General features: G+C 37.5%; 3 protein-coding genes across 9 annotated transcripts in view; 2 read left to right on the forward strand and 1 right to left on the reverse strand.

Moving 5' to 3' along the window:
* Positions 1 to 1084, forward strand: part of LOC126606410 (arabinosyltransferase XEG113-like) — a 4600-nt gene extending 3516 nt beyond the window's left edge. The window contains exons 5-8 of one of the 2 annotated variants that reach the window (XM_050273796.1): positions 12 to 110; positions 189 to 308; positions 491 to 577; positions 694 to 1084. In XM_050273796.1, coding sequence (XP_050129753.1) covers positions 12 to 110; positions 189 to 308; positions 491 to 577; positions 694 to 873 — 486 coding nt within the window. In that variant the 3' untranslated portion in view covers positions 874 to 1084. The remainder of the gene's footprint in view (positions 1 to 11; positions 111 to 188; positions 309 to 490; positions 578 to 693) is intronic. The other variant, XM_050273797.1, reaches the window with a different exon arrangement.
* Positions 1085 to 5626: 4542 nt separating this feature from the next.
* Positions 5627 to 11060, forward strand: LOC126608166 (protein NLP5-like). Of its 2 annotated transcripts, none has more exons than XM_050275979.1 (5): positions 5627 to 6042; positions 6492 to 7506; positions 8392 to 8439; positions 8530 to 9445; positions 9806 to 11060. In XM_050275979.1, exons 2-5 carry the CDS (start codon positions 6622 to 6624, stop codon positions 10681 to 10683), a joined length of 2727 nt encoding a protein of 908 aa, XP_050131936.1. In that variant the 5' UTR covers positions 5627 to 6042; positions 6492 to 6621; the 3' UTR covers positions 10684 to 11060. The 2 variants fall into 2 exon arrangements, with proteins under 2 accessions (XP_050131936.1, XP_050131937.1); XM_050275980.1 differs by having other exon boundaries at positions 8533 to 9445.
* A 1544-nt stretch (positions 11061 to 12604) lies between these two features.
* On the reverse strand, positions 12605 to 38167 carry LOC126608167 (uncharacterized). 5 transcript variants are annotated; one of them, XM_050275983.1, is made up of 14 exons: positions 37943 to 38167; positions 37614 to 37799; positions 36739 to 36815; positions 36577 to 36629; positions 36270 to 36353; positions 31197 to 31281; positions 30896 to 30997; positions 16422 to 16517; positions 13921 to 14028; positions 13674 to 13787; positions 13399 to 13482; positions 13132 to 13260; positions 12815 to 12996; positions 12613 to 12693 (listed from the first exon to the last, which is right to left on the reverse strand). In XM_050275983.1, exons 7-13 carry the CDS (start codon positions 30938 to 30940, stop codon positions 12862 to 12864), a joined length of 711 nt encoding a protein of 236 aa, XP_050131940.1. In that variant the 5' UTR covers positions 30941 to 30997; positions 31197 to 31281; positions 36270 to 36353; positions 36577 to 36629; positions 36739 to 36815; positions 37614 to 37799; positions 37943 to 38167; the 3' UTR covers positions 12613 to 12693; positions 12815 to 12861. The 5 variants fall into 5 exon arrangements, with proteins under 5 accessions (XP_050131938.1, XP_050131939.1, XP_050131941.1 ...); XM_050275981.1 differs by having other exon boundaries at positions 12605 to 12996; XM_050275982.1 differs by having other exon boundaries at positions 12605 to 12996; positions 30896 to 31044.
* Positions 38168 to 72089: the final 33922 nt, after the last annotated feature.

Below are 72089 nucleotides of genomic sequence, written 5' to 3' on the forward strand. Positions count from 1 at the left end.
GTGTGTTGCAGGTGAATGTCATGCTTAAGGAATTGCCAGAGGAGATATTTGGGCCCCAAATCGGTATTAGAGAATACTCATTCTTTGACAATCCATTGATGCCAAAACAGGTAAATGAGTCTGAAATTTTTAAGTCAAAAGCATCAGTTTTATTGATTCTGTCACTAAGCGGAAAACTTCATTTTTAGGTGAAAGAATCATGGCTTGATGTCCAGCTTTGTCAAGAAAGAACCCGAGGCTGTGTTGCTTTAAACACTACCAGCCCTTTAGGAGCACTCAGATTTCCAAGGAGAAGCAACGAAGAAATGGTAATCTGAATTAATATGTGTGTGCACGTTTGTGCGTGTGTGAGTGCATTTTATTTCTTTCTTGAAAGAGTATACATTAATATATGTGTATTTTATACCCTATTAATAAGTAGTGTCTTCTGAATCCTGATGTTCTAACTCTGAGTAACTTACACGAAATTGGATTTCACTTGTATATGCAGTTCAAGACAGTATTCTCCTCATTCAAGGATGTAAAAATAATTCAGTTTTCTTCTATGCAAGATGCATTCGCAGGTTTCACCGACAAGGCAAGCCTTTTCATCGTCTTTGGTTTTTCTTTTTTAATTTGGTTTTGTATTAATCCCTGAACATGCACTACATGCTTAGTTATCATGTGCTGATGTGATGCTTTGTGAAATTTAAGGCCAGGCAAGGGAAGAGAAATTCAGGAACCGTGCGAAGCGGTATGTTGGTATATGGTGCTGTGTGGCCGAACACACTCCTGGTCACATATACTATGACATGTACTGGGATGAGAAACCAGGTTGGATACCTATCCCTCCTCGAACCCCTGAGGATGATCACCCACCACCGTGAAACCTAGCTACCCGTCAAAAGAAATACAAATCCGAGGAGCATTGGGGAAACGAAGAGGATTGCCGCATCCATGTTTGTACACGGAGCAGAGGCTCTTCCTTTTATCCATCCATATCAAGAATCTGTGTATCAATCAAATTGAAGAAATATTTTTCAAGTGCATCATTCATAATCTTCATATATAGCTCCAATAAAAGAAATGGAAAACTTTTTATTAATCTGCACCGTCTATTATTATTTTTTAAATGAAAATGGAAAAGGATTGGTGAGATTAACTCTTCGTCAATAATTGTGGGCGAGGGTTATTTAGTACTACAGTCTAGTAGTATTTCTCTTCACTTGGAAGTGAGAGGTCTTATGTTCGATTCTCGTCAAAGACGTATTTGAAGCATAATATTGCTATCCCATCGTAAGATTTAGCCCACTTTCCTACTTCTTTGATGTAGATAATATTGTTTGTTAAAAAAAATTAAATAATAATCGTATGCGAGGCATCAACCCTCTTCTGAAAGGGAAAGGACCATTGGACCCAAGGTAGGCGAGATTGGGTGTCTCTGGGGCTTTGGTGGCCGAAGCCTGTCGGGGTGGGAAATCTAGAACTTCCTTTGAGGGTTTTCCATAAAATCAAACCCAAATTTGTCGGGTTTAGACCTAAATTATGAGGGAGATCGAATGGCAACGACATGAGGGTCATTTGGCACCTTTGTCGTTGTCAAAGGTGGCTGGAAACTCAAAATGTGGCCGGGTAGGGGCGCAGGTCAATGGAAGACCCGGTTTGCGAAACTTTGTACATATGTACTCACCTGAGACCTGTATGAGATCCAAATGTTGCAGATTTCATGGGTGACACGAGGGTCGGACAGGGCATCAACCTATCGGTGGAGGAATCGCTCTTGCCTGCAATGAACATTTAGATCATAAGCAAGCATGACGTTTGAATACATTTATTTCCACGTAGAGACATCATAGGGTTGCTAGGTACCTGTCGGGTGCCCAAGATCTGTATCTCTCTCCAGGTTGCTTGAAGTTGTTCTCCTTCTCAATGATGCACTGCATAACCAACGAACCGATGCTCATCAATCTATGCTAGCACATGAGTCGAAGTTGCCTAATGCGACCTGTACGACAATACTGGGTGTAATCATAATATACACTCTAGTGCTACAATCACGCGAAGACTGTCCCTATTCCCGGTCACCTACGAGTCAGAGTTCCCTAATGCAACATGTACGACAGGACTGACACCTACTTGGATCCAAGGCGAGCGTGCGGTGCAGAAGTGAACATACACGTGAAAGATTGGCCCTGGCCCTGGGCGAGCAATAACACCGTGGTGTAGCAATGATGAGATGACTACGTAAATATAAGCATTGCACAGTGATTCAATAGTTCTAATCAACATACTAACATTCATAGCCGTAGATATAATTATGGCATCAAAGATTATAAGTATACCTGTGCATCCTATAGGATGTAGCATATTTCATAAATTCCTTCATTTCGCTAATTTTTATAAACTTTAGTCTAATCCAGGCGTACGTAAGAAATTCTTTTTCAAATGCATAAATGGAAACCATCAATCATATATATATACACACTATAAAAAGGAAAAGACCCACTCACCTGAAGTCCGCGCTACAACTCCCTAGCACGAATATCGAGGTGTCACGAACGATCGTCACCTAGAACAATTATCAAATCACATCTCATAATTCTTATTGATAGAACACATAACTTACATACAACACATCCCCAATGACATTCTAGAATGATTTGTAACCCATTAACCAAAAGTCAACCGTCGTCAAATGTCGACGGTAAGGTCCACAATCCTACGTAACTCAATCCGAAAGATCCGCACCTCGGATTTCCGATCTGTAACTTCTCAAGAGTTTCAATAAGCTTCTAGAACAATTGCTAGAATTGGTAGAATTGGGTTGCTTATTGAAACCCTACATAACTACGATTCATTGGTCGGATCTCCGTCAATTTCTAGAATTGGGTTGCTATCAATGTTTTATTTTACGAACTTACAAATCCAATTCGGGAAGATCAGTACGTCGGATTCCTGATCTGAAAGTTCCTATGGTACTTAAATATTACGTACTATAACATACTAAGGTTTGGTGACGATCCAAAGGTCGAATCGTCGATTCACATAATGTTCAAGTGGTGGACCTTGGCGAAATTATACCCAACCAATGGAATTTCATTAATCAGATGTCAAATATGGAATCGGGGCATCCAAATTAGCCTAGGAAGGTCAGGTGGGGTCTCGGCCCATGCGGCGGATGGCCGTCCCGACTCGCCGGAAAAATTCAACTATTTCTAAAATTTCTCAAATTTTATAAAAGTGAAGATCTCAACGAGTCGAGCAAGTTTTATACCTGTGGCCAAGTCCAATTTGGCCGGGAAAAGCTTCAAATCGCCATGAACCCACCAAAACCCTAGAATTTGGGTGTTCTTGATTCGTCCTCAAATCAACTCCGATGCTCCAACCACTAATTGGGCATTGTTCCTGAGCTAAAGGGAAGTTGTTTGATGGTGGATATCGACGGGAAGGATTGCAAAAAACGGCGAATTGCAACGGGGTGTCCTCAAAGCCGGCGGCTTCGTTCCTAGTGAAATCGAGGCCAAAACCTCATAATTTAAGTGGAAATGAGAGAATGAAGGTTAGGGTTGTGTATGCAGGTAAGGGTTGGGTAGAATTCGTTGGAAAAATGGATGAGAATCATCGGAAAACTCTCTGGATCAAAATTGGGTTACGGGTCAAAGGGGAACTCGGCCGGTTCCCTCCTTCCTCCTTTCCCCTCCTTTCTTCTCTTCTCATTGGTCAGACTCTCCTCCATCTTCTCTTAATTGATCCATCCCCCATTTTCTCTGATTGGGTAGCCAATGCCCTCCTTTCTTTCTCTTCTTCTTATCTTTCCGATTGGCCAATGCTCCCTCTCTTTTCTATCAACGAATAATAAAATAATAATATAATGATTTCAAAACAAATGTGTTGATGTACAAAATCAGCGAGGATTTTGGTACAACAGAAAGTTTTAAGTTTGTGACTTTCGCTAGATTGCTCCGGTCACTAGTGTAGATAAGTATGTAAATGGATAGGGATAGGGAAGCAAACACAAGATGTACGCGGTTCACCCAGATTGGCTACATCCACAGAGTAGAGGAGTTTTCATTAATTGTGAAGGGTTTACACAAGTACATAGGCTCAAGTTCTCCTTTAGTGAGTACTAGTGAATGATTTAGTACAAATGATATTAGGAAATATTGTGAGAGAATGATCTTTATTTATAGAAGAGAGTTTCTAGTTTCATTCTGACATTGACACGTGTTGTGTTGTGATTGGCTTCTGATGTTGACACGTGTCGCGCTATGATTGGCTTCTGATGTCGACACGTGTCACGCTGTGATTGGCCTCCTGGTTGGAGGGAAACTCTTCTGGGTCCTTGACGGTATAACGTTGACTGATGCTCAATAGTTTTGGGATTGGTCAAGTATGGTACAAACAAAATGTATAAAATATAAATTACTAATTTTCACAAAAGTAATTCTCGGATTCGTAGTTCCATAAAATTTTCATCGCAATTCCAATCTTGATTCCGCTTGCGCTTTCGGATTCGTAGTGACGAGCACTATGAGGATACGCTAAAATAATGTTTCATACGTTTCCCAATACACAGGTCAACACAAGTTAACACCTTCGCCTCAAGGGGTATTTTCGTCAAGTCACTAATTTAAAATAAATAAAATTATAAAATTAGGGACGAGTTGTCACAAAGATGTTTAGAGTGGTAATTTGTTGGAATTTTAGTTGATAAACATAATTTTATAAATATGTAGTTTAAATAAATATAAATAAAGACATTAGATATGAGAGATCGTTAACACACAGTTCCTCAACCTTTCTTCATCTTCTCATTGCCTCACCTTCCTTTTCCCTCTCTATATTTTAGGTCACATGTTAGAATGGATAAGGATCCTCTTCAGATTCTCTTTGTAGGAATCCAAAAATCAATCAATCGTGTTCGATCATCGTACGCCGTGTAGTTAACTTTCATCATGTATTATTTATATTTAATTTTAAATTAAAAATTGAAAATAATTTCTAACCACATAATTTATAATGAACAAATACGATTAATTGATTCTCCAGATCCACAAAGAGAATTCGAAAAGAATCCTATTAAAAATCACCCCCACTGATTCTCTCAATCTCTTTTTTTTCTATTTTTTATTCATTTCAACTTTTCTATTTTAGAAAGACTTGACTGTTCGAGATTCCTTTTCATTTTTTTTCTCCTCTTCAATTTATTTGACCGATTCAAAGAATGTCATGCCTATTATAAAATATTCAGTAAAAATTATTGTTATATAAAATTAATTAAAATTAATGTTATTTAGTTGACTAAGTATACTTTGAATTTTAGTCAGCAAATAGATAATCACAACAAATGACTTAGTGGTAAGAGCGCAACTCTCAACTAGATAAAAAATGTGAAAGGTTTTGAATTTGATGTTTCGAATTGATAAGTCTGTTTGATAACCAAACCATTTCATATATAATTATTTTTTTACAAAATTAAAACAAATAAATAAATGATTCGTAATTCATTTATCGAATCTATGTATATATTTCTATACCGTTGGATAACCAAATGATTTCATATATAATTGATTTTTAACAAAATAAAAAATAATTTATAATATAAAGACGTTTGAGCATAAGCACGAAATTTCAAAATATGGGCAACACAGACTCACAGAGAATTGAAAGAAACTCGTCATTCCTTCATCTTATATAACGATCAAGCTCGCTCTACTGACCCAGTCTCTGTCTGTGTAGTTTGGTGAGTTACTGGTTGACTTTAAAGCAAGAAGTAGAATGGCCATGCTGGGTTGCTACGTGTGTGGTGGGGTCCATTTGTTCTTTCTCACACAATGAGATTGCCTGGATTGGAATCAGAATATATTCTTAGTTTCTTCAAGGACAAGATTGAAACTTTGGAATTGTGGGAAACAACCACCGCTTCAATCCAGAGGTCTTTTCTGAGGTTGTTTGTTGTTTGTTGTATTGCGGACAGCATTTTTATGGCTGAATAAAACCAAGAAAAATAAAATAAATACCCACTTCCACTTGACCTGGGTATCTACAAGAATCTTCACAACAGTGAGTTATTCTTATTCCTTTTTCTTTCTTTTTTATTTTTTGGGTTTTCTGGGTCTCAGAGACTGGATTGCTTCTTGTTTAGTGGAACTGCAGTGCTTGAATTTTCAACTGGAATCTTGAAAATCTGTGGGAAGTGGGTTTTATTTAATTTCTTGTGTTTTTGCCTTTTGATTTGAATCATTGACATTGGAAGATTTGAATCATTGCATCAATCTATTAATTATTGATTAGTTCTTGCATCATTGACTCGTATGGGATTTCTATGAGTGGAAAACAGAATATAATCTTAATCTTTGTACAGTAACAGATACATACACAATTTAATTCCTGTTTCTTTGCCTTTGTTTAGTTAGTTTTACCTTGTTAATTCTATGAAACGAGTTGTTTGCAATTTCTTCTGTTATTTGTTCTTCTCTGAAGAATTTTGTTTATTATTTTGGGGAATTCAGACAGACTCGGATTTGAAGGCCGGGCACACAAGACTTGAATTCTTGCCAATATTAATGAGTTTTCGAACCTAAAGGTTGGGGGATACAGCGGAACTGAATCCGGAAAGTGAGGCTTCTGCAAGGGGCTGTAATGGATGATGGTGTTCTGTCACCAGCTACCATGCTGGGAGCTCAACCTGATTCCGCTATGGATTTGGATTTCATGGATGAACTCTTCTTAGAGGGATGCTGGTTGGAAGCGAGAGATGGACCTGAGTTTCCTAATCAGAGCCTCCCCAATACCCCCTTGAACCCCTCCTTTTTTTGGCATACGTTGGAGACCAATGGCAATATGGCCATGACCCCGTCTCAAAACAGTAATCAAGAGGAGATGCAAACCCCATTCTTTAAACAACTCGAGGAAGGTCCTGTGAATCCTCAGTCTCCTTGCCAGAATATGATAGAAGATGTTGTGGCCTACTCTGGTCAATCAGAGGATCCTACAATAGGTCGTGAATTGAGCAGAAGGTGGTGGATTGGTCCCACTGGAAATGATGGGTCTGCATCATCTGTGACGCAGAGATTAATGACGGCACTCATGTACATCAGAGAGGTCATGAGAAACAAAGATGTCCTAGTACAAGTATGGGTGCCAGTGAATAGAGGGGGTAGAGATGTTTTAACAACGAATGAACTTTTCTGTCTTGATCCTAACTGTTCCAGGCTTGCTAAATATCGAGATATCTCTGTTAGGTACCAGTTCTCAACTGGGGATGATTCAACAGAGATGGTCAAGGGATTGCCTGGCCGGGTTTTCTCGGGTAAGGTTCCTGAGTGGACTCCTGATGCTCGATATTTTACAAATGATGAATATCCACGGGTTGGCTATGCTCAACAGTATGATGTAAGTGGAACTCTAGCCCTTCCAATCTTTGAACAAGGTAGTAGGACTTGCTTGGGTGTTATTGAGGTTGTTACGACCGACCAGAAGATAAGGTATCAACCTGACATTGATGGCATTTGCAAGGCACTTGAGGTCTGTACTCTTTCCATGTATCATAATTTCATTCATTTGGTTTTCTTTCTTTTGTTGAGAATGAGTTCCACATTGATGGGAGGATGGAGCTTGCATGGGCTTTAAGAGGTTGGGCTACTCCTCATATTGCCAATTGGTTTTATAGTGAAACCTCAACTTTTTTCATGGTATCAGAGCAGGTTGTGTTATCCATGTGTTAGGCTCAAAAATTCGCTATACGTGAGGGAGCGTGTTGAGAATGAGTCCCATATTGAGAGGTTGGGCTACTCCTCTTATTGCCAATTGGTTTTATGGTGGAATCTCAACTTTCTTCACCTTTTGACAAATAATATTACAAGAGTTTCCCATGATTCTTAGAGATGATATAACTATAATCAAGATGTCGTATCACACTATTTCTTTAGTTTTTGATGACTTTCAATTTTTCTTAAGGGCATCCTCATACCAAATCAAACTGTATGCGTGGCATCTAACTTGACATTGTAAAGGTTCTTGCTTTATCTTCTTTTGTGTTCATGTTAATGGAGCAAGTTTCTCTTTTGTTAATCCTCTAAGCCTGTTTTCCAAACTGAGAGAATAGTTAATGGATTTAAACTTTTAAAAGATATTCCGTCACACCCATGAATTGGAAACTCAATTCTGATGTTTATCACTATGAGCTTCTGAATCAGTGGATTTAAACTCCAATTTGAGGATGGACATACGAGTAGAAACCTCTTTTTTCCGTTCCTGTGTTTATTTCGTTCAATTTACTGGAAAAAAGAGGGAAAACTTATTTTTAGCATTACTCAGATAAACTTTTATTAGGTCCATGCTCCTAGAAAAAGACTTTTGAAATTCACATGAGTCTTGTTTTCTGATGTAGACAAGCTTTACAATTTGCAGGCTGTTGATCTTCGAAGTTCTAGAAATTTGAGTACTGAAAATGTAAAGGTAAACGGATAGATCTGAAGGAAGCTTGATTTATCACGTATTAGCATATTTTGATTTTTGTTCTAAGGTCATTTGGTGGAATTATCTTAGCAGGGGTGTGACAAGCCCTATCACGCTGCGTTACCTGAGATCCAAGAGATCTTGAGATCTGCATGTGAGACGCACAAATTGCCCTTGGCACAAACCTGGGTGTCATGCATCGAACAGGGTAAAGATGGGTGTCGACATTCTGATGACAACTACATCCACTGTGTTTCAACTGTGGATCATGCTTGTCATGTGGCTGATCCTTATATCCAGGGTTTTCATGAAGCGTGCTCTGAGCATCACTTGCTAAGAGGCCAAGGCATCGTTGGAAGAGCTTTTATGACCAATCAGCCATGTTTCTCAGATGATATAACTTCCTTTTTCAAGACAGAGTATCCTCTATCTCACCATGCCAGGATGTTCAATTTGCATGCAGCTGTTGCAATACGTCTACGGAGCACCGACACTGGTTCAACTGATTTTGTCCTGGAGTTCTTCTTGCCATTGGAGTGCAGGGATCCTAAAGAACAGAAAAAGATGCTTAATTCACTGTCCTTGATTATACAACAGACATGCCGGAGCTTACGGGTTGTCACAGACAAGGAAGTTGAGGAGGAAACTAAATTTCATGTCAGTGAGGTGATAGTCCCGTCAGATCCCGGACCAAGTAATATTGCCTGTTTCACAGAGGTCCAACAGAATGGTAATGCTGTCTCAATGTTCCCAAACAAAAAACAACGCAAGGTGCTGAGTGTGAAATTGTCGAAATTAAGGCAGCATCAGGAATATTCAAACCTAAAAAGTGTTGAGTGTGGAGAAGAGTTTTCTGTTTTGGGTGAGGGTGAGGGTAGCTTTTCAACTGTTGGTGCGAGTAAGACAAGAGAGAAAAGACGTGCCAAGGCAGAAAAAGATATCAACTTGCAAGTTCTTCGAAAATATTTTTCCGGTAGTCTAAAAGATGCTGCAAAGAGTATTGGAGGTAAGCATTTCTTGTGATAAACCTGCTTCCTGTTTGATGTTTTAGTTGTGAATATTCGTATGGAATTTTGGTGGCGTTCATAGTAGTGGGACCGATGTATGTATACTTTGTGCAATTTATGATCGTTTTACTTGTACAATCTGTATGGTTTACATATACACCCTGCAATCTTCCAAAATAAAGTTTCCCACATTAGTATTTTCTGTTTCTCCAGGTAATACCAATTGGACTTCAAAAATATCTACTAGCACGCTAATGTCTTGCAGCATTCTATATTTATGTGGATTATGTACTTTCTACTATGAAGGTTTCATCGTTCAAAATTTTAATGCATTTCTTTTACAAATTGTTCATGTTTAGTTTGCTCAACAACCTTGAAAAGGATATGCAGACAACATGGGATTAAACGTTGGCCATCTCGAAAAATAAAGAAGGTTGGTCACTCTTTACAGAAACTCCAACGTGTAATCGACTCAGTTGAAGGCGCATCTGGTGCTTTCCAAATCAACTCTTTCTATACGAACTTCCCAGAGCTAACGTCTCCAAAGTTATTGGGGACCAGCCCATTTTCAAATTCAAAGCTGAGTGACCAACCAAATCAGGAAAACTTGTCACCTGAAGGTGGTGTTTTTAGCCCCCAAGCTACCACATCAAAATCTCCCCCATCTTCGTGCAGTCAGAATTCCAGTTCAAGCCAATGCTGTTCCAGCAAGACACAGCAACATCCCTTCTCATGTAACGTTGCTGGTAATGATGATCCAGTTGGAGATAACTCAAGAGATGGTGTGCTAAAGAGGGTTAGAAGTGAGGCAGGATTGCATGATTTTTGCCAAGATCGAACGGAGCTACTGCCAAGATCCCAGAGCCAGAAAATTCTCTCTGAGCAACAAAATCTGCAGTCGATTCCACCTTCACTGAAAAATAATGGCCGGGTAGCTCAAGTAGAGGTTCAAAGAGTAAAAGTTACATATGGGGATGAGAAAACCCGGTTCCGCATGCAGAGTAATTGGAGATATGAAGATTTGGTGCAAGAAATCGCAAAGCGATTTAGCATACAAGACATGAGTAATTTTGATATAAAATACTTGGATGATGACTCAGAATGGGTGTTGTTAACATGTGATGATGATTTAGAGGAGTGTGTGGATGTATGCCGATCTTCACAGAGCCACACAATTAAGCTCTCTCTCCAGATTTCTCGTCACCATTTGAAAGGTTTGATAGGTAGACCGTCGTGATTGTAAGATGCTTCTCTGAGGTTGCAGACACTGAAGTAGCACAAGTTTGCAGTCAACAAAATGGGGATGCATCGGTTAGCTTTAGTAGGGATGTTGATGGGTGCTTGGAGCGTATGAAATCTTTGCAATGTAAATATGGAAGGTTCAGGTCGTGCGGAACGAAAAGCAAGGATGCTGGAAAATAGTCGTCCGGGAGATCCCTCCATCTGAAACTGCAGGCTGGCTTAACTCTACTTTGTTGGTCTATCAGTATTAGCTAGCTGTTAGTGATTTCCCTTTTTTTTCTTTCTTTCTTTTGTTAATTACAAGTTAGTTAATGGATGTCTGTATATTATTGACATATGTTTTTTTGCCAATTAAATAGCCCTGTTTATTTATTTACGTATCTGGATTGGTTTGTTAGAGATATCGAAGAAAATACGTAATGGTTTATAAACGGCCCCTTAATAAACCAGGAATTGGGTGCATCCTAAATCAAAACATTCACTAGTCGTCGTCTTTACTCTGGTTTTGTGAGTTGTGTTTTTGGGTTGAACTGGTTTTCTGAGTTGTTTTGTTCTCAGGTGAACCTACATTAATACATTTACCGAAAAAGAGGAGGAAGTTGATGTTAGATAATGTTTAGGAGAGTGACACTGACCAAGAAATACCCACTGCCATTGCAAGATTAACAACAGAGACTGCATTCAATTGGATGTTCAGAATCGCCATCACACCCTGTAGAATGTTACCCAGTGAGCAAATGTGACAGCTAATTAAAAATCACCATGAGGAATGCACTAGTGAATCAAGCTAATTTATTACAGTTCAACTGTCCCAGTCCACACTGCTAGTGTAAGCTCCATGGCCGCCTTTAGCACAATCATTAGAGGGTAGAGCATTGAGGAACCATGCAAGTTTTTCTTTAAACTGTATGGTAGAGGGACGGTCATTTTGAACATCTGAGTGACGAAAGCACTGACCGCAAAATTGAAAAATGAGAATTGATCTATTCCCTCCTAGACAAACAAATTTAGTTAAAAACATTTCTCTATCATGCCATGCCTATATTACCATAATACACACTCCACCAAAGAACAATTAAAAACACACATACAAACGGACAATTCAAACACATATTAAAAAGCACTATACTATTTGATAAGTAGGCAACCGACTTACAGACCTGAAGATAGGAGTCTCGGGGAAGAACAATCTTTTGTTCCAAACCAGGCTGAATTCTGGTGCACAATGCCTGTAAAGTTTGAAAGAATCAGAAGTTAACTGAGGAAGGTGTGCGCACAAACAGTAAAATGGATATTCACATGGATATCAAATATATGATGAGTTAGGGGGGAAAATTATAAAACTCACAATGCTAGCCAATGCAAATGCAGCAAAGATGGAAATGACAACTATCTAGACTCCCCAAAGGCTGAGAATGGGAGCATGGATCTCCTGCAAGTGCAAAACAAAAAAAAGAGAAAAACAGCACTGTTAGAAATTTAGGTAAGCAGAAAGCAAATGACTATCATCACAGAATTACCACACTTTTGAAATAAAAAAATAGCATCGAAGTTTTTATTGATAACCCAACATTCTAATTCTTAAAGGTTTAAGCTCTTAAACATAGAAAAGTATGAAAATGATGGTAATTCCAACTGCCTATAACATCCCTATGATCTATCCATGTTGTTTTGTACGAGTAAAAAAGCAATCACCTTCATATAACGAGTCAGTAAACTGGGATTTTTCTGATCAATACCTAAATAAGACAGCATTCAAAAGAAAAACATAATATGAGAATAAGAGTAGGGTAGATTGAAAATTAGTGTTGGCATTAAGGAAAATGCATCAATCTGAATCAAGTTATAGAAAATATTCTGATACCTTTGTCAGAGTTAGTATATGATGAAATTTTCATGCATGGGTAACAATCAACCCTCTTATCCTCAGTTCTCCAAAAATAAAAAACAATCAAAGCTACAAATGCAGTAACTTGAAGGAGGAAGTCCAGCAAAACAGCTAGTGCTGCAGAAGAATGTGCAAGAGAAAGTTTGGAGAATAGGCCTGAGGTAAGACAGGAAGACAACAAAAACGTACTACAACTATTTCACTTATCCAAAGTTTATCATGGATCAGAATTTCCAACCTGCAAACATGGAGAATACGCGGCATGCTGACATAGGAATAAAACTTCTAAGTGCGAATGCTAAAACCTCTGATAGACCAGCTAGTGTTATTGATGGTCCAACTTCCACAACTTCCACAAGGCAACTGCAAGGGTTGCCGTTTGACAGCATTCACCAGTATACACATATTATCTACCCCAACCTGGTAAGATTATAGACTCCGGAATATTATAAACTGCGACAAAATCAGTCACCTGTAAACATTATGAACAATTTGGTTTGTATAGAAATATATATGATATACATTATATATATGTAGGGATGTCGAGGAACTTACAGCTAGAACAAGAAATGGGATAACTTCCATGATGATTAAGGTAGATTTTACACCTATAACACTGAAAAATCCCACTGATCCAAGAACGGACAGCATGACAAGCACAACACCAGAGAGACCAAGCAATACCTGAACTCAACCGTGCACAATTGTAGTTATATAAACGATGTCTCAGTTTTGAATCAAAGGAAAACCAAACAACGTACACATAAGGACGGTATTTTCCAGTCAATTAAAAAAGAAAACTAAAAATAGTTGAGAACATACCTTAGACGAAATGTAAAATAATGACAAACGAGGTGAGTCGCCCAAAGTAAGAGAGATATAAGCAAACATTACAAGGTAGCTTATCTGCAATGAAATACGAAACCATAAATGGATGGTAATTTAAAAGATTCAAATGATGGAACTTGTTCCATATAAACGAATAAAAATACTTAAACCACAGAATACATCATGTACAGTACTTGTGCATTACAGTATTCTGAGCTTTGATTATAAAAGGAAGCAAGCAACTAAAACGAAAGAGAGAAAATACTTACCAATATTGTAATAGCATCTGCTGTACTTTCTCTTTGAAGTTCTTCTTCAACAGAACTTTCCGATGAAAAAGAAAGTGTTAAGTTTCTAGATTGCTCCATTTGCAACAATTCATCCTGTCACAGGCAAAAAACTAATGTTAACGGTTATGAGAGAAATATGTCTACTTTCATTCAGGACAGGAAGGTAACATGAACAAGAACGCAAAAAATAAACAATTACAAGAATTATGCTAGACAAAGAGTAAACCTTTGCAAGCTCAATAAAGGCCTTCTCCCATGCCACTGCTCTTTCAATTTCATTCCCGTCATTACTAAGAGCATTGTTTACGGGATAAGTTTCAAGAAATGCTGATGCCTGCATTGAAAAAAAATCATAATGGTCAATAAATACTCAAAGAATTTAATCTTCTTATCAACTTGAGGAAAGGGGATCGTACAACTTGTAAGGATTGCAAAGTTATACCGGAAGAGAGCTTGGCTAATCAACATCGCTTGTTGGTGATGGATGTACATATCAAAAGAGAGAGAAAAAAGAACAAGACCTGGAAGTGCCCAAGGGCTAGATGGTGGAATCTAAAAGGAGAAAAACAAGCCATTTTCAAAGAGAAAGTGATCACCCAATACGTGTGGGATAGAGAGGGGGAAGCTAGCCAAAGGTGGGATTTCATGGCTAGTTGTATCCGAAAAGTAGCAAAAGAGGTATTAGGAGAGTCCAAGGGCTTTGCTCCACACCAAAAGGAATCTTGGTGGTGGAATGAGGAGGTACAAACAAAGGTGAAGGCCAAGAAGGAATGTTGTAAAGCCCTATACAAGGATAGGACCGATGAAAATAGTGAAAGGTATAGAATAGCGAAGCAGGAGGCGAAGAAAGCTGTGAGAGAAGCTAAGTTAGCGGCTTATGACTATATGTATAAGCGACTAGATACCAAAGAAGGAGAGTTGGATATCTATGAACTAGCTAGAGCATGGGAATAGAAGACAAGGGACCTAAACCAAGTGAGGTGCATCAAGGATGTAATGAGGATGGAAAAGTTCTTGCTACAGAGAACGCGGTCAAAGACAGATGGAGAGGTTATTTTCATAATCTTTTCAATGAAGGACATGAAATGAGTACTTCTTTGGGGGAGTTGAGTAACTCAGAAGAGTGTAGAAACTACTCCTTTTACTACCGAATCAGGAAGGAAGAAGTGGTTGTAGCTTTGAAAAAGATGAAACATAGAAAAGCAATGGGTCCAGATGATATACCAATCGAAGTGTGGAAAGTCTTGGGAGAGATGGGTATAGCATGGCTCACAGACCTTTTCAATAAAATTTTGAAAATGAAGAAGATGCCAAATGAGTGGCGAAAGAGCACTTTGGTGCCTATCTACAAGAATAAGGGTGACATACAAAATTGCATGAACTATAGGGGTATTAAGCTAATGAGTCATACAATGAAGCTCTGGGAGAGAGTCATTGAGCATAAATTGAGGCAAGAGACACGGGTTTCGGACAACCAATTCGGGTTCATGCCAAGGCGCTCAACCATGGAGGCAATCTATCTCTTACGAAGATTGATGGAAAGATATAGAGATAGGAAAAAGGATTTACACATGGTCCTTATAGATTTGGAAAAAGCGTATGATAGGGTCCCAATAGACATTCTTTGGAGGATTTTAGAGAAGAAAGGAGCACGAGTAGCATATATCCAAGCTATAAAGGATATATATGATGGAGCAAAGACTGCCGTAAGAACTCATGAAGGACAAACCGAAAGCTTCCCCATAACTGTTGGGTTACATCAAGGCTCATCCTTAAGTCCTTACCTTTTTGCATTGGTAATGGATGAGTTAATGGGACATATTCAAGATGATATTCCCTGGTGTATGCTTTTCGCAGATGATATAGTGTTGATAGATGAAACTCAGGAAGGGATAAATGCGAAGTTTAACCTTTGGAGAGAAGTGTTGGAATCTAAAGGTCTTCGCCTAAGCCGATCAAAGACAGAATATATGGAGTGCAAGTTCGATGCAAATGGAGGCCAAAATGAGTTAGGGGTGAGGATCAGAGATCAGGAAGTACCAAAGAGCGACCGCTTTCTCTACCTAGGATCTGTGTTGCAAAAGAACGGAGAATTAGATGGAGACCTCAACCATAAAATACAAGCTGGATGGATGAAGTGGAAGAGTGCATCCGACGTGTTGTGTGACCGCCGTATGCCACTGAAGCTCAAGGAAAATTTTTATAGGACGACAATAAGGCCGGCGATGCTGTATGGCACGGAATGTTGGGCGGTGAAGCATCAACACGTACATAAAATGGGTGTAGCGGAGATGAGGATGCTTAGTTGGATGTGTGGGCACATAAGAAAGGATAAGATTAGGAATGAGGATATCCGAGGTAAAGTAGGAGTAGCCGAAATTAAAGGAAAGATGAGAGAAAATTGGTTACGGTGGTTTGGACATGTGCAAAGAAGGCCTACTAACGCTCCAGTTAGAAGATGTAACTATGGGACAGAGGTCCAGGGCCGAAAGGGTAGAGGAAGACCTAGGAAAACTTTGGAAGAGACTCTAAGAAAAGACTTAGAGTGCTTGGATCTAACGGAGGACATGACACAGAACCGAGCGCAATGGCGTTCTAGGATTCATATAGCCGACCCCACTTAGTGGGAAAAGACTTTGTTGTTGTTGTTGTTGTTGTTGTTGTTGTTGATCAACTTGAAAAGATTAAAAAAATGAATTTGTTCATGAAAAAACAGAAAATCATTACCTCGGAGTAGTTTTTCCCAGAGAAGCTTCCTAATGCTGTGCTAGGATCAAGAGGACCTTTAAACGCACTCATACATGTGTCAGCAGATGAATAGTGCTTCAATAACACAAAACACAAATGTTAACATGTCTACTTTCCATAACAGTATTTCCATATTGTTTGAGAAATTTGGAATGCTCAAGCAAGTAAATCAATTATAGAACATGCTGGAGAGAAATGTAAGCATATTAAAATGTGAGGATGGTCATCTGGCCAGATGACTCCGGCTTATCTAGAAGAAAAAAAGGGAAAATATGGACAGATATCTGCATCTCATCCTTTGAAAACATGAGCAGAAAATAGATGCACATAATGTATATCAAGCAGTTTGACCGGTATCAGATGCATTAGTTCTATCCATCAGCCTTAAATAAAAATTAGTAAAAACAATATTTTTCATCACCAACCCTGGCATTTTAACAATAACATACCTATAATGATAATGATCATGCACACTACAATAATGCACGTATCATGGATCATGGACCATGAATCATGGATCATGAAGCAATAACAAACGCACCTCACTATCTAAAACAGCTTTAAAAAATATTACAAACATAATACTGTAGACCCAACTTTGTCTTACAAACCCTGATACTATCACATTCACATGTTAAATTTCACCATTCATGCTCTATCAAAAGTAACACACAGTTCATCGTAATGTTCATAGACATTGTCATTTCAGTAGTCGTTTACACTGGAAATGATGGCTCAAAAGAAACAAAAAATATCTAGAACAGTTGATATAGATATACATAATCTCAACAACAACAACAACAACAACAACAACAAAGCCTTTTCCCACTAAGTGGGGTCGGCTATGTGAATCCTAGAACGCCATTGCGCTCGGTTTTGTGTCATGTCCTCCGTTAGATCCAAGTACTCTAAGTCTTTTTTTAGGGTCTCTTCCAAAGTTTTCCTAGGTCTTCCTTTACCCCTTCGGCCCTGAACCTCTGTCCCGTAGTCACATCTTTGAACTGGAGCGTCAGTAGGCCTTCTTTGCACATGTCCAACCCACTCATTCCTAATCTTATCCTTTCTCGTGAGACCACACCTCCAACGAAGGATCCTCATCTCCGCTACACCCATTTTGTGTACGTGTTGATGCTTCACCACCCAACATTCTGTGACATACAGCATCGCCGACCTTATTGCTGTCCTATAAAATTTTCTCTTGAGCTTCAGTGGCATACGACGGTCACACAACACGCCGGATGCACTTTTCCACTTCATCCATCCCGCTTGTATTCTATATATTCTGTCTTTGATCGGCTTAGGTGAAGACCTTTAGATTCCAACACTTCTTTCCAAAGGTTAAGCTTCACATTTACCCCTTCCTGAGTTTCATCTATCAACCCTATATCGTCTGCGAAAAGCATAGACCAAGGAATAACATCTTGAATATGTCCTGTTAACTCATCCATTACCAATGCAAAAAGGTAGGGACTTAAGGATTGTTGATGCACAAAATCAGTGAGGACTTTGGTACACCAGAAAGTATTAAGTTTGTGACATTCACTAGATTGCTCCGGTCATTAGTGTGGATAAGTATGTAAAAGGATAGAGACAGGAGAGCAAACACAAGATGTACGTGGTTCACCCAGATTGGTTATGTCCACGGAGTAGAGGAGTTCTCATTAATTGTGAAGGGTTTACACAAGTACATAGGTTCAAGTGAATGATTTAGTACAAATGGCATTAGGAAATATTTTGGGAGAATGATCTCCTTTTATAGAAGAGAGTTTCTAGCCTTGTTCTGACATTGACACGTGTCGTGTTGTGATTGGCTTCCGATGTTGACATGTGTCGCGCTATGATTGGCTTCTGATGTCGACATGTGTCACTTTGTGATTGGCCTCCTCGTTGGAGGGAAACTCTTCTGGGTCCTTGAGGGTATAACGTTGATCGGTGCTCGGTAGTTTCGGGATTGGTCAAGTATGGTACAAACAATGCTCCCCTAAGTTTCCAAGTGAGGGAAGCTCCTCGGTTGGGGACTTGCAAGATCCAAGCCGCTGAGTAATCACGAAACTTCTAAGTACCGAAGTGTGGTATCGTCTTCACTTGCCTTATCTATCTCATAGGTAGATGTGGCATCTTCTTTGGAAGTACTATTCCTCCGTCCAGGGGTGGTATCTTTAACTGGTGGAGATGCACAAGGTAGTGTATCAATTTCACTTGAAGCTTACTTGTAGTTTCAGGCTTGGTCAAACGCGATACAAACCATGTAGTAGGAGTCCCCCAAGTCGCCGAGTTAGGGGATCTGCTGAAAGAGGTGACAGACAAGGTAAGCAATCAGAGCTCCAAGCAATCAGTCCCATATCAGAAGTTTGATTTCGAGTTCCGACTGATTGTTCTCATTCTCCTTATCTTGCAGGTAGCATGAAGGATAAAGAGAAGAAAAGGAGAAGAGATGATATGAGATACTTTTGCTTTTGAAGAAGTAACTTTCCACAGGCTTATTCTTGAACTGGGTTGGAGGGTTTTCTGGTTTCCTCCAGAGTATAAGGCCGACTCAAGAATTTGAGGGTCAAAACAAGTCCATCAAATCTAGAGTACGTTTGACCCTGCTGATATGGGATACTTTTGTTGTTGACAAAGTAGTGGAAGTATCGACACGTGTTCTGTTACGCTTGTCTCCACATGCTTCCTTGTATCCTTCTCACTTGCCCTATCTGTTCCTCAGGCAGATGTGGTATCTTCTCTGGAAGCATAAGATGTTGAAGATGAGTACTCGAGAGCAATGCAGGTAAGTAATCAGGTAAGGGGTTCCAGGCAGTTAGTTTCTGACTGGAAGCTTGATTCCAAGTGCTGATTGATTGCTCTTTTTCTCCTTGACTTGCAGGTAAGAACAAGGCCAAAGGAAAAGACAGGGAAAAAGCATGATATGGGATACTCTTGCTTTTAACCCTGATGATATGAGATATTCTTGCTCTGGTGTAGCTTGTTTGTAGAGGTATTATCGGGGGGAAAGAAAGCTGAGTATTTCGAGAGGCTTCATTGGGAGTGCCCTCTCAGATATGAGGAAGGGTTGAACATTTTTGCAGGTCTGCCTATCCGTTGAGGATGAAGGTCGACATATATAGAAATCTCCCTAACAACAAGTAGTAATGCTATTCCTTTACCCTTCTTGGTCATAGCACTAGATTCACACTTCAAATAATTTATAGATGGAAATTATAAGAATATACCTCAAAACAATACTTTAAGGACGCGTTTACTAATCCGTAATTGGATTGAGGAGGAATTGGATTGAAGTGGAATCAGAATTAGATTCCTGTTGAAGTTGTTTACCAAAACTGTCTGGAATCAGAGTATGAATGACATTGATGTATACAAACTGTTTACTAATTCACATTAATCGGAATGATAACTAATGTGATTACTGAAGTACCCCTATTTTAACTAATTTATTTTATATGCTAATTATTTTTAGTAAAACTTTTATTCTTTTATTTTTTTTTTAAAATTTTTTACTAGAGAGAATAATTTTTTTTCTTTTATATAACTTTTAAATTTTCCTAATTGCAAAGATTACTTCAAGTTTGATATGAAAGAATCAATTTTTATTTGCTTCTAATCCTTAATCACCCTAAATCCTATTAGAAATACCTACATAAAGTAAACTAAAATAACATTTTACTTCCTTCTCTCTTCCCCCTTTCTTTCCGCGTTCTTTTTCTGCAACCCTTTCCCCATTCTTTCCCCAATACGCAATATAACATTTTACTTCCTTCTCTCTCTTCCCCCTTTCTTTCCCCATTCTTTTTCTGCAACCCTTTCTTTCCCCTTTCTTTCACCAGTACGCAGTATCCACACCCCACCATCCAATCTCAGGAGGAACTATGTGTTGGAAATGTGCCCTAAAGCCAATCATGTGATGATACTTTATGGACATTTCACATGTTAAACTAATCTAGTTTAACATATAAAGGGCATAGATTATTGTTTGAGCCGTCTCATATAAATGTTATATGCTTAAACGATAAAGTCCAAGGAATTTGTGATTGAGAGAATGTAATCTAATGAAGTTAGATTCTTGAGACCATTCTTTCGTAGACACATCCTAAACGTTCCTGATCATAGGATTGCCAATTGGGCATTGACAGTCCGTCAAGATCGGTACGTACTATGTCTTCTCTCAGGGAGAGTGATAAGTCTCGAATCATTGGTGTGTGTGACATCAAGACAAGTACGGTAGGTGCTCAATAGAGAATGAGTTCACTGAACGCGATCAACGAAGAGTTCTCATATTCCATGTCACATAAGAACTCATGGTTGGGATAATGCAAAGTAGTCCTTTGACCTGAGGCATCATAGTTGTCTTGTGGTTAAGACCTTGATCTTTGATTATGTCAAAGTCATCCCACCAGGAGGGTGTCCACGGCATCGTTGGGGTCAAGCCGCTTAGCTATGGAGACAAGTGAATGCGCAACAAGGGATCTCTAACCTTCAAACCGTTTGAGGGAGAATACTCTATGATATGATTTGAATCTTTGGCCAAAGTATGAATGAGATTAGGGAATGCGTTCCGAATCACATTCAAGGTAATCATATAAGCACAAGACACACATTGGATAGTAGACATGAGAAAATAAACTATCAAACCAAACAATGTGGTCAAGAGTATTAGATTAGAGAAGGACCGTATTGCATTTGTAATCTCGAACTGAATAGGTTCTCTAACCTCTTCTGATTAGCTTGGGTAACCATGATATGCTGCTAGGTGTCACTCATGGTTTGTGGAAGCCCTAAACGTGTATAATCACTAAAGGGAGAATTGAAAATAGTTTCAATTCACAATCGATGTAAAATGGTTTTAATCGCCCACTACCTCGCTAAAAGGAACCTAATGGATCGCACACCGTGAAAGGTGGAGATTGGAGATTAAACGGAAATGAGTAAGAATGATTAAATGGTTTAATCATTTATTTATGGCAAGGATTAATTAATATGTTAATTAATCAAACGAATTAGTTCGTTAAAGACATCGGGATAGTTTTGGACCTTAAGGCCCAATGGGCTTCGAACGTCAAGCCCATTAACTTAAGTTGTATGACAATTTAATGAATGAAGATTCATTAAAGCCCAAAAGCCCAAATCCCTTAGAATGGCCGGCCATAATGGTGATGAATTAGGGTTTTTGGTTGTTTAGGTCACTTAAAGAAGTGACTATATAAATGACTTTATAGCCAAATATTCATTAAGTGAATAAAGTGAAAAATGGGTTTATTTTGGGGAAAATAGGTGAGAATTGTCTCTCCATTTTCTCTCTAAAGAGGCCAACACCTTGGAGGGTACATCTAGCAATCCTACTACTCCAAGGTCACTCATTTCTTCTACAATCGAACCTTGGTGTCGAGAATTAGAGGTTCTCAATTTTGGGAACTTGGAGAACCTATTCTTCCATCCAAATCCATGGATCTAAGAAGCAAGGAATGAAGGCCCTTATCTCTTTGGGTGATTAGCCTTTGCTTATGCAAAGAGGAATCTACAAAGGTATTAATTTCAACTCACTTATGTTTTGAGTTGATTATTGGTTCACCAATCTACTAGGCTTTGAATTTCATGGGTAAATGTTTTGTTTTTGAGTGCATGTAAGCATGATTCCGCCTTTAATTGTTAATTGCATGCTATATGATGTTGCTCAAATGAACATGTTTTACAAAATAAATCCTTCAAGTGGTATCAGAGCCTAGGTCTAGTAGTTGGTGAATCCTTTTGTGTTTTGTAGTTCATAAGTTTGTGATCTAAAAGTTGTAATTGTTACAAGCTTTATTCTTGCTTCTTTGAAAGTAAATTTTGTTGGAAAATTTGCTATCTCAAATGTTGTAGATGTTGTTCATATGAGCATGAATATTGGAGCTAAAATTTGGTGCCATGCTTTTGGGAAAATTCGGCCAAAATCAAAGGGTGATTTTTTGGGTTCTTATTTGACTTGTTAAAAGTGTTTTAATGTGTTCTTTGGAACCCCTAAGTACCCTAGTTTGGTTAGATGTTATTTCCCTTAAGTAAGAATGGTTTTGGAATGTTTTTTGGTGGAAAAAGTTCATGGAAAAATTTGGGTTTTTCATGGATGTTCTTCATTGTTCTTAATGTTCTTGCCAAGAACAAAAAGGTTTGGTGTTTTGATTCAAAGTTTTGAATTATTTCATAAAGTATATGTGATATGTTTTTAAATGATTTATTATGTATTTAAAGTGTTAGATATTTGTATAAATGATGATTGAAATAATTGTGATTGAATTATTTCATAAACTTATCTTACATACACTTGCATGTTTTTGACAAAACTCACTAATCAACACACACACCAACCTTATCCCTCCCCAAAACCAGCCACTCCCTCAAAGGGAGTACTTTTGGGGCTTTTATGCAATTACATAAAGTTTTGATACTTTTGTGTATTTGCACTTTGGCCCAAAAGTTTACGTTTTTACGTTAAGGTCCAAAACGCTAAAGGACAAATTGTTTTGATCCTTTAATGATGTTTTTGCATTATTAAAAGTTTGGGTTCTAGTTGTATTTACATGAAGTTGTGACTTTTGTGTATTATACAAAGTGACCCCAAAAGTTTTTGTTATTGCAATATGGCCCAAAAGTTGAGGTTAATTGCATGATGGCCCAAATAGGATGAGAACAAAATTGTTTTGTCTCTTTAAATGAGAATTGGATTTTCATTTTGTTTAGCTCCATTTAAATCAATCTTATGGATACAAAAACCAAATGAAAATGTTGCATTCAATTAATTAGTTAAAGTGTTAATTAATTAAAGGGTGATTATGAACCTAAGCCTAATATAATTGAGCTATGTGAAAGGCGTTTCAAATTTGTTTGAACCATGGGAATGTGTAGATTAGATTTTGGTTGTAATTTGATTTGATCAAATGTTGTAAAAGGGCTTAAGCTCTTCTTTACTTTAAAGTAATTTGTTATATGCAAATGTTGTAATGAGCATAAGCTCACCTTTACTTTGAAGTACTTCTTTCTTGCTTTATACGATATGCATGAAAATGAAGTAGTTGGGTCCAACGCCCCTAAGACAACACGCCTTAATGTGATTAAACGCGTAACTAAAATCAATCACCATTCCTAGACCGAGATTCAACACAAGGCTCGTGTTGAATCTAAACAAAGGTTCATAATCATCCTTAGGCCCTAAGGCAACTATGTAGTCCATCAAATGAATGCAAAGTTTATGTTAGTAGTATCATATACTCTTGCTTTAAAAATCGTTTTAAAAGCATAGTGGGAGTATTATGTACAACTAAAACAAAGGGATGGACCAATAGTTGTAATAGGACCAAAATAGTTTTAATAGAGATTAAAGTGTATGTTTATATGTGATGAGACACAAAACCCTCAACAAAACCAATATTAAGTTGATAAGCGGAGAGTGCTTTGAACACTCTTTCGTGGCCTTCCACCGTGGTAGGCTCCGATCGTTTGTGACTCGTACACCGGCTTCACCCTATAATGGGGGAGTACAAAGTGCGTGCTTACACTCAGGAGGAGTTCTATATACATACATGATGAAGTGAGGTAGGCAACGAGTTTAGCCAACATGATATAATTCTGAGGCTATGCTTGAACCCCTACATGAACTAGGCATGGTGGGAATGACTTAACTAAGTGCAATGACGCCAACATGATATAATTCTGAGGCATCACTCTCTAGAGGCCAAATAAGACGGGTACTTGCATTAGTTGCAAATGAGTAAGCGTACTCTCTCATTATTATTAATGCTAGCCAACATGATATAATTCTGAGGTGGGCTTGGTAATAGTGAGCCTCCCATAACCTACTAGGAGTTTCATCCAAAACTCTCGAATTCCTATGAGGGATATGGAATTTGCCAAAAATAGTGGGTGGTGCTATTTGATTTAAAGACCCAAATCAAATGGCTTAAAATCAATCAATCTATATTCGTTATGTATTTGATTACCAATATATTTGAAAACGCTATCCAACACTTGACAAAACCGAACGTTTAGTTTACGGACTTGGTACTACAAAACCATAGATTGTCTTTAATGGCTTGTAAAAGTACCAAAGTAGTCTCATCCTCACAATCTTACTATTGATAATGTATCATTAGAAGAATATGTTAGAAAAGGTCTATCATAAAGAGGACAACACTTTTAATGTCATAATTCTTCAATTACAAATTGTTGTATGAAGAAATAGGAGTTGCTTTGAACAACTCTTAGTCAATACAAACTCTTAGTGCTTGTTTCTTTGTTACATGAACAAGGAACTTGAGAAGAAAGCACAAAGGCATGAACACTTTATGTGCCATGTTTCTTCACTTACAAATTGTTGTATGAAGAAATGAGAGTTGCCTTGTACAACTCTTGAAGGTTTGTAATTATGTTTAGAACATAATGGTTGGTTGACAAAAATAGTCCATTAACATGGACTTATGATGATTTTGAATCATTGAATGTTGAAGTGATAAACCACTTAACGAGACGGAAACTAGGCAAGGACTTCACCTTTGTGTCCCTTTCCTAATGGTTCACTAAGTTTATTGTAAACTATGTAGTGAACAATAACCACATGCTCTCCAAAATTGTTTGATGTGTATAACACAATTGAGAAAGGTTTCAAGAGAGATAGTGGGAGTTTAAGGACCATGTCTAATGTAGTCAAAGGTGAAAGTCAGATAAAGAAGTTAAAATAACTCCAAGGGAACAAACTTTCTTTATGAAAGGATGGACATTGGAAAGGGTATTTGCAAGAAATGTCTTGCAAGTGTCAAGAACACACCTTTCGAAGGTGTTGTAAAATGTTCTTGAAAAGTTCAAAACAGTTGGTTCTTCTACTTGAATGCATGATTCCGTATTAGTAACGAAGCTTTACAATCGTTGTAAAAGTGTGACTAATAAGAAGTAGAAGATATATGAGAGAAGAGAAAGTACTTCACATTCGAAGCGTGAATCAAATGGAGATCTCTGCGAAAGCAGATGGTACTTACTTCCTCATATGAACTACCAAAGAAATTGGAAAAACATAGATTGTCTTTGTATTCCAATTTTAAGGAACTAAATTCCGTCACTATGTGAAATGGATAAATGTTTTGTTTGACAAAACAATGTTCTTTATTAATCAATGATTGGATTATGGTAATCTAATTAATTATCTCTATAGTAGAGATAATATGGTAGTGTTAACTGTTTAGAAAATAATGATGCTTAAAACCCAAAAAGTTGCAAGGTAGTGACGAATCCCAACTAAAGTTGTGATACCTCTAAAACATAAATTACGAGTTGGCATAAATGGACGCTTTGGATCATTAGGTCCGGATCCAATACCTTCTTGTTAAAATTGTATGGAGACGAAATGTTCGAATCTTTATTCTTTTGGAAAGAAGAAAGAATCACAAAGTTGTTGAGGTTAATTCACTTAAATGTTAGTGGCACTTGTCCACAAACATAATATTACTCATGTTGAATAACATTCACCGAAGATCACTCTCGGTTGGACTATAGTTTATTTTGAATAAACACAAGTCCGAATACTTTGCAAAATGTTTCAAAGAATTCAAGTAATGTAAGTTGATGAGTAAGACATCTAAAGTATTTACCTCCTTAGATTTGATCCAAGGAAAGGTAACACTTTAGATGAGTTTCCTTGAAAGATATCAAGGAAAATAGCATCATAAGATAATATATTTCTCCATTAGGAGAAGAACGAACAAGAATAAGATTTAGTTCGTTAAATGTTATCTATTACCCATATATAGGATATATACTTCTAAAAACAATATGATTGTCAATGAGAAGATCTTCCAATATTTTCATGACTCCATAAGATGTAGTTGGAAAGAAAGACAAATCTTAAGCATGTTAAAGATTTGGGGTTGTGTGCTAACAAGCAATATTTGTTTGATAACAATCTTGTAGGATATCCTTAAAATAACTTTTGGATATCGCTTCTATAAACCAACTAACAAATGTTGTTTTGTTGGGTAGTTCATTGTAATTCTACAATGTGATTTGCCTAAAAGCAAATGAACGAGAGATAGAACTCAAAGAATGGGTTCTTTGAGAGACAAGAAAGTAATCAACAAATATAACAACCTAGTTCCTATACCACAAGCTCCAAGGTAGTCGATAAGGATTTATAAACCGTCTCAGTTGAATGGTTTTGAACTTTATGACTATGTCATAGAAGTTACACCTCTTACTTCGATAGAAATAAGAATGAAAAATCCTTATGACTACATTGAGTGCATATACGATATATACTCAAGGAAATGGTAAAGTACCATTTGACTCGAAATAATGAAACCTTCAAAGCTAATTGGTAGCTTAAGGTGACTACAATCAAATAGAATGGTTGACTTTAAAGGAACCATTTTTGACGTAGTCTTAGTTTCAATAAATTCGAAGATTGCTAGCTACAACTAAATGGTGATTCAATGTTTTGACATAATATGGGTTTCCGAAACCATTATTAAGATAGTCTTGATAATATATGTCTAAAACTATGAATCACAAGACATGAAAGTTGTAGAGATCCATCCATCATGGATCTTAGCAAGTTAGTGGGAGCTATTTGCATTTTATGAGAAAAAGGATCAAATCGTTTGATTTCTCATAAAGATGTAAATGAATCTTTTGTTTACTAGTTTTACAAAAGATTAGTGGGAGTTAATCATGTTCCTAAAAATTTAAATATATATGATATATTAATTTTGGAAATGAAAAGAATACTTCTTCGTTAAAGTTATGACTTTAATACATTATATGAAGATAGAATGTATTTGGGAGATATAGTCTATATACATGGGATGGAAATCTATAATGATATATTTCATGATATAATTGGATTATATCAATCCCTAATAATAGACAATGGATGCTAGGAAGTTTCTCATATGATGATAAACTTCAATATGAAGGACGATTCTAGTGAGACTAGCAAGTTGCCCTTCTCAAAGGGAATGTACCATTTGACTCCCAAAGAAATAATGCGTAAATTGAATCCTTTATGCATACGCAGAAAGGTGATTTATGTATTTCATATTGTATGAAAAACATTGATATGAGTTGTACCTAGAACGGTACAAGACGATATCAGTGCAAGCCCAGGATCAGAACCATGGCAACTGTCAAGTGAGTCCTTAAGTATTTGAGAAATACTAAAGGATAAATTCCTCAAAGAATGAGGAAGAATTAGAGTAACGTAAGGGAAGCGTAAATGTATTAGATTATGAATCTAATCCATCATTGGATGTTTCTTCATTATGAATGAAGAGATAAACGAACATCTCTTTATTATGACTAAAGAGATATTTGGATGGAAACATTAAAGTAATGACTTTAGTGTGTTCCATTATGAATGCAAGATATATTGCCATATAGAAGTTTACAACAATGTTGTTTGGATGGGAAAGTTCATTTATGAACTCTCTATTCGGTTCCAACCAGAAAGTGTTTGACACTAATGGGGCGATAGCTCAAGCCTGGGAATCAAGGTCTCATCAAAATCCGAACACAAATGAGAGACTAAACCACATGATTGAGAATCATGTATAATGGTGACGTCGTTATTCTCAAGGTTGCTTCTGTGGATAACACATATAGATATCCACTGCCTAGGCCTACTATTCAGCCATTTATGAAATGACTACAGAAGAGATATCATCATTGATGATCAAGCTGATTGGCTCTAGTGCAAGTGGGAGATTGTTGGAAATGTGCCCTAAAGCCAATCATGTGATGATACTTTATGGACATTTCACATGTTAAACTAATCTAGTTTAACATATAAAGGGCATAGATTATTGTTTGAGCCGTCTCATATAAATGTTATATGCTTAAACGATAAAGTCCAAGGAATTTGTGATTGAGAGAATGTAATCTAATGAAGTTAGATTCTTGAGGCCATTCTTTCGTAGACACATCCTAAACGTTCCTGATCATAGGATTGCCAATTGGGCATTGACAGTCCGTCAAGATCGGTACGTACTATGTCTTCTCTCAGGGAGAGTGATAAGTCTCGAATCATTGGTGTGTGTGACATCAAGACAAGTACGGTAGGTGCTCAATAGAGAATGAGTTCACTGAACGCGATCAACGAAGAGTTCTCATATTCCATGTCACATAAGAACTCATGGTTGGGATAATGCAAAGTAGTCCTTTGACCTGAGGCATCATAGTTGTCTTGTGGTTAAGACCTTGATCTTTGATTATGTCAAAGTCATCCCACCAGGAGGGTGTCCACGGCATCGTTGGGGTCAAGCCGCTTAGCTATGGAGACAAGTGAATGCGCAACAAGGGATCTCTAACCTTCAAACCGTTTGAGGGAGAATACTCTATGATATGATTTGAATCTTTGGCCAAAGTATGAATGAGATTAGGGAATGCGTTCCGAATCACATTCAAGGTAATCATATAAGCACAAGACACACATTGGATAGTAGACATGAGAAAATAAACTATCAAACCAAACAATGTGGTCAAGAGTATTAGATTAGAGAAGGACCGTATTGCATTTGTAATCTCGAACTGAATAGGTTCTCTAACCTCTTCTGATTAGCTTGGGTAACCATGATATGCTGCTAGGTGTCACTCATGGTTTGTGGAAGCCCTAAACGTGTATAATCACTAAAGGGAGAATTGAAAATAGTTTCAATTCACAATCGATGTAAAATGGTTTTAATCGCCCACTACCTCGCTAAAAGGAACCTAATGGATCGCACACCGTGAAAGGTGGAGATTGGAGATTAAACGGAAATGAGTAAGAATGATTAAATGGTTTAATCATTTATTTATGGCAAGGATTAATTAATATGTTAATTAATCAAACGAATTAGTTCGTTAAAGACATCGGGATAGTTTTGGACCTTAAGGCCCAATGGGCTTCGAACGTCAAGCCCATTAACTTAAGTTGTATGACAATTTAATGAATGAAGATTCATTAAAGCCCAAAAGCCCAAATCCCTTAGAATGGCCGGCCATAATGGTGATGAATTAGGGTTTTTGGTTGTTTAGGTCACTTAAAGAAGTGACTATATAAATGACTTTATAGCCAAATATTCATTAAGTGAATAAAGTGAAAAATGGGTTTATTTTGGGGAAAATAGGTGAGAATTGTCTCTCCATTTTCTCTCTAAAGAGGCCAACACCTTGGAGGGTACATCTAGCAATCCTACTACTCCAAGGTCACTCATTTCTTCTACAATCGAACCTTGGTGTCGAGAATTAGAGGTTCTCAATTTTGGGAACTTGGAGAACCTATTCTTCCATCCAAATCCATGGATCTAAGAAGCAAGGAATGAAGGCCCTTATCTCTTTGGGTGATTAGCCTTTGCTTATGCAAAGAGGAATCTACAAAGGTATTAATTTCAACTCACTTATGTTTTGAGTTGATTATTGGTTCACCAATCTACTAGGCTTTGAATTTCATGGGTAAATGTTTTGTTTTTGAGTGCATGTAAGCATGATTCCGCCTTTAATTGTTAATTGCATGCTATATGATGTTGCTCAAATGAACATGTTTTACAAAATAAATCCTTCACTATGAAGCCACGACCCACCCCATCAACAAAAAAAATCCAATTTTCAGGGTGAAAGTGATAAAAGTTCTTTCCTTCTCTTTTGTTTGAGTCTGCAAATCGCAATTTCCTTGAGGATTTGGGCGTTCGTTGTTCCAGATCATGTTCGTCGTTGTGCCGTCGTTTCAAACCCCGGTCGATCGTTGTTCCAAATCGCAGGCGTTCGTCGTTCAGTGCTACTGCGTTTCAGATTGCAAAGGTAGGGTGGTATGTGTTGTGAGAGAAACAAATACAGAGGAGAATGATTGATGAAGGTAGAAGTTGTTTTAGGAATATACATGGGTATTTTGGGTAGAAAATTTTGATTCGTGATGGAGCTCTCTACCCGGAATTCAATTACCACCTCTATAGAGGGAATCCAAATCCGAAGAAATCCGAAATTGAACTCCTGAAATTGGCTGGACCCCACATAAAATCTGATTCCCCAGTTGCTAGTAAATTGCAGAATGCTTGGGGAGGAATTCAATTCCGTTTCTCTCCATTCCACTCCCGATTTGTAAACACGCCATAAGTGTTCAAGCCCACCATAATCATCATAAGTTGCAGGATCCATTTTAAAATACTGGAACCATGAAGAGAAGAGAGAAAATGTTAATAACAATTTTAAAAATACCTAGGTTCTTCAGCTATACTGGAACCATTAGGCAATTCATGGATCCATTGGTGACAATGCAATAATTTTTTATTTTTTATTCTGAAAAAATGAAGAAATTGTGGTATAACACCTTAGAAAAGAAAACCAACACACTGTCAATGCAAGTTACATATTTAGCTAAACAATCAAATCAAAATCAAAAGTTTTGTATACCATTTTAATATTGGTACCCATAATGCATCAACCAAAAGTAGGCCATCAAGAATAGTTACCTGTAGGACACTTTGAATGGTGCAATCTTTGTCCATTGGGTTCATGCAAATATCAGCAAGACATATCGCCGAACCAGAATATTTTGCTTTAATTCCAGCAACCTGTCAAAGATGAGTAATGTAGTCTAAGACGTATTCTTTTACCACACCTGAAATTCAGAAAAACAGAAATAACAAAAAACAACTGGAGTACATATCAAAACAAAGAAAATTTTTAGTCTCGTATAGCCCATCCAATCTTATAAGATAAACACTTAAACTCTGAAGATAATATTAGAGTCTGGATTGGAAGGACAAATACCTTGTTCTGTATCTCAAAAAGTAGCTTAATATTGTCCTCTGTCACAATACTAGGCGAGTTACCATGAGTTGTCGCCTAATATTAGCTGCAAAAAAAAAAAAAGGTGTGACATAAGTTTATCCGCAATTTCAACGCTAAAGGAGTAGAGTTGAAAAACAAATACAACTTCACCTATACTACAGCAGGCTTCTCATACCAACAAAAAAGTGATGAAGATATGTAACGTCTAGATAAAAAGAAAAGGCAACTCATTAATAAAAAGAAAAGTTGGCTCATCCCAATTCTGCTACATTGGAAAGTTAACCTCATTGCATTGAGTAAAGTATAACACCTCATAAGATGAAAAATGTTAGATTATTAAGTTTGTTGAAAGTAGTGGTTCTATCCACTATGTAAACTTAGGATTGTTCATGTAAGCAGTTTTAACTGCATGGCTAAATAAACCCTAGTTTTTAGGGATCAGTAGAAGTTGGTTTCTTTCAGACTTAGTCATTTACCACGTTTAGGTTACTGTTTAACGTGGGTTGCATTTTTACCTTTCAGTTATGTAAGGCTTATATATAGCCGGTTTGCTTTTGATAAATGTTAAGCGATTTTCCTCCCAGTTTGCAAAGATCTCATTCGATAAACACTTGGTTCTAACATTTGGTATCAGAGCCCCAACCTGGGGCTCTTGATTGAAGCTTGAGAGATAGTAATCTTTTGAGTGAAGAGGTACGAGAATATGGCAGGAGAAGGAAGTGGCTTTGTGCAAGCATCCATTCCAAAACTAGATGGGCATTATGACCACTGGGCGATGCTTATGGAAAACTTCCTACGTTCAAAGGAATATTGGAGTCTTGTGGAGCATGGAATCCTTGCAGCAGCAGAAGGAGCTCAATCCTCGGAGGGGCAACGGAAAGTGCTCGAAGATCAAAAGTTGAAGGATCTAAATGCTAAGAACTACTTGTTTCAAGCAATTGATCGAGCTGTTTTGGAAACAATCTTGAACAAGGATACGGCTAAGGAGATTTGGGATTCGTTGAAGCAGAAGTATCAAGGGACTGCTTGAGTCAAGCGAGCACAGTTGCAGGCACTTCGAAAGGAGTTTGAGATGCTTCACATGAAGACAGGAGAAATTGTGAATGAGTTTTTTGGTCAAACTCTGACCATAGCCAACAAGAGAAGGATCAATGGTGACAAATTGACAGATGTAGAGGTCATTGAGAAGATCTTGAGATTGATGACTCCTAAATATGACTATGTGGTTTGTTCAATTGAGGAATCTAAAGATTTAGACATTCTCTCAATTGATGAACTGCAAAGCAGTTTGCTAGTGCATGAGCAGCGGATGATTAGACATATTGTGGAGGAGCAAGCACTAAAGGTGGCCTATGAAGAGAATTTTGGAGGAAGAGGACGTGGTCGAGGAAGCTATCGTGGAAGAGGTAGAGGAAGAGGTCGACAAAACTTCGACAAGTCAACGATTGAGTGCTATAATTGTCATGAATTAGGGCACTATCAGTATGAGTGTCCTAAGAAAGACAAGGAAGCAAAGGCTAACTATGCAGAAGCTAGTGAAGAAATGTTGCTAATGGCGTACATGGATACTCAGGAGATCAAAGAAGACATTTGGTTCCTAGACTCGGGTTGCAACAATCATATGTGTGGTAAGAGATAGGTATTTTCTGATTTTGATGGAAGTTTTAGAGAAACTGTGAAACTAGGGAACAATACTAGTATAGCTGTTTTGGGAAAAGGAAACATTCGACTACAAGTGAATGGAATGACTCAGGTGATCACAGGAGTTTTCTATGTGCCTGCTTTAAAGAATAATCTTCTAAGTATTGGTCAACTTCAGGAGAGAGGTCTATCTATTCTCATTCAACACGGGAGGTGCAAGATCTATCATCTTGAAAGAGGACTGATCATGGAGACCGTTATGGCTGCAAACTGTATGTTCATTCTTGTTGCTCAGTATCAACTCAATGTCCAGGCATGTTTCAATGTTCTCACAGATGATCCAGTTCAGTTGTGGCATTGCCGATATGAGCACTTGAGTCTTGGTGGCTTAAAGACTCTATAATAGAAGCAGATGGTGAGTGGACTACCTCAGATAAAGGACTCGTCAAGAGTATGCGAGAATTGCTTGGTAGGCAAGCAATCGAGAGATCATTTTCCAAAAAGGAGTACTTGGAGGGCTTGTCAAATTCTACAGCTCGTTCATGCAAATATATGTGGACCAATAAAGCCTACATCTAATAGTAAGAAGAGGTATCTACTCACCCTTATAGATGATTTCAGTCGTAAGACTTGGATCTATTTTTTGATTGAGAAGTCAGAAGCCTTTCGAACCTTTAAAGCTTTCAAAAGTCTTGTGGAGAAAGAAAATGATGCAAGTATTAGAAGTTTGCGCACGGATCGTGGAGGGGAGTTTACATCTCACGAGTTTGTTGAGTTTTGTGTTGAGAATGGGATCCAACGACAACTGACAGCAGCTTACACCCCGTAGCAAAACGGAGTAGCTGAGAATAAGAATCGGACCATCATGAACATGGTTCGAAGCTTATTAACCGAGAAGAAGATGCCAAAGACTTTTTGGCCTGAGGCAGCAAACTGGACAGTTCATGTGCTCAACAGGAGTCCCATATTTGCAGTACCCGAGGAGGCATGGAGTGGTAAGATACCATCAGTAAGTTATTTCAGGGTTTTTGGATGTATTTCATACGTACATATTCCAGACAACAAGAGAACCAAGCTAGATGATAAAAGTATGAAGTGTGTGCTGCTTGGAGTAAGCGTAGGATCGAAGGCCTATTGACTATTTGATCCAATCTCACAGAGGATCATAATCAGTCGTGATGTGAGATTTGATGAGAATAGTAGTTGGGATTGGGATGAGCTTCATCATGAAGCTGTCATAGCAGATTTGGAATGGGATGATGATGAAGATAAAGTAATTGAAGCTGATGAAGTTAATAGTCAGGGAGAAGATGAAGATGGATTCGATGGAAATGAAAATGACACAAGCAACAATAGTGGATCAGATGAAGTCTCAGAAGCAAGTTTATCAAGTCCAGAAGAAAGAAGACCTAGGGCTCCGTCGGTGTGGATGAGAGATTATGTGACGGGAGAGGGATTATCTGAAGAAGAAGACATGGTGCACTTGGCTCTTTTAGCAGACAGTGATCCAATGCATTACAATGAAGCTGTGAAGAGTACTAAATGGAGGAAAGCTATGGATGTTGAAATAGCAGCCATCGAGAGGAACAACACTTGGGAATTGACAGATTTACCTTAAGGTGGGAAGATGATCGGAGTCAAATGGGTTTACAAGACTAAACTAAATGAGAATGGAGAGGTGGACAAGTACAAAGCTCGGCTTGTGGCTAAAGGGTATGCTAAAGAATATGGGGTCCACTATGCTGAAGTATTTGCTCCTGTGGCTAGATTAATACCATTCGGGTTGTAATTGCACTTGCTGCGCAAAGGGAGTGGACAATTCATCAATTGGACGTGAAAAGTGCCTTCTTACATGGAGAAATTAATGAAGAAGTGTTTGTAGAACAGCCACCTGGGTATGTGCAGAGAGGAAAGGAGCATAAAGTTTACAAATTAAGGAAAGCTTTATATGGACTTAAACAAGCCCCTCATGCTTGGTAAAGTCGTATAGAAGCTTATTTCTTGAAGGAAGAGTTTGTGAAGTGTCCCTATGAACACACTTTGTTCATCAAAACTGGAGATGGAGGTAAAATACTCATTGTTTGTCTTTACGTTGATGATCTCATTTATACTGGCAATGATGAATGCATGTTCACTAAGTTTAAGCAGTCGATGATGAATGAATTTGAAATGACCGATCTTGGTAAGATGAGGTACTTCCTTGGAATTGAAGTATTGCAGCAGGTAGATGGAATATTTATTTGCCAAAAAAAATATGCTCAGGAAGTGTTGGAAAGATTTAAAATGGAAAACTGCAATCCAGTGCACAATCCTATTGTTCCAGGTACCAAGTTAACGAAGGATGTGACTGGTGAGAAGGTCGACAACACTTTCTACAAACAGATTATGGGGAGCCTCATGTATCTCACAACCACTCGGCCTGACACTATGTTTGTGGTAAGCTTAATCAGCAGATTTATGGAGTGTCCAACAGAAATGCATTTGGCAGCGGCAAAAAGGGTTTTGAGGTATTTAAAAGGCATGATCAGCCTTGGAATTCTTTACAAAAAAGGAGGACATGTTGAGCTCAGAGGCTACTCAGATAGTGATTATGCAGGTGACTTAGATGATAGAAAGAGCACATCGGGGTATTTGTTCATGTTAAGTTCAGGAGCTGTGTGTTGGTCTTCCAAGAAGCAACCTGTGGTTACGTTATCAACAATTGAAGCCGAATTCATAGCAGCAGCTTCATGTGCTTGTTAGGCAATCTGGTTGAGAAGGATAATGAAGGAGTTAGGTCAAGCTCAGCAAGACTCTACAACGATTTTCTGTGACAATAGCTCATCAATAAAGCTCTCCAGGAATCCTGTAATGCATGGTCGAAGCAAACACATAGATGTACGTTTCCACTTTCTTCGTGATCTGACTAAGGATGAAATTGTGCAGCTGGTTCATTGCAACACTCAAGAACAAATAATAGACATATTAACCAAGCCTTTGAAGACTGATGTCTTTCTGAAGATGCGTGAGCTTATGGGAGTGTGTATGGAACCAGGTATAAACTGATTGCTTAGTAATCAGTTTAAGGGAGGATGTTAGATTATTAAGTTTGTTGAAAGTAGTGGTTCTATCCACTACGTAAACTTAGGATTGTTCATGTAACTAGTTTTAACTGCATGGCTAAATAAACCCTATTTTTTAGGGATCAGTAGAAGTTGGTTTCTTTCAGACTTAGTCATTTACCACGTTTAGGTTACTGTTTAACGTGGGTTGCATTTTTACCTTTCAGTTATGTAAGGCTTATATATAGCCGGTTTGCTTTTGATAAATGTTAAGCGATTTTCCTCCCAGTTTGCAAAGATCTCATTCGATAAACACTTGGTTCTAACAAAAAATAGTTCACCAGAAGAAGAGAGCGTAAGAATGTAGAACCTGCTCAATTCTGTAGAAAGGGGCTAGGTGACTATCAAAAAATTGCTTCTCTTCTGCTGCTTTACTCCCAGGCCCAACCCACAGCTGCAACATCATACATCTTAAGTTGAACAGAATGGTAGAAGTCCAATGATAACATAGAAGGCTTCTAAGGCAAAACAAATCAAAATGTAAACTTATTTATCTAATGACATAAAAAACCATTGCACGCATACAAGGGTTTAAATGCTAAATGTCCACAAGAGAACCCACATCGGGGTACACACGGGAGAGTATAATCTCAAAAAAGAATGGGTTATAAACCAACATCACAAGATTAAGAACTGATGATCCTCATAAGTTAACCATGTTCCATATCTCCTGTAAATCAAAATGTAATCGTTTATGTAAGAAACCAATTCTGCCTTAAAAGAGTCACTGACAGAAAAGTTCGACATGGAGCAATCATTCTGCAAGGAATAGCAATCACCTGAAAATTTTTGACATGTATCCTTGCACAATTGAAAGTTGGACATCATCTCCAATGTGACAAACATCTTCAAATACCTATTACCAACAATTTTCATGAAACATGTGCTTACAGACTCGAGATTATGGCAGTAATATAAGTTGAGCACAAACACAGAAAGCGATTTCATGAAGCAAGTTAACCACAGAAGCTAAAGAGGAAGATAAAACCAGTAGAAAACTATATATTACGGAGACAGTTTTTTGTGGTAAAGAACTTTGCAGATATAGAAGCAAAGAAAATTCTGTAAGCATATGTCAGCCAGAGAGCAGTCTCAGTAAGCTAAAGAATATAACAGCAAAATAATTGAGCACAATATAGAAAATACATCAAGTGTTTAGACTACAGAAAGCTAAAGAGGAAGACTATACTAGAAGAAGAGGTGATAAAAAAATTCCACTGAGAATTCTTCTTTTATAAGAAACTGAAGAAATAGACTCAAAAAATTAACCTCCTAAGCATATTCCCCCTTTATGTGTATGGCTCATCAATGTGGGTGGGTAATCTGACATGATATAAATAATAAATTCATTATTTAACAGGAGAATTTGCAACGTGATAACATAACGGGAAAAGCAAAACATAAATCCAGGAATGTGGCTGGTGAGGTCAGGAATGACATATATGATCCATAAACCTTTGCAGATAGATGATGAAACACAGACAGCTAGCTAAAAGTAATAGAAATGAATGTCGCATGATAGAATGCACGCAAACCGTCAAATAAAAAAATTTCAAAGTAGATTCAAACTTGTAAACATAGACAACGTGAATGATATAAATTCAGATGAGCACATGCATAAGTACATCGCGAAAGAAAGGAAATTGGTCTCCACCTGCATCGGAGGGTTCTCATTCTTCTCCCTGTTAGAATGAACTTCGCCATCGTCCATTACATTCCACCACGGTTCTGTCCTAGAAGCCGGTTTGGTTTTTCTAGTTCGATGAAACAAACCCCACCCAAAGAACACATAAACCAGTACAATATATAGAACAGCAACAGCAAGGTCGATACATTTACCCTGCAGTTGTCACAGAAGTAAAGCGTATAAACAACGCATATAGTTCTGACTTCACAGTATCTACATGAAATCTTCATCCAATATGACCAAGCTAATTCATGTAAGAGACAAAAGCTTAAATATACTAAAACATGCTCTCTCACCTTTATACTGAACATGAACCTCCTTTTCGGGAAACCGGAGAAACTGTGTTAGAACAAACTGTAGCTGAAGGGCAATCACCACAGGAACAGCCCAGTGAATTATCACCGCATGAATAAGTTAGATACATTCAACATAGGTTTCATCCCAGATGACTCAGTAACGCTTGAAAGGAATCTAATGGCATATGGAGAACCTGGCACTTCAGGAGGTGCTTGTTTACCGATAAAAGCAAACCAGTCTGCCATAAACCACAGTAAAAGCACCACTAGTTATTAAACAGCCGTAAGAAAAAAAACAATGACTTGTTTCATTTACGAATTTACCCTTGCTTTCGGTCGGTTTGTCGGAGAGCGTCGTATGTTGAATGATTTTTATGCAAGTGCCAAGTACTAGTTGCGGTTGGGAGTTGGGAGTTCTGGTTTTGGGGTCCGTGGAGGGTTTTACTGTATTTTCACGAAATTAGAAAGGAAAGATTGGGAGAGCAATTTACATAGAAAACTTTGATCATTCCATTTAAGTGTTTGAGGAGGTTATTGGGGGTGTGCTGTTTTAGTAAGTTGAAAATACGTTGCAATGTTTTAGGTCGACAGAGATGAGAGATTTTTTAGTGTGATCGTCACACGAAGTGGTACATTACGTGTCTTTATATAAATAGTGGGTTATGTGTGTTAAAATGTTAATAACTTAAAAATTAAAATTTTCTATCACTTTCATAAAAATATGTAGTGTATCGTCCGTGTTCCCGTCACAACTAAAAATTATGCGACAGAGAGGATTTATTTGGTTAGTGATTACGATACGTGATAGGTTGATACGTGAATTCTAATTTAGTCCGTTTTGGAAGAGAGAGAGGGAGAGAAGCCAAAGCCCAGAGTGATGTGTTTGGAATGGAAGTGTGTGAACAAGACTTTGTTAGGAGTTCGAGATATATTGCTTTGGGATTGACTGTGGTTGTCAAGTTATAAAGACGCATGTCTGTGTTATTAAGAATAGATAATCCCACCTTCATATTTTCACAAACACCCATAAACCTTCACCTTCTGAAATGCTAAGGAAATTCTTTCAAAAAAAAATTATCTGCCATCTCTTATTTTTTTTGACATAATTTTTGTGTTAATATTATAAAATATTGTGCCAAAAACATGAAGTGATTGAAAATTCATAAAAAGTCTCACCTTGAGCATTTCTCACCTTCATATTTCGTTTAGGGGATAATATATGTGAACAACAAAAATGAAAAAGAAAAGTATACCAAAACAAAAGCTAGCTTAAAAAACAAAAATTTAAAAGTGAAAATATCTTTTAGTTTTTATATTTTAATTCTCTTTTTATTTTTGTTATCAAAACCCAATTTTTCTACAATACAACTTATTATTGAATACTCCAAAAAATAAAGAACAAGACTTTTTTTTTTGTTTTTTGTTTTTAACAAATAATAGTATCTACACTAAGAAGGAGAATGTGAGCTTAGGGAAAATCGAACCTAAGACCTTTAATTTATAAATGAAGATGAATACCACTAGATCGTAGTACTAAGTGACTATAAACAAACAACGAGATTTGAACATTGAGATCTAAAACAAAAAAAAAGAAGATTGTATGATTACAAATCCAAAGTATTCTATACAACGGGGGAATTGAGTCATACGCCATCCAAATATTCATTTCACATTTCCTTCACCATCTTTCCTTGGGTTCCTTCATCCTTTTTCATCTATCTTTTCTCCCACATTTCTTCACTGTATAGGGTAGGGTTGGGCACGGGCCGGGCCGGGCCCAAAATTGAAGGAACCGGACCGGACCCGTTCGTAAATACAACGGGGCGGGGCGAGGCAGGTTTTGGATTTTTCAAAATAGGATCCGGACCTAACCCGGTCCTTTTGAAACAGGCTGGTTTCTACGGGTCCCCACGGGTCCAAATCTTTCACTCACGCCTTAAGTCTGGTGGTCTTTCCTCTTCCTCTTCGTTCTCCTCATTTGAAGATTTGCTTCTTCGAACAACATCATTATCAGCGGTTCCATCAAAACAACCACCGCAAGATCTACACTCTCAAGGCAAATTAGGGATTAAATTAGGGTTTTCACATAACTCTTTCATACAAACCCACAAATCCTATTTGCCTTCTCATCGGCTATGAATTCAAAGAATAAAAGAAAGGGAATATGAATCTAAGCAATTTCAATGAATTCCCTTGTAATTCCTCTTCCTACTCATCGACCAAAAGGTTCTACAAATAGGGGGGGGGGAAATAGGCATTGATCTATAATTTCAAGTCCCTAATAAAACATAAAATTTCATGTTCACAAAACCTAAATAGTTTCACCTTGTGATTGGGTTGCAGATGCTCTCCAACTCCATCTCGTCTTTCAACTCATCGGCATCCGACAACTGGTTGTTGCCCAATTACTGAATGGCAGTCTCTCGATTGAGTCCTCAATCTTCTTGTCCTTAATGGAGTTTGGGGATCGTGGGTCTCTTGGGATGGAGAAGAAGGTCTGAGTGAAAAAAAAAAGTGAAATGAGTGAAAAAAATGAAACAGAAATAAAGAAAGAAAGAGTGAAAAAAAGTAAGTGAAATGTAGTACAAGTACTAGTGTACTGCACAAAACCAACGCAGTACTTGGACTTTTGGACTGGAAAATTGAGTGGGCTTGGGAGAAACGGGTCCGGTCAGGGCCCTGTTTCTTGGGCCTTTTGGACCCGCCCCGCCCCATTAATTTCTTGAACCCGTCCCGGCCCGTCGCGTTTGTGTTTTACAATTTTAAGACCTGCCCCATACCCGCCCTTCCCTGTGGGTCTAGTACCTGTTTGCCCACCCCTAGTATAGGGTACAAAAATCAATGTCTCCTTGATGCAAATTGAGGCCTCTGATGGAAATGCAAGGAAGGCCTTTCTAATATAGTAGTTAATATGTCTTTTTTTTTGTTTGTTACAAAAGTAAGTTAATTTGCTGTTTTTAACATGTTTGTGAACTAAAATACTTTTTTTTATTCATCTCCACAACACTATGAATTTGAGGTACATTTGAAAAGATTTAGGACATTAAAAAAAATTTCAATTGTCGAGAATACGATAAAATAGGACATTTTATGATGAGGGTGGAACTAGTGATTATGATGAGGGCAATAATGATGCAAATCATGTGAATTGAATGAACTAGAGATTTGAGGTGGTGGATAGCTAGGATTGAATAAACCATGAAATCAACTATTATAAATGAATAAGAAAAACTGAATGAAGGACCCATCTGTGTTTACCTTGAATTTGAGATATTCGATGAATTGACTATGAGTAAAAATTTTATGCCATTCAAAAGTAGTAGTTATGAAAATATTCATAATGAAAATAATGAATTCAAAATAATGATGTAATTATAATTTGAAAATAAGTTTTATTGCAAAACTTATACTAAGACTTACAATGAATTTATTGACGATTGAGTCAAAAAGTAAGAAATTGATTTATGAAAAGGATATTGGTGCACGCAGACATCCTTGATATTTGAGAATATAAATTGTTTACAATTTTGTTATCTTTGGATACAGTGTGTGTGACGACCCGTCCCTATTTTCTATATAATTTCCTCCCCGAGTGTGTAAAGTGACGTTTATGCCTTGGTTGGCTAAATGACGTGGACGTACTTACTCAATTTAAATTGTTTTTCTCGCTATCATTGTACGGATTTTTTTTTTCTTTTTGAAACTTTGACCCGTGCTTATCTTTAAGAACCAATTAATTTATTTCCTATTTTCTATAACCCAATTAGATCACTCTTTCTCTTCCTTTTTGAACCAATCAGATATATCTCTCTTCCCTTTGCCCAATCAGACACCTGTGACTCTCTATCTCTCTTCTTCTCGTATCTTCTTCTTCCTACTCGCACCCGAGCCACTCGCAGCACACACACATACCTTAAATCTTCACAGATCGAACCTGCAAAGACCATCATCGTGTTCATCTTGGCCTTACGAACCCAGCCATACCATTTAATCTTAGAACGGACGAGTTTTAACTCGCCAAAGCGGAAGCTACGACTCGGTGGAGTTGGTATCGTCGTGATCCCGACGAGATTACAAGGTTTTAGGATGTGGGGAAACCTTTGAAGGAAATTTTGTGAAAAATATGTTCATTTGAGCAACATCTATGGCATGCAATTAACAATTGAAGGCGGAATCATGCTTGTATGCACTAAAAAACAAAACATTACCCATGAAATTCAAAGCCTAGTAGTTATGTGAACCAAGACTCAACTCAAGAACAAAGTGAGTTGAGAATTTTTATACCTTTGAAGCACCTCTTTGTTTAGCAAATGTTAATCACCCATGTGAAGGCCTTCTTTCCTTTGTCACCTTATTCCTTGGCTCCATGGATGTGGATGGAGGAACTTTGCTTCTTGGCTCCATGCCTTCTTGGATAGGGATGGAAGAATTTGTTTCTCCAAAAGTCTCCAAAGTTGGAGACCTCTAAGTTTTGACACCAAGGATGGTTGAGGAAGAAGATGAGTGGCCATGGAAGAGTTAGATGCTAGTAAACTCTAAGTCCCATGGTGGCCCGCTATTCTAGAGAGAAAAGAGAGAGAGTTTTTCTCACTTTTCATCCTTAGAAAACCTTAATGAGGATGGAACAAAGATACCCCTTCTATGCTTTCAACTTTTGCATGCATTTTGGACCAAAAGGCCTTTCCTCTCTCTATGGCCGGTTTTCCCAAGCCTTTGGGCCGTTTTGGGCTTCTTGAATTTTGTTTGTTAAGTTATCATACAACTTAAGCTAATGGGCTTGATGATTTGAAGCCCAATTTGGGCTTTAAGGCCCAAAACTAACTCAAGGTTTAAAACGAACTTATTTGTTTGATTAATTAACATATTAATTAATTCTTTCCATAAACAATTAAACCATTTAATTGTCCTTACTCATCTCCATCAAATCCTTCAAGCATTACCTTACACGGTGTGCGATCCATTAGGTTCTTTTTAGCGAGGCAGTGGGCGATTAGAACTCTTTCAAATTGATTGTGAATTGAAACTTACTTTCAATTCTCCCTTTAGTGATTATACACGTTTAGGGCTTCCACAAACCATGAGTGACACCTAGCAGTATGTCATGGTTACCCAAGCTAATAAGAAGAAGTGGAGAACCTATTCAGTTTAGGATTACAATGCAATACGGTCTTTCTCTAATACAATACTCTTGACCACATTGTTTGGTTTGATAGTTTATTCATGTCTACTATCCAATTTGATTCATTTACTTATATGATTACCTTGAATGTGATTTGGAACGACTTCCTATATCTCATTCATACTTTGGCCAGAGATTCTTAATCATATCATAGAGTATTCTCCCTCAAACAGTTTGAAGGTTAGAGATCCCTTATTGCGCATTCACTTGCCTCCATGGCTAAGTGGCTTAACCCCAACTATGTCGTGGACACCCTCGGATGGAGTGACTTTGACATAGTCAAAAATCAAGGACCTAACCACATGACAACTATGATGCCTTAGGTCAAAGGACTACTTTGCATTATCCCAACCATGAGTTCTCATGTGACATGATTATGAGAACTCCTTGTTGATCGCGTTCAATGAACTCATTCTCTATTGAGCACCTATGTACTTGTCTTGGTGTCAGTCACACCAATGACTCGAGACCAGTCATTCTCCCTAAGAGAAGACATAGCACATACTGATCTTAACGGACTGTCAATGCCCAATTGGCAATCCTATGACCAGGAACATTTAGGATATGTATACGAAAGAGAATGGTCTCATGAATCTAACTTCTTTAGATCGCATTCTCCCAATTACATATTCCTTGGACTTATCGTTTAAGCGTATAACATTTATATGAGACGGCTTCAAACAATAATCTTTGCCCTTTAAATTAAACTATATTAGTTTAACATGTGAAATGTCCGTAAAGTATCATCATATGATTGGCTTTAGGGCACATTTCCAACAATTCTACTTAACTTCCCGAGGTCTGTAGTGAAGGTTTGAGGAAACTTTGTTGTGAAACAAACCTATTTCGAGAAGTTGGAGTTTTGGATGAATCTTTCAAGGGATTTTCAAGCCATTTTCCATTTGATTTTGGACTCTCAAGAGATATGAACTTGTTCTACTCCTCAAGAGCTTCAAATACATATAAATATTTGGGATTTTGGTTGAGAAATGAGTTAGATATAAAGGTTTGAAAATTTTCCCAGAATCCAGCGAACTAGACGACGACGGACGACGAAGCTAATCGTAGAAGAAGGCGAATATTCCATCACAATTGACGGAATCTTTTGACAGCGTCAGGTAACGCCGTTACTATTTAGCAGAATATTCTGTCTATTCTGACGGAATATTCCTAACATTCGTTAGGGTTTTCATTGCGCATGTCATGTACATGCCTGCGCATGGTCGGGTGTATGGCCGTGGGTTGGACGACACGTGAGGGTGCATCCGACCTCCGGGCTGCGAGTGGTTTTCATGTGCGAGTTCGTGACTTCGAGTAGATCATTTTCATATATTCAAACCTTCTGTTTGAGCAAACTATGAGAAGTTATTCCTAGATTCTTATGTATGTGCTATTTAATTAACTAAAAATAGTTGTTTTGCATATAGGGGAGACATACCTTGAGGATGAACGGGGACAAGCAAGGCTAGGGGGCTACGATCCTTCAACATATCAATGAGTGGGCATTTGTTTTTGTGTGTGTGTATATATTATATATATATATATATATATATATATATATAAACTTTATTGTTTCCAGAAATATTTTAAAGTTGATTTATGCATAGCATGCCTTGGTTTAATTGAGTTATATTTAAATATGCATTGTTATGAGATCGTGAATATGCCATATAATCCTATGAGAGGTACATATAAGTTTAGGTGAGTTGTTATGTGATTGAAATGGTTGCATTATATTGGTGTGCTTATATTTATTTAGAGCTCATCATTGTTGCACCCCGGTGTTAGTGCTCTCACCCTGGGCCAGGGCCAGTCCTTCACGTAATGTTCACCTCCCGCATCGCATGCTCACCTTGGATCCAAGTTTGGTGCTAGCCCTATTGTACAAGTCACACTAGGTGACTCTGACTCGTGTGCAAGCATAGATTGATGAACAATAGGTCAAGTCGTACATGTCACATTAGGTGACTCCAACTGACATGTTAGCTTAGACTGATTTCACACCTAACTTACATTTGTTATTGCTGAGATATTGTGACATGGCATGCTCCTGTTTTCACTGCTCTTGTGCATTGATTTTCATACTCACCCTTCTGTTTTTTGCCCTTCCAGGTCCTAGATAGCGGTTCTTCTTTGTGGCACATGAGGATCACTCGGCGGTTCTGACATTCCATTAAATAATGTAGGGATCTTTTCTTTGGTTATGTATTTAGTACTTAGTCAATTCAACTGCACCTTTATGTTACCTATGCTCTGAATGTGTGTAACTTAGGTTTGACCACTTCCGCATACTTACATATTTTTATTTATATAAGTTTAGTTGTAGTTTTAATTTGCTCTCATTTTTTAATTACTTCTTTTGCACTCATGGCTACGTCACTCTCACGTGACGGCCATCACGTCTCGACTCCGATTGAGGTGTGTCAGTGTGAACCCAAAGAAATTTTGACTGAGAACAGATGTAGAAATTAACTTGATGTCTTCTTCATCTGAGTCCTCTTCATCTTAGCCTTCTTCATATAGACTTGGAAAAAAGACTTGGATGATTGATTGCTTTACTGTTGAAGCACGGGATGGATGATGACTTGCTTTTACTGTTGATGAATAGTGAACTTGTTGGAATAATTGTTGTTTTTACTATGGAATGTGCATATGACTAAATGATTCCATGCTTTGTTGGAATTATTGATATGAATATTGTCTGAACACTTCAGATGGTGACTTGGAAAGATGACTGAATTTTCACATGGTAATTGTTATAGTGTTCACATGATGACTGAATTTTCACATGGCCTTATGCAAAATGGTCTTGCGAATCCTGGTAGTTGATCCACTTAGCTGACTGTGTTTTTTGACTTATTGATTTGGCTGGTTGCTATGAGGACACATCTGAAGATTCGGAGTCTGAAGCTTCTTCTTTTTCAGTATGGAGCATCACTGCTTCTGCAAGTAATTGTTGTGCTAAATCTTGGAGCTGAGTGACTTTATTCTTCTTTGAGCCTGGCGATTTGGAAGACTTGACTGTTCCTTTGAGGGATAAAGATGGACTAATGTCTGCTAATGACTGGCAGTGATGGCTGTGCTAGTTGTGCTGGAATGACTAGAGGTAGAGTAAAGGGAAATTCGGTGAGGACCTGGCTGATGGTTTTTTGATGGTTGAATTTATCCCATCACTTGACTGATCTGACTCTATAGACTTCACCTGTTTCGACTTCATAATTCCACTTCATGATCCATGGGACTTTGTACTTGGCCATGAATATTGGGAGAAGTGTCATGCTGTAGTTAAATTGGCTTCTATCAAATTTCTGCTGGAAACTAACGGAGATGACCTGCATAAGTTCTTCTAGTTGGAGACTGGCTATTGGCCGTGGATTGACCACCATTTTAGGAACCATGTAGGAAAATTTAATATGAAACTCTTGTCAAAATTAATGAACCATGAATGACTAAAATCTTATGTTTGATGAAGAAATATGTTAATCCATGCATCAATGTAATCAAAGTAATTGTAAAGGTTATTGGGAATGTGGATATATTGGGTATGAAGAGGTTTGGTTTTGTAAAAGGGGATTCCCCAATCTGATTCGGTTAAAAACCAGCCAATGTAAAGAGAATGGTAAAAGATTTTGTTTTCATGGGTTTTACTATCAAGTGGTTTGATAGGGATAGACTTTGTTTCGCTGAGAATGACTTGATAATATTTCAATGTTTTGTGTGGTGTTGTAGGGTGATAATGGAAATTAGGTGGAAATATGGTTTTGGCTAATTTATCTGGTGCTTGTTCTTGATTGAGATTGAAAAGGATGCTAAAAAGATATTCACTGAGATTTTTCTTAACATACGATGATGTTTTAGTATAACCGACTGGTTGGGATGATGATGATTGGTATATAGGGGTTGAATAAGGATCATATCGACTAACTAATGCCGTTTGGTAATTGGGACGTGGTGACTGGTAATTTGGCCTAATGTTTTCTATTGTGGAACCTAGGGGAGTGAAATGGTTGGTAATGGCTAAGGTCGATGAAGAATCTGGGCTTGATTCTTGTTTTACTAGTGGTGGTGGTAGAGTGGCTAGAAGCCTCCTTTGATCAGGTTTTCTTGCTGTCATTCTTCCCCTATAGAAATTCTTTGGTTAGGAAATCAGTGATGCAATTTTGACTACCTTTGATGTATTCGATTTCAAAATAAAAAATACTTAATATAGCTTGTCATCGTGCAAAAAACTGCTTTGATGCAATGTTTTGAACATCTTTTTGTAAAACATGTTTTGCATATTTGCAATCGACTCTGACTAAATTTTTTTTATTTAATAAATCATCTTGAAATTTATTGATACATAATATTATAGATAATATTTCTTTCTTAATAGTACTATAATTACCTTGTGTTGTATTCCATACTCCTGAATGGAAACAAACAATTTGTTCAGGAGATCCGGAAGAAATTGACTGTTTGAAAATACCCCCATAACCAATTTCAGAGGCATAAATTTCAATGATCTTGAATGAATTAGAAGTTGGAATGCCAAGACAGGGCAACGTCTTAACATGTGACTTGATCTGTTTAAGTATGGAAGTATAAGTATTAGACCATGATGATGGATTTTCTTTTAGACGATCAAACAAAGGTTTGCATTGTTGCCTAAGATTTGGATAAATTTCTACAACATAATTTAAAGATCCTAGAAATCTCTGTAATTGGGTTTTGTCAGTGATTTCATCTGGGAATTTATCTGCAAACTGAATTACTCTATCTATTGGCTGAATGGTTGACTAGTGGATATTGTATCCTAAAAACCTAATTTTGGTTTGGAATAACTTAATTTTGGCTGCTGAGACAACTAATCCATTTGACTTAATTATCTTAGCAAACAAATTTAAGTGTTTCCAATGCTCATCTATTGATTTGGAATAAATGAGAACATCTTCAATATAAACAATTGAGAAATGACTGTGTTGATGCATAAAATCAGTAAGGACTTCGGTACAACAGAAAGTGTTAAGTTTGTGACCTTCCCTAGACTGCTCCGGTCACTAGTGTGGATAAATATGTAAATGGATAAGGACAGGGGAGGCAAACACAAGATGTACGTGGTTCACCCAGATTGGCTACGTCCACGGAGTAGAGGAGGTCTCATTAATTGTGAAGGGTTTACACAAGTACGTAGGTTCAAGCTCTCCTTTTGTGAGTACTAGTGAATGATTTAGTACAAATGACATTAGGAAATATTGTGAGAGAATGATCTCTATTTATAGAAGAGAGTTTCTAGTTTCATTATAACATTGACACGTGTCGTGTTGTGATTGGCTTCTGATGTTGACACGTGTCGCGCTATGATTGGCTTCTGATGTCGACACGTGTCACGCTGTGATTGGCCTTCGGGTTGGAGGGAAACTCTTCTGGGTCCTTGATGGTATAACGTTGACTGGTGCTCAGTAGTTTTGGGATTGGTCAAGTATGGTACAAACAGTGCTCCCCTAAGTTCCCGAGTGAGGGAAGCTCTTCGGTTGGGGACTTGCAAGATCCAAGCCATTGAGTAATCACGAAACTTCTAAGTACCGAAGTGTGGTATCATTTTCACTTGTCTTATTTGTCTCATATGTAGATGTGTCATCTTCTCTGGAAGTACTTTTCCTCCATACAGGGGTGGTATCTTTAACCGATGAAGATGCACAAGGTAATGTATCAATTTCACTTAAAGCTTACTTGTAGTTTCGAGCTTGGTTAAGTACGATACAAACCCTATAATAGGAGTCCTCCAAGTCGCCGAACTAGGAGATTTTCCGAAGGAGGTAACAGACAAGGTAAGCAATCAGACTTCCAAGCAAGCAACCTGGATCAGAGGTTTGACTTTGGCTTTCGTTTGATTGTTCTCCTTCTCCTTGTGTCGTAAACAACAACAAGGATAAGGAGAAGCAAATAGAGAAGAGATGATATAAGATACTTTTGCTTTTAAAGAAGTAACTTTCCACGGGCTTATTCTTGAACTGGGCTGGAGGGTTTTCTGGTTTCCTCCAGAGTATAAGGCCGACTCAAGAATTTGAGGGTCAAAACAAGTCCATCAAATCTAGAGTACGTTTGACCCTGATGGTATGAGATACTTTTGTTGTTGACAAAGTAGTGGATGTATCGGCACGTGTTCTGTTACGCTTGTCTCCATATGCTTCCTTGTATCCTTCTCACTTGCCCTATCTGTTCCTCAGCAGATGTGGTATCTTTTCTGGAAGCATAGGATGTTGAAGATGAGTACTCGAGGCAATGCCAGGTAAGTAATCAAGCAAGGGGTTCCAGGCAGTCAGTTCCTGACTGGAAGCTTGATTCCAAGTGCTGACTGATTGCTCTCTTTCTCCTTGTCTTGCGAGTAAGAACAATGCCAAAGGAAAAGACAGGGAAAAAGCATGGTATGAGATACTTTTGCTTTTAACCCTGATGATATAAGATACTCTTGCTCTGGTGTGGCTTGTTTGCAGAGGTATTATCGGGAGAAAAAAAAAGCTGAGTATTTCGAGACACTCTGCTGAAAGTGCCCTCTCTGATGTGAAGAAAAGTTGAGCATTTTTTTTATTTGCAAGTCTGCCTGGCTGTGGAGATTGGAGGTTGACATATATAGGAATATCCCTAACAACAAGTAGTAGTGCTATTCCTTTACCCTTTTTGGTCATAGCAATGTAGTGGGAGCTGCAAGCTTCACGTGTTTTAACTTTGTCAAAGCACTTTGAAAAAATGGTCTGTGGTATCTGGAAAGCTGATGTTGCGTGTGAAGATTACAGACAAGCTTTATCCAAGGAAATCTGGCTCTCGAAGTTTAGAAAACGGTGCCTCTTCAGTTTTCGAACAAGCAATCCTGTCTGGGATTTGGCTCTCGAGATTCAGAGAACGGTGCCTCTTCGATTTTTGAGAAAGTAATCCTGTTGGGAGTCTGACTCTTGAGATTCAGAGAGTAGTGTCTCTTCGATTTTTGAGAAAGTAATCCTGTTGGGAGTCTGGCTTTCGAGATTCAGAGGGCGGTGCCTCTTCGATTTTTGAGCACGTAATCCTGTTGGGAGTCTGGCTCTCGAGATTCGGAGAGCAGTGCCTCTTAGATTTTTTAAAAAGCAATCTTGTTGGGAGTCTGACTCTTGAGATTTGGAGAGCAGTGTCTCTTCAATTTTTGAGAAAGTAATCCTGTTGGGAGTCTGGCTCTCGAGATTCGGAGGGCGATGCCTTTTCGATTTTTGAGCACCTAATCCTACTAGGAGTCTGGCTCTCGAGATTCAGAGAGCGGTGCCTCTTCGATTTTTGAGCAAGCAATCTTGTTGGGAGTGTTTTCTCGAATGTGAGTAAAGGTTGGGCATTTTTGCCAGTCTGCCTTGCCACGGAGCACGGAGGTTGACACACATTGTGACTTTCTAGTTATCAAGCAGTGGTGTTGTTCCTTTACCCTTGTGGGTAATAGTAGGGTAGCTGGACCTTCAACATTTATGTGTCTAAACTTTGTCAGAGATCTTTGGTAAAGTTATCTGTGGTACTCGAGGAGCTGATGTTGTGTGTGAAAAGTGGTGCCTCTACCAACGGCCCTGTTGCCCTTTCTTTTATAAGGGCACCAATTGTGTGCAAGAAGTACATTCAGAGAGTTATTGCTTGTAGAAATTTTCCCCTTACTTCAGAGATTTATTACACCTTATTTCTCCTTCATCATTTCTGAGAATGTCTGGCACATCTGACCGTCGTTTTGACTTGAACTTTGGTGAAAAGGCGGCCATGTCTTCTCAAGACATCATATGGCGCCCATCCTTTTTATCCCCTACTGGTCATCTTACCGTTGGGGACTCTGTGATGAAGAATGATATGACCGTTGTGGTGGTGGCCAGGAACCTTCTCACTCCCAAAGATAACAGACTACTTTCCAAACGGTCTGATGAGTTGGCTGTTAAGGATTCTCTAGCTCTTAGTGTTCAGTGTGCAGGTTCAGTGTCTAATATGGCCAAACGCCTATTTGCTCCAACCCGCCAGGTTGAATCATTGGTGGCTGAAGTGATAAGTCTCAAACAGGAGATCAAAGGGCTCAAGCATGAGAATAAACAGTTGCACAGGCTTGGACATGACTACGCTACAAACATGAAGAGGAAGCTCGACCAGTTGCAGGAATTTGATGGTCAGATTTTACTTGATCATCAGAGGTTTATGGATTTGTTCAAAAGGCATTTATTGCCATCGTCTTCTGGGGCTATACCGCGTAATGAAGCTCCAAATGATCAACCTTTGGTGCCTCCTTTTTCTGGGGTTCTGCCTAGTTCTGAGGCTCCGAATAATCACCCTTTGGTGCCTCATCTTTTTGGGGCTCTGTCGATTGCTGAGACTTCTCCTGAGCAACCTTTTTGAAGGCTTCCTCTTGTTTGTTTATTTTGATTCATGTATATGTACATATTTGTAACTTATCGGAGATATCAATAAACAAGCTTTACTTCATTTCAACGTATTGTGTTAAATACACCAAGGCCTTCTTCACTAAGTTCTTTGAATTTTTCCTTTTGTTGAAGCTTTGTGAGTGAAGCATGTAGGTTGAGGTATGCTCCCTTAATTTCCCGAGTGAGGAAAACTTCTCGTTTGGAGACTTGAAAAATCCAAGTCACTGAGTGGTCGTAAGACTTCCGAGTATCAAGGTGCAGTAGCATAAGGTAGGAGTCCCCCAAGTCTCCGGTCGAGGGAGTTGACGAATGACGCATTTCCTCTCTAAGTGGTAGCCCAAAACTCCTTCTTCATATATATTTGTTATGAAAGTTGTTAGGCCTAAAGAAGAGGAGGCCTAGGTAATTTTTTTTTTCGAAATTTTTTTTTCTTGAATTTCCAAATTTTTGAATTTTCGAATTTCCGAAATATATATATTTTAACGTTTTGTAGGTGAAGCTTTGGTGTTGAAGCTTTGTAGGTGAAGCTTTGAGGTTGAAGCTTTGTTGGGTACCATGAATTGATTTTGCTTCACACTATCTTGATCAAGATAATGTGAAGCTTTTGTAGGTGAAGCTTTTGTGTTGAAGCTCTGTAGGTGAAGCTTTTGTGGGTGAAGCTTTTGTGGTGGGTGAAGCTTTTGTTGGTGAAGCTTTTATGGGTGAAGCTTTTGTGGATGAAGCTTTCATGGTGGGGGAAGCTTTTGTGGTGGGTGAAGCTTTTGTTGGTGAAACTTTTATGGGTGAAGCTTTTGTAGGTGAAGCTACTGTGGGTGAAGTTTTTGTAGGTGAAGCTTTGGAGTTAAAGCTTTGTAGGTGAAGCTTTGGAGTTGAAGCTGTTGTTGGGTACCATGAATTGATTTTGCTTCACACTATCTTGTGTGAAGCTTTTGAGAATTTGTAGTTGTCCTCCATTGATGAAGCTTTTGTTGGTGAAGTTTTTGTGGTGAAGCTATGTTGGGTACCACGAATTGATTTTGCTTCACACTATCTTGATCAAGATAATGTGAAGCTTTTGAGAATTTGTAGTTGCCCTCCATTGATGAAGCTTTGTTGAATTTCCCTTTTTTTTTTTGGGAAACTAGAAATTTGAAAATGTGGGAGAGACAGCATATACAAATTTTGCTTCCACACTGTTGAGGAAGAGATTGTGATGCAAGCCACACCTTGTAGTAGTCGAAGGTTTGGATGAACCATATAAATTGAATTTGCTTCGAACAATCTTGAATTTGCTTCGAAGCTTTGAGAATTGTAATTGCCCTCCATTGATGAAGCTTTTGTTGGCACCATAAATTGGTTTTGCTTCACACTGTCTTGATCAAGAGTGTGTGAAGCTTTTGAGAATTGTGGTTGAACTCCTTTGATGAAGCTTTTGTTGGCACCATAAATTGGTTTTGCTTCACACTGTCTTGATCAAGAGTGTGTGAAGCTTTTGAGAATTGTGGTTGAACTCCTTTGATGAAGCTCTTGTTGGCACCATAAATTGGTTTTGCTTCACACTTTCTTGATCAAGAGTGTGTAAAGCTTTTGAGAATTGTGGTTGCCCTCCATTGATGAAGCTCTTGTTGGCACCATAAATTGGTTTTGCTTCACACTGTCTTGATCAAGAGTGTGTGAAGCTTTTGAGAATTGTGGTTGCCCTCCATTAATGAAGTTCTTGTTGGCACCATAAATTGGTTTTGCTTCACACTGTCTTGATCAAGAGTGTGTGAAGTTTTTGAGAATTGTGGTTGAACTCCTTTGATGAAGCTCTTGTTGGCACCATAAATTGGTTTTGCTTCACATTGTCTTGATCAAGAGTGTGTGAAGCTTTTGAGAATTGTGGTTGCCCTCCATTGATGAAGCTTTTGTTAGCACCATAAATTAGTTTTGCTTCACACTGTCTTGATCAAAAGTGTGTGAAGCTTTTGAAAATTGTGGTTGAACTCCTTTGATGAAGCTCTTGTTGGCACGATAAATTGGTTTTGCTTCACACTGTCTTGATCAAGAGTGTGTGAAGCTTTCTATGAGCTGTAGTGTTTGCATTGTTACAGAGGGGAAATGTTTGAAGCAGATGCAAGAGGGCTGAATAGCTTGATCTTCGTATGCCATGCACTGAAGTTGTTGTTGGCTTGCAATAAGACTTTGTTGGTGACTATAACTCTTGTTTGGCATAAGTGCTCCCCTAGTTGAGTTGTCAAGCTTGAGAGTTTTTGATTATTTGTGAATGCTAGGAGTTCACATGTACAAGTTGTACCACTCGTCTTCTGGTAGGTGGAATGAATGGTGAGTTGCTTTCATCACTTGGTTAGTGGTACGAAGGTGAGTTCCTTCATCACCTTTCATCACATTTCATCACCTGGTTGGTGGCACGAGGATGAGTTCCTTCTTCCCCTGGTTGGTGGCATGAATGGCAAGTTGCCAAATGATATTAGAGTACGGGTTGTACATTTCATCACTTGGTTGGTGGCGTGAAGGAGAGTACGGGTTGTACATTTCATCACTTGGTTGGTGGCATGAAGATGAGTTCCTTCTTCATCTAGTTGGTGGCATGAATGGCAAGTTGCCAAATGATATTAGAGTACGAGTTGTACATTTCATCACCTGGTTGGTGGCATGAAGAAAAGTATGGGTTGTACATTTCATCACCTGGTTGGTGGCATGAAGATGAGTTCCTTCTTCATCTAGTTGGTGGTATGAGTGGCAATTTGCCAAATGATATTAGAGTACGGGTTGTACATTTCATCAACTGGTTGGTGGCATGAAGGAGAGTACGAGTTGTACATTTCATCACCTGGTTGGTGAGAATAAGGGCAAGGTGTCGAGGTACATTGTAGCAAATGTTGAATGACACAAAGTATGTTGAACCATTTCAAAGCACAAATGGCTTATGTAGGATGTGTTGGAATGTATGATGTTTATGTATGAATGTGTTGGAATGTATGATGTTTATGTTGATTGATATGAGTGATGCTTATGAATGTTTTGCTATGCATGAAGAGATCCATGCTTTTGATATGTGAACCATGTTGGTTGTAACACTTAGTGTCACATACTTTGTGTCAAAGTACGCATGTTGAAGCTTTGAGTTGAAGTATAAGGGTAGGTCAGCGTAGACCAAGTGTTCCAGAGCTAGGAATGCAAAAGACTCAGAAGAAGTTGTCTGAATTCCCTTTTCTTTAAATATTTGCCGAATGGCTTGTGTGACAAAAGATCTCAAGCGGTTGAGAGTCAAAACATTTGTAATTTGTATGCCTTCTTATAATAGCATTTCCTTCAGTACCTAGTCCTCCACTTTGAAAGAGTGAGGCTTGGCTCCATAGTCATAATAGTCGACGGTACGTTCACCCCTAATTGTCTTAATACGAAATTTTATCCCTCTTGTTGTAATGGGCTTGTTGAGAGTAAAAATCCTTCCTCTTACCAAGAGACAGATACGTTTGGTGACTTAGCGAGTAGCTAAATGAGGCAAGAGATGATGCAATGGGTGTCTGAATGGCCAAGATCTCCTCACTTGGTAGAACTTGACTTCCATTTCCCACTTGTTGATAGGGGTTAACCATATGGGGGTTCCCTTGGTATGTCCTTGCTTCGGCGGAGGCATGGTTGTATGCATGTGTCATCACCTCTAAGTAAGTCTTCCAAGTGTTGGCATTGATCGTGTACTTGAAGAAACAATCACGTAGGTTTGCCGTGAAGGCATTGAGGGTGGTCTTGTCATCTGCCTCAGCGCAGCGAGAATACTCATGGCTGAAGTGACCGACATATTCTCATAGTGACTCGTCCGGCTTCTTGCGAATATTGTACAAGTCATCTACATAATACAAGCGATCGGTTTGGAAGATGTGTTGAGAGATAAACAGTTTCCTCAGTTCCCCAAATGAGTCTATTGTCTCAGGTGGAAGACAACAATACCAGTTTAGAGCTCGGCTAGAGAGGGTGGAGGGGAAGAGAAGACATCGCTCTTCGTCGGTGTGCATTTGATATGCCATGGTGGACTTAAAGAGGTTAAGGTGTTCAATTGGGTCCTCCCTTCCAGTATAGAGTTGTAAACCAAGCTTTTGTTTTGTCTTCGCTTGAAGGGTGGTGTCGAGGATCCTCCTTGTAAGAGGGCCAGGCCTAGGTTGGTTCCAATTAAGTATCTCAGCTTGTCGTTCAGCCTTCAACTTGTTTACTTCCTTAAGAAGCTGTAGGACAAAAGGGTTATGAGTGGAGTCACGTACCACCGGAGCTTTCTTTCGTAAATCTCCATATCCTCTTGGAAGTATGAAGGTTTGATCAAGAGTATGTGATTTTTCCCTGGACTCAGCCGTACTGGCTTCCAAGGTATGTCTGTCGGAACATCTCCGAGTCCCCTATACCTTCGTGTTTCTCTAGTACTTGTTGCCCCTTCCCCAAATTGGTAGCCGGCTTGAGACATGGGAGGGGACCGAGTCTTTCAGAGACCCTTGGGTCATTGATCTTCGATCTTACATGGATGGGATTGTCTCGACGTTGCTTTAGGAAATCTCGACAGTTGCGAAAGACAGCTTTCGATCCTTCCACACTTTCTGTTAGGAGGTGTCTTCCTCGACTTCTCCTACTTCGGGTCGAAGCAGCTGGGTTGAGAGAAGTCTCATGTTGATCAATGTTTTGATGATTAGCTCGCTCCTCATCAGGGATACCCATGTCGAAGGAAGGCGACCCTCCGTGTTGGGGGGCACCCAGATGATGGTTGATGTCCACATGGGTAACGAGCTCGCATGTTTGAGTACGCCTAGTTTCATGGAGCATCTCAAAGAGCTTCTCATACTGCTCATAGAGGACCTCATTCTTCATTGCTATCTTGTTGTTCTGAGCTTCTAGCTCTTCGACTTTAGCTTGAAGAGCAACCCTCTTTCCTTCCTTCTTTCGTTGTTTCGCACTAGGTGCAAGAGGGGTGTCATTATGTGTGCTGTGGCTTCATTCGCTCCCCATGTTGGAGAGGGATACCTGGTCAAAAGAGAGTGTATGAATGGTGGAAACCAGCTTGGCAAGGCTGAAGAGAGTGGAAATAAGTGTCGTTCCCACAAACAGGGCCAAATGTTGATGCACAAAATCAGTGAGGACTTTGGTACAACAGAAAGTGTTAAGTTTGTGACCTTCGCTAGATTGCTCCGGTCACCAGTGTGGATAAATTTGTAAATGGATAGGGACATGGAAGCAAACACAAGATGTACGTGGTTTACCCAGATTGGCTAAGTCCACAGAGTAGAGGAGTTCTCATTAATTGTGAAGGGTTTACACAAGTACGTAGGTTCAAGCTCTCCTTTTGTGAGTACTAGTGAATGATTTAGTACAAATGACATTAGGAAATATTGTGTGGGAATAATCTTTATTTATAGAAGAGAGTTTCTAGTTTCATTCTGACATTGACACGTGTCGTGTTGTGATTGGCTTCTGATGTTGACACGTGTCGCGTTATGATTGGCTTCTGATGTCGACACATGTCGCGCTGTGATTGGCCTTCAGGTTGGAGGGAAACTCTTATGGGTCCTTGATGGTATAACGTTGACCGGTGCTCTATAGTTTTGGGATTGGTCAAGTATGGTACAAACAGACTGTATTGATTAAATATTTCATTCAAGATATTCTGAAACTCACTGGGTGCATTATTGAGACCGAATAACATTACATTCCATTCATAATGACTGAAAGGAGTGACAAATGTTGTTTTGTATTTATCATCCTCATTGATTTGAATCTGCTAAAATCCAGACTTTATGTCAAATTTTGAGAAGATTACAGCTTGACTAAGTTTCTTTATTAAATCTCTTTTGTTAGGAATTGGATATCGTATCCATCCCAAGATTTCATTAAGAGGTTTGTAATTAATGACTAACTTAAGAGTTCTTCTTTCTAATTCAGCGTTGTTCTGGACATAAAAAGCATGACAAGACCATAGTGATTTACTTTTCCTGATTATTCCTTTATTAAGAAGTTCTTGAATTTCTGTTTTGCAGAATTTCATAACTTCTTGACTCATTTGGATTGGTCTGACTTTTGTTGGTGTTTTCTTTTCATTAAACTCCTTATTGTGAGGAAGTTTAACAATGTATTGTTTTTTGTGCCAGAAAGCGTTGGGAATATCAGAACAAATTTCATTAACAAGTTTCATTTGAAAGTTGTTAATGCTTTGTAACAAAGATTTATTTGTTAATTGTTCTTCAATTCTTTTGTAGTTAATTTCTTCTTTTAAGAACTTAACTTATTGTGAGTTTTTGGTAACTAGATTGATGGTTTTTAAGATGCCATCTTTTTGTAAGTGTCTTAATTTTTTGAGATTTGTTTCCTTGCAGAACTCAAATGTGATTTTTGTCCTAACATTTTGGTGGTTATACGGCCATGGTGTACCTTAAAAGGAAATAGGATGAAGGTGAGCCCTAGAATGACTGGGCCTAAAATGTTTTTTATTAAAACGAATAGGGTTTTAAAACAAACATTGTTTTGACAAACGTGAGCTTTTGGAATTTCATATTTTAATTGCATTGGGGAACTAGTTTGCTGCACTAAGAATTTCTGTCGATTTATAAAAATACTTAGTGGGAATTAAACCTTCTTGAATACAATTCAAGTCCGCACCTGAGTCAATTAAGGCAATTGTTTCTAATTGGAAGTCTTCAATTATTATTTTTATTTTAGAATACCATTTTTGGATCCTAATTTTTTTGTAGTAATCCAAAAACTAAGTTTTCTGTCGGATTTTCTATGGACTTGGATTCTGATTCTTGGTCTGAGGAAACTTTTGTGTTCTTCATCATTATTGCTAAGGAGTGCTTGTGCTTGGATACTATTGAGATGTGAGCAAATTTCTATGTTTTCTGATTTTAAGGACTTAATTTCTTCCTTAATTTTGTTGACTTCTCTTTGTAGGTCTTTGACCGTAATTTCTTTCTTAGCCTTATTAAACCTTTCTAGGGTTGTGCTAAGACATATTTTTGGGGCTACCTGGGGTTGACTAATACTGGCTTCTTCAGGAGAGACTAACTTTTTAAGTTTCTTTAAATAAAATGACTTTAATTCAGGATCATCTACTTTGCTCATTAACTCGATAATAAGATCTTCTTGTTTATTAAGGACTGAAATGTTTTTACAACAAGCATCTGTGCATCCTATCTTAATGATGGAGGATGAAAGACTACTTGAGGAATTACTGGAGGAGGATGAATTAAAATCTAAATCATCTTTAGATTGACTGTGGTTTGTGTCTCTTAATTCTAAGACTTGGATTAGCTGAGTCTTTTCTTCCTCAGAGATTTTCAACTGATTGATTGTTTTCTTGACTCTACATTTGTTTGCATAATGACTAAATTTGCCACACTTGTAGCAATTCCCTTTTTGTTCTTGATTTTTGAAGTGGAGTTTTCCTGAGGGTTTCCTCTTCCACTTGCTGGACTTGGGTCTCTCATTCTTATTTTTGAATTTGTTATATTTGGGGTGTCTCTTACTGGAGTACCTATTTGGGTATCTATTGTAGGCTTCTGATTTTGTTATTTTTGTTGGATGGAGCAATAGGAGGCAATCTGTATTGTTCACAAAATGTTCCTAATTCGTATTTGGCTATTGACTTATCTTTGTTGACTTGTTTTGTAATTTTCATATCAATAGACATTTTCAATCATTCTTTCTAGATAATATTAATAATATTTCCATAAGTAAGGGTATGATATGATATGATATGATATGATATCTTCTTCATTAACTAAAACATTTCTGAATTTATGGGCAAATATATTTGGTAATCCATTAATGAATTTTTCTTTTCAAAAATGGTTGATTACTATCTTCTGTAAGCATAACTCTGGACATGAAAACATCTTTGTGCCACCTAAAATCGCTTAGGGTTGGACATCTTAAGTTACTAAGTTGGTCATGAATCCTAGAGGTGACATTACTAGGTGTCCCTATGAAATGTTCTATGATAGTGAAAATTAATGTATTGACTGCATCTGGGACTCCTCTTTCGACACGTTCATCGAAAATAGGTGTTCCTTTTTCATCTCTTTTAACCGCATTTTTTATTTCATTTCTGGATTGTTCAGTAAGATTTTTTTCCCACCAGGAATGGAGCATTCCTGTAAATCCAGTGACCAAAAGGTCGACAACTTGTGTTTGACTGAGGTTATGATTGGATATAACTATTAGCAACAATGGAGATGTGTTTTAGATTATTTAGAAGTTCTTGTTTTGATAATCCATCTATATTTTATTCATAGAGTTTATCAGCTGAGACTAAGAATTGGTTTTGAATGTTTCTTTCCTCAAATTGAATATCCAAAGGTGTTGGCCTTGGATACCAATTTTTGGTAAGAGTTGTCGGGTTGACTCTTTTGTTTGTAATTCGTTTTAGTTCAAGATTTTGAAAAGTTTCTTCTACTTTTCCAATTGAACTCATTTCATTTTCACCTTCTGAATCCCATAATGTAGAAGTTGTTTCTGCTTGATATTCTTCTGGATGACGCAAGACAATGACTATTTTTTCTTGCTTTAATTCTTGTAACATTTGATCTATTTTCTGACTTGTGGAAATTATTTTCAAAGCAGTTGTGCTAGAGAAAGATTTTGGGAAGTTGACTAAGGGTTTTTCCCTAATTGTTGGTTTGGGATGTAAAAGTCTGTCTATTTTGGTTTCTATTTTATCTAACTATTTTCCTATGGTATGCAAACTCTGGTTTGTGAAATTATTTTGCTGTATTACTGGCTTGACTCCTACATCTTCTTTGGGAAGTTTAAAAGAAGTGGTTGGTACTTCTGTGTTTGCAGTTATGATTAAAATTGTTTCTTGTGGGGGATGATTAGAAGATACTATGGTTTTGTCTTCTTTAACCCAATTTTCTTTGGTGATGACTTCTAACTTCTTTTCAGACTTGTAATATTTTTCAACGAAATCAAAGAAAAATACTTTAAATCTGTGTTTTTTCATGAAATTGGTCCATTTATTGTAAATGTCCAATTTTTGTTCTTTTGTATATTTTTCTCTAAAAATGTTCCTCCTGGGAATGTTTTTTGTTGCTTCAATGTTAGTATTGAGTTTCTTCCATCGAGGTTTGAATGGTTTGTTTAAGACTAGTAATTGGTGGTTGACTTGACTTGCTTTGAAATATGATTTTGTTGGGGAAGTTTGTTCTCCTTGATTCTAGGTGTTAGGTTGGTATCATGGATGAGTAACTTGGGAGGTTGTTTCTACTGATTTTAACTTCATGTTAATTAAATCATTAATTAATTCTTGTTGAGTAACCACTAAGCTAATTTCTACTGCTTTTAATTTTCTATTGACTAGGGAATTGATTAAATCTTGATCTTGACCCATCATATCGGCTGATGTGGATCCATAAAAAGAATTTCTATCTGGCTCTAAAGATTTGTGTGACTAGGCTAACTCGTGTAAGTGGACGCTAAATTTTCTGGCTGGAGGGTTGAAGTTGATTTTAACTGTTCCGTCAAAATATTGTTCTATATTGTCTAAGTTGACTAAGCTATTTTGTATGCTTACTGGTTTGCTTACATTAATCAAACACCAATCTGAAGGTAGACTGATATCTGACCACCTAATGGTTCTGGGTATTTTGATATTGGCATTTTCTTGATTGGTTTATTCAGGAGTGTATGGTCTCTAAGACTCTTGACTAAGGCTTGGAAATTCATGTTTATTCTTGTGACTTTGTAGTAAACCCTAAAAATTAAGGCTAATGGTTGGACTCCTTCAAGGACTTGGTACCTGGAAGTTTTGATGTTTAATGTGAGTGCTTTCAGCATGTGGAGATCTGAAAGACTTATCGTGAGATCTAAGAAACAATCAAAATGAATTGGTCCGTTGTAAAGACTTGACTAAATCATTCCAAGAATGCTATCACTGAAGTCAGTGAATCTTGCATCTCGGAGACATAACAAAACAGAGGTATTAAGGCCTCTTCTTGTTAAGGGCTTGACTACTATTTGGAGTAGATCTATGTGAATATAATTGTAACCATCTTTCCTATGAGTTTTAATTTGTTATGGTCTGAATAACTGACAAGTTTTGTGTTCTTTACTAAGAGCATAAGCTTTTTCAACTGTTTTGACGTGATGTTTACTTCTAAAAGAGGCTACTGACCATTTCTTTTTGTAAATGTTTTTACTAGAAACCTTGGGGATATTCCAATCTCCAAAGTCAACATTGCCATCTATTTGAAATTCTAATTTTTGTTCTTCATTTACTATGTTTGGAATTCTACTTAAACTGGATCTGGAGCTAGTGCTAGCCATTGAATTAAATCTAAATAATCTACTCATAATGCTCAAAATGCAGGTATTCAACATACAGAAATTTTACTGGCTTTACCTTCCTCGCATATTTGCTAAATTCTCTCTGCTCATGCGAATCCTATGGACTTATTGTTTGGAACACGCTTTACTGTTTGGGTTGAGAGTAAACAATCCTACTTAGAGGGTTAACAAATAAGATAAATTGTAAATGAAAACTAAGGGATGAACACAATGTAGTGACTAAGAGCACTTCCAGTGTAGGAAGGCCCCTCGGGTAATAGGCAACTCAATCCCATTAATTGAACAATAACTACCTATAATAAACAGTAACTACCCAAGTGCATCTCCACCCCTAAATTGAATAGTCAAGGCAATTCGTATTAAAATATTAATATTTTTTTTATCTTATAAAATAATAAAAGATAACTTTATTTTTAGTTTTGAATAATAATAAAAGATTGGTTAAAAGTATTTGAAAATATTGAAATGGTGTAAGGTGGAAGAACATGGTTAGGTATTTATACAAAAAACAAAAAGTTTTTTTTTTATATTTTTAATTAGTATTTTATAATTTTTAATAATTTAAATTGTGGTGATGTCATGATGACATCACATAGGCAGGGCGCTGGGTTAGGCGATTATTGCCTGACTTCTCTATCGGGCTCGCCTTAGCTCAAATTGCCCAAGTGGGCTGGAGTGTTTTGGGGAGGGAGGAGAGTGGATTAGGTTGTCTATCCCCAAGGCAATAAGCAACGGTGGAGTTGCTCTAAGGGACATGCGCTTTGTTCACCTTGCATTGGGTTGACTTTGACAAAATCTAATTTTATGCTTGACATGTGTTGTTTTTCTATGTATGGATAAATTTATATATTGTCTTTAATTTGATGATTTTTTTTAACAAATGTCTTCTTTAAATGAGTTTAAGGAAATAAATTTTTTTTTTCTATAGGTGGTGATTTTCACTCTAATTTCTCCTTAATATTCTTTCTCTTTTCTATTAATTTTCCTTTGATAAACTCAATCTAAATGCTAGAGAAAAAAATGGAGTGAAAGAAGAAAATGAAAGTAGAAAAGTCATTTCCATTTTAAACACTATTCTAAAAATTCCCGCCTAGCACCTCCTAAACCCCACCTAGGCAGTAGGCGGTTGACCACCACCCCGATTAATGCCTAGGCATTTGAAAATTAAGAAAGGGCGCCTAGACCTGCTGATGCGCCCGCTTAGACTGCCTAGGCACCTGTCTAACATGCTCGGACCCACCTGGGCAACCACCTAGGTTGCGACTCACTTAGACGGAAAATAGAAAACTTTCATTTTGCATTTTATTTTTTTAATAAATTGTAAGAGACTTGTTGAATACTTAAATAAATACACCTTATATGCTTATTCCCTATAGTTTCATTATGTTCCAATACTTCATAACATATATATCATTCTATTTTGTAGTTTATGGTGAAATTATATATATTTTAAATATAAACATACACTTATTTACGCGAAATATAATAGATTTACCTAAATCAGCCTAGTCTGCCTAGGCGCTAGGCCACAACCCGTTGCCCGACTAGAGCCTAGCGTCTTTTAGAACCTTGGTTTTAAATATGTATTCTACTTTGATATGTGAGCGAGGAGCCAAACATTACTCAAAATTTTATTAAGTCAATCCAACATACTGATTGCTAGTTTGGTATTGCTATGTTTATTAAAAAAACATTGCTTCTGCTGTGTTATGAGAATAAATAGTTGATTACTAAAGTTGTTGTGTGCTTAGTAAACTTCTTTTTCTTTTTCTTTTTTGTAAAAGTGCTTTAAACAAAAAAAAAAAAGCAGTGTGAGTGTTTGGTAAATTTTTATATTATATTGTTGTGAATGTGTTAAATGACTAAAAATTATATGTATTTAATGTGATACAATAATTACCAAATAGAATAATGTAGGGACAAAGATAGTAACTTCGTAAAATATACTGGGGTATACTTGCTATTTGAAAATTTCATAAAATGGGCACTGATCACTATGCTTTTGAAAAAAAAAAAAAAAAACTTTTTTTAGAAGCATGGCAAACTTTGATTTTGCTTGTCCATGCTTTTCTATTGTTATTAACAACAATTTTTAAAAAAAAAAAAATTGTTTTTGTTTTGTTTTACCAAATACATTGATGTTCCTGATTTTTTTAATAGGCTGCTTTTTTAAAAGCACCACAATCTCAAACAAGCCCTTAAGAGTAAGGACTAAGGAGCCAAGCAATACGTTTTTGTTTTTTTTCACAAAGGAGCCAAGCAATACTTAAAAGTGTTTATTAAGTTAGTCCAACATTATTGCCATTCATTTTATTTTTATAACACATTTGTTCAACAATTAATGATCAAAATCAATTTAAACTAATTCATTGTACGTAAGTACATTTTTTTTACAAAAATATTAATTATACATAACTTGTGCATTTGTTGTACTGGACTATTTCAGACTGGAATAGTTTTAGTGACTAAGTTGGATTGACTTAAAATAGATTAAGTTGGATTGACTTAGTAAAGCGTTTGTTGTAATGTCGAACTAGAAACATGATAATGAAAAAGAAAAGAACCCCCGATATATACCAAAATATGAATGATTTCCCAACAGAAACATATTTCCTGATAAAAAGCCTAGGGTTGCAAAAACTGAGTTCTCAGTCCAGGAATACCCAACAAAAACTGCACAAATTGCAAATCATTTGAGGGTAATAATACCCATTTTGCCACACACCCGCAACACAATGCAGCAATTACACAGATTCTTACACCAAGTTTACAGATAAATTTGTAAAAAATTATGATACAGAGAGAGATAAAATTCAAAACATACCCGATGTATTTTTTCTAACGAAGCTAGTCCACATTTGCCAGTTCAATCTAGTCTAATTCAGCTCAGTCCGCATCCATTTGTTGGCAAATTCGTGTTGTATACCACCATGAATTTGACGAGGGGTGTTGGAAAATATTAGCATTTTATGGTTATATAATTATTTTCGTTTTAGGCCCAGCCCATTAGAACTAGGTTTTTGTTTAGGGATTAGGATTTAGTTTATTATAAATATGATGCTTGTTATTCGCTTGTGAACAAATTAGTTACGATATACCTTATTATTATTTTATAGCCGTTTTGGTATTCTTGTTTATTTAATAATTTTGTTATTATTTTGCAATATATCATCCCATTTTTTTTTCATATATTTTTATGGCTCTCATTCTGCAATTTATTCAAGGATCCTAATGGTCTCTTTTTTAATTCATCTTTCATAAATTATTTTTTGTAAAAAATTAGACAAATTCAAAACCACTAAGACATCCATTTCTAGTGAATAAAATAGACGAATGCAGTTCTATAATGAAAAAATGAATTTAATATATGACTTCAAATTTGAGTGATTTTATTAGAACTGATATTTGAGGGAAGACATAAAAGATAAACAGTTGGATCGTTGAAATATATTATGAAGTGGACCCTACAAAATACGTGTCAAAAGCGTGTTAGGATCCTGAGACACATTTTTTTTTTGAAACACATTTTGACAAATGTTTTTGTGGAGCACACTCCGTTTAATAATACAAAACGTCTATATTTTAGTACATTATTCATAGATTATCCTTGCAAGAAAATTAGACAAATCCAAAATTATTAAGACATTCATTTGTAGTGAAGGAAATGAACGATTACTGTTCTACAATGAAACAATAAATTTAATACAATAGTCATATGGTTTTCGATTTGGGTAATGTTTGGTAGACACAATCTTTGAGCTAAGACATAAAAGATAAACAATTGGATTGTTGAAATACATTGCAGAATGGACCACAAAAACATGTATCAAAATATGTGTAAAAAACGTGCGTCCTCGGATCCTAACCCATATATACATGCGCATATATATATATATATATATAGTGTACTTTTGCTTTCAAGGTATTGAGAGTGAGATTAAATTCAAAACATACCCGATGTTTTTTTTCTAATGGAACCAGTTTGCATCAGACAGTTTAGTCAAGTCCAGTTTAGTTCAGTCCGCATCCGCTTGTTGGCAAACCCATGTCATATACCGCTATGAGTTTCACGAGGGGTGTTGGAAAATATTAGCATTTTATGGTTATTTAATTATTTGTATTTTAGGCCCAGCCCGTTAGAGCTAGGATTTCATTTAGCGATTAGGATTTAGTTTATTATAAATATGATGCTTGTTATTCGCTTGTGAACAAATTAGTCACGATGTACCTTCTTATTATTTTGCAATCTATCATCCCATTTTTTTTCATATATTTTATGGCTCTCATCCTGCAATTTATTCAAGGATCCAAATGGTATATATATCTTTCATAATTTTTTTTTTTTTTGTAAAAGGTTAGACAAATTCAAAACCATTAAGAAATTCATTTGTAGTTAATAAAATAGACGAATACGGTTCTATAAATGTGACAACCCGTCCCTAATTTTACAATTTTATGAATTTTAAAAGCGTGATTTTACGAAAATGCCCTTAGAGGTGAGGGTCTTGACTTTCGTTGATCAATGTATAGTGAGACATACGACTTATTCTTTTATCATATTTTGCGTAGTACCTGATGATACGAACGTATAGACGCAAGTGGAAGTGAACTTGGAGCTACGGTAAAAGTTCTACGGAGCTACAAATCCGAAAAGTACGTTTCTACGGATTTCCATAATTTATTATTTTATATTTTCATAAGTATTATTAAATTAGTTTAAGGATATCTTGTGAAAACAAAATAAAAAGAGAAAAGAGAAGAAAAAGCTGCCTGATGGCAGCGAGTAAAAGGAGAAAAAGAAAAAGGAGGAACAAAGGGAGGAGCTGCCCAATCAGGAGAAAGGGAAGAGAGAGGGAGAGACCAAGTTTCTAGAGCCATTCATGGCGTTTTCCGGCGGATTGCAGCCACCCACCATCTGGAACCAACTCATCATCATCTCCTCTTCCATATTCAGTTATAAATCAACACAAATTGACCACGTTCTTGTGAGATAGCACTAGAGGGGTTCGCGGTGCATGGTGGCGAAATCCACCATTTTTGAAATGAATACCTTCGATCTCCACCACTACTAGACTCTTCTTGAGCCCTAGAACAAAGCCCAATTGGTTGTAGGGGCGTCGAAACACCATGGAAGGTGAATTGAAGAACACCCATTCTAGGGTTTTTGACGGGTGCGAGCCAGATTGGAGCCTTTTCTGGTCAAATTTAGCTTGTCCATAGGTATAAAGTTTGCTCTACTCATTGAGATCTTTGTTCTTGTAAAATTTGGGAATTTTTAAAAATAGTTGAATTTTCTGGCAAGTCGAGGCGGTCGGCCGCCACATGTGGCAGCGCATGAGGCGGCACACGGGCCGAGGTATGCCTTGACCTTCTTAAGCTAAATTTGATACTCCAATTCCATATGTAAAGTTTGATTGACGAATTGCCATTGTTTGAACCTAGTTCCATTAAGGTCCGCCATTTGATTGTTATAACAATTGATGATCCAACCGTTGGATCGTCACTAAATTTTAATACAATATATTATGTAATATTTGAGGATATTAGAAACTTACAGATTGGAAATCTGACGTATGGATCTTCTCGAATTAGATTTGTAAGTTTATAAAATGAAACGTTGGCCGCCATTGGAATTGGCAGTTGGCGGAGATCCAACCGTTGGATCGTCATGAAACTTTAGTATGATGTTTTAGAAGCACAATGTGGATCTTTGGAATTTACAGAATGGAAATATGAGATGTGGATCTTCCAGATTGAGTTATATAATCTAAAATACTATGATATGGTTGAGTTTTAGATTGCATTATGGCATATCCATATGCATATTACCTACATATAATTGTTGTAAATGCTTTGAAGTACTAAGGTGAACGCGGGACGCACAGGTAAGTTCAGGTGAGTTTATGGTGTTATTTGAAATGATTGATTGATGGCATGACTATATTTATGTTTTATACAGAGTTTTCGTATCGACGAGGATTCGTGGCAAGTTTTAGTATTGGAGATTACCTTCGACAATATTATTTTCAATCCACTCTACTATACTTTACTTATGCTCTGACATCACGTGTGAAATGGGTTCATTCCTGCTCACAGCACACTCTTGTGTTTAGGCACTTTTAGATTTAAATTTATTCACATATTCCACATCACCACACTTTATAGCTTCGTCACCTTCAAGGTGTCGGCCAGCACAACTCGATTCGGAGTCCTAGTGGACAATCTGGTTCGGGATGTGTTAGTTTGGTATCAGAGCATAAGTTGGGTAGTATTGCATTCATCACACGCGTGATGTAAGCATTCTTAGGTTTTGAGCATAAGTGTCTGTTGGAAATATGCCCTGAAAGTCAATCTTTGGAAGAAACCTTTCAGGACAAATGAATCGATGTATGGATGACTCTTATACATCAAATGGCAAAGACACGAATTAGGACTATCTCAATAAACGATATATGTCCTAAATAGTGTATCCATGGATAATGGATTGATTGAAGAAGTAATCTAATGATGTTAGACTACAGAGACCTTCTTCACATAACCATTATGTCCAAAGGTTCCTAGTCATTGGATTGTCAGAGGGAAACTGACAATGCTTAAACCGGTACATACTGTGTCCGCTTCAAATGGAAGGATGGAAAGTCTCATCCCATTCGTGTTGTGACACTAAGACAAGTATGTAGGTGCTCATTAAGGGAATGAGTTCACTGAACACAATCGAACGAGAGTACTTGCATGGAGGTCTACTCACATGTCAAGCAAGTAACTCAAATGGTTGGAATAATGTAAGTAGTCCTTTGACCTGAGGCATCGTCGTTGTCTTGTGGCTAAGTACTTAATCTTTGATTATGTCAAAGTCACCCTATTCGCGGATGTCCACGACATAATTGGGGTTAAGCCACTTAGTCATGATGGCAAGTGAATGCGCAACAAGGAATCTCTAATCCTCGATTAGAGAGGAAGAATACTCTAAGATATGATTCGGGAATCTTCGGCTGAAGTATCGAGCTTAATAAAGGAAAGCGTTCTTATACGACTCAATAGAATCATATAAGAAGGAATAATCACATTAGGGGTTTGACATAATATATCCATACCCTAATAATGTGATTGAGAGTATTGTTTTAGAGAAGGATCGAATTGCATTGTAATTCCAACTGAATAGGTTCTCCGAACAACTTCTACATTAGCTTGGGTAGCTATGACATATGGTTAGATGTCACTCATAGCTTGTGAGTTCTTCTAGATGATTAAATGTAGTCATCAAAGAAGAAAGGTGAATTAAAATGAAGTTTTAATTCACTAAGTGATTGGATTAAATATAATCAAATGAATTGATGTCAATCACCTCACTGCCTTACTAATTAGAACCTAAAATGATTGTACACCGATATACTCTTGTAGTGAGTAACTAATGGATGATGGAAATAATTAATTGGATTAATTAAGTGTTGTGATTAATTTAGAAAGTCTAAAGAAATCATAAAAGCGATAAAGATCGTTTTGGGCTTAAAGAAACGTTCGGGTTTAATTGGGCCCATTGGGCGTAAACCCATTGGGCTTTTATTCAAGCATTGGATGACTTGAAATATATAAAAGCCCAAAGCCCAAATCCAACACAAGAGGCCGGCCACTTTAAGTGGAAAGGGAGAGATATTTAGTCAAGTGGTTGACTAGGTTTCTTTTTGTCTATATAAGGAACTTTATAGAGATATTGTTCATTAGGGTTTTTGAAGTGTTAAAACAACAAAGAGGCAAAAGAAAAATAGCTCTCTAACACTACAAAGGCCGGCCACCTTAGGGGTGTTTTTACTAACACATCTTTCACCCTTTTGGTTATTCCTCCATCCATCTCACTACACTAGTGGGTGTGGATCTTTAGAGGTCTTCTCCTTTGGAGACTTAAGGAGAACCTTGGAGCACTCTTACTAACAAAGTGGAGGAGGCAAGGAGGGAGGCTAGGCTCAAGGACTTCAAGGAACAAAGGGCTTGGAGGTGGTCCATCCTTGGTCTCAAGTCTAGATCAAGAGGTATAAGACTAAACTTTCACTTTGTTCTTTACTAAAATGTTTTGATGCATTATATATAAACCTATGAACCTTGAAGGGGATTTGCATGACTATAGCTTTGATTTTATTTGATAAATTGCTTCCATTGCTCATGTATATAAATTTTGAATTGTATGTGCATGCTAGTCATTTAGAAATCCCACATGTTAAGCTCATAATTTTCCCTTCAGTGTCGAATCTTGCCACCTCGTCGAATATGGAAAACGTGTTAGGTTTTCTTAAGTTTTGGGCATTTTTGTCGACATTTTAGAAGATCACCTAGGCGAACGCCTTAGACTGAAGGCGAAGAAATTTTCTGCCAAGGAGAGATGTAGAATTGATACAAGTTGATGGCCTTAAAACAGGGCTAATGTATCGATAATTATGTATCACCAGAGACTTTACTAACCAAATCCATCCCTATTTTACAGCTATCAGTACTAAACCTTTCGAGATTGGAAATTGGTTGTATTCGTTAGAATACCACCTATTAGAATTCTTATGAAGTCTACTCTTATCAAGACTCTAGAAATGTCTCGGGTGAAAATGTGGTATCAATGTGGTAGTACTCGACGGAAGAACATTTTGGGACGATCACTTTTGGTCCCCGACGATGCTAATCTTGTCAAATGCAATAAGCATCATTATGGAGCTTCGGGAAAGAAAATTTTATTTCGTTAAATTTCATCTCGAAGTAGATTATTAATAAATTACATTCATGACTTTGGAACCTTTCAATTGTACACTGGTTTCCAGAATCTTTCTGGTGATATACTCGTCATTTTGATGAGTATAGGCATAGGAGTACCAATTGTATACCCTTGGTAAGTAGAATTGTTAAACAGTACTTAGGTGGTATGATTTCTGATACATAATACATGCTAGTATCTGGGAGTGATGCCCTTATACCAGGACGCTGGCTCACATTTTTAGGGTAACGAATAATACCAACATAGTCAAAATGCGTGATTAGGGCGCGACTGATAGATTGATTATCAGTGACTACTTGAGCCGAAGAAACTAAATCTCAAAAACTTAAGAGCAAGTCTTTTAGAAAGATAGTAAACTCGTAGTTGTGTTAATTATTTTACCTATCTAGGTAACCAGAACATTCTCGACCATTCATCATTGTGTTCACTTCCATCCATAAGTATTAGATTTGAAGCACGAGTTAATTTTCCGCTGTAAAAGCAAGTTGAGTAGTGAGAAGATCTATTGGTAGGTATCGTAAGGAAAAGAAGTAGTATGGTACGTTTTAAGGATGAATACCTTTGGTTGCATTTTCTAAAATTTAATTTGAGATATTACCAAGTGGTGAAGTAGAGTACATTATTGATCTACTTCTTAGTATTACGCCAATTTTTCCTTGCTTCATATTGAACATTTCCGATGTCATTGAGAAACTTAGTGAAGGATGATTTTGTGAAAACATGTTCATTTGAATAACATCTATAGCATGCATTTAACAATTAAAAGGTGGAATCATGCTTGCATGCATTCAAAAACAAAACATTACCCATGAAATTCAAAGCCTAGTAGATTGGTGAACCAAGACTCAACTCAAATCAAAGTGAGTTGAGATATTTATACCTTTGTAGATTCCTCTTTGCATAAGCAAAGGCTAATCACCCAAAGAGAGGGCCTTCATTCCTTGCTTCTTAGATCCAAGGATTTGGATGGAAGAATATGGTTCTCCAAGTTCCCAAAATTGAGAACCTCTAAGTGTCTACACCAAGGTAAGATTGATGAAGAAATGAGTGACCTTGGAGTAGTAGGATTGCTAGCTACACCCTCCAAGGGGGCCGGCCTCCTAGAGAGAAAAGGAGAGCTTTGTGTTCTCTCCAATTTCCTAAAAGAAAACCCTTTTTGAATTTAGGCTATAAAGTTCTTTATATAGTCACTTCTTTAAATGACCTAAGAAACCAAAAACCCTAATTCTTCACACATGGCCGGCCACATAAGGGATTTGGGCTTTTGGGCCTTTGTGAATCTTTATTCATTAAATTGTCATACAACTTAAGTCAATGGACTTGACGTTCGAAGCCCATTGGGCCTTAAGGTCCAAAACTATCCCGAGGTCTTTAACGAACTTATTCGTTTGATTAATTAACATATTAATTAATCCTTGCCATAAATAATTAAACCATTTAATTATTCTTACTCATCTCCATTGTTTCTTCAATCTCCACCTTACACGGTGTACGATCCATTAGGTTCCTTTTAGCGAA

This window comes from Malus sylvestris, chromosome 16 (genome assembly GCF_916048215.2).
Source record: "Malus sylvestris chromosome 16, drMalSylv7.2, whole genome shotgun sequence".
Classification (NCBI taxonomy): domain Eukaryota; kingdom Viridiplantae; phylum Streptophyta; class Magnoliopsida; order Rosales; family Rosaceae; genus Malus; species Malus sylvestris.

Coding starts and splice junctions, on each gene's coding strand:
- LOC126608166 (XM_050275979.1), top strand. CDS start 6,622: ATGGATGATGGTGTTCTGTCACCAGCTACCATGCTGGGAGCTCAACCT. Junction 8,440..8,529: donor TGAGTACTGAAAATGTAAAG/GTAAACGGATAG, acceptor GAATTATCTTAG/CAGGGGTGTGACAAGCCCTA. Junction 9,446..9,805: donor TGCTGCAAAGAGTATTGGAG/GTAAGCATTTCT, acceptor GTTCATGTTTAG/TTTGCTCAACAACCTTGAAA.
- LOC126608167 (XM_050275985.1), bottom strand. CDS start 30,940: ATGAACCCAATGGACAAAGATTGCACCATTCAAAGTGTCCTACAG. Junction 16,518..30,895: donor CCATTCAAAGTGTCCTACAG/GTAACTATTCTT, acceptor GTGTTATTGAAG/CACTATTCATCTGCTGACAC. Junction 12,997..13,131: donor TCCCATTTCTTGTTCTAGCT/GTAAGTTCCTCG, acceptor TAATCTTACCAG/GTTGGGGTAGATAATATGTG.